The sequence below is a fragment of the Ixodes scapularis genome, unplaced genomic scaffold (assembly GCF_016920785.2).
Source record: "Ixodes scapularis isolate PalLabHiFi unplaced genomic scaffold, ASM1692078v2 ptg000683l_1___fragment_1__unscaffolded, whole genome shotgun sequence".
NCBI lineage: Eukaryota > Metazoa > Arthropoda > Arachnida > Ixodida > Ixodidae > Ixodes > Ixodes scapularis.
This window is the reverse complement of record NW_024610019.1, coordinates 1,834,972-1,907,060: the sequence shown is the minus strand read 5'-3', so window position 1 is coordinate 1,907,060 and position 72,089 is coordinate 1,834,972. Positions and strand designations below refer to the sequence as shown.

Genomic DNA, 72,089 nt, shown 5'->3' with positions numbered 1-72,089 from the left:
GAGTGACCTTCTGAAACGAGGTTTAGAACTTGGTGGTGTCGTCTGCGGCTGCTGCCGCTATAGCAAATAGGCAAAAAAATAAAGAAAAATATAGTGTAAATCACTAATACTTGTGTAAAAATACTCGAAGCCTGAAAAGCAAATAAAGTTTATTCTGTGACCAATCACTGCCACTCGGTTCGCTCAGTGTAGTACGCTCTCACAACTCGTACACAGGAATACGGCGGAAACAAACAGCGCCCAAAAATGGGAGTTCCCAGGAACCTCTGGTGCCAGTGTCTTTATACACAACCGAATAAAGGCTGAGATGTAGGAAACTTCACAAATCTGTTCAACTGATCGGACCGCTTGCAGTCATATCTGACTTCAGATTTCATTGGCCAAGGAAGAATTGAACGACTGAAGGAAACCGAACGATTTAGCATATTGTTGTGTGGCGAAGGTGATGTGGAAAATAATACAACGAGGAGAAGAACACAGAGTGCTCGCGACAGAGGTTAAAGCCCACGGAGCAAAGCAAGCGGACGTCCAGTAAATGAACGCCTTGTAAGCGGTAAACGCTACATTGGTGTCAGAAGTGGGATTCAGAAGACTTCACTGAGGTCCGGACGAAGATGAAAGGCGCAATTTTCGGGAGCCTTTCATCTATGTCTAGAGGACCGATTGTCTGACCCCATAGAGCCCCGTGTCGTTGACGTTCCTGTCCACACCGCCTTGGGGCACCCGAGCCTACGACTAAAACCATCAACATACTACGGTACCACTGCTTAACCCCCTACACATCACAATTCAGCATCGTCGCTGACGCAAACAATTGGTCAGAGGCCCAAAAGGCCTTGGCCGCCCATCTCGCCGGTCCAGCGTTGACCCTATTGCATCTTTTGCCACCAGAAAATCGTCAATCTGACCCACGTTGGGCGCCTTGTGGTAGGGTTGCCTTGCTGCATGCCCATCCGGAAGGAACAACACGAAGCCGGGTTCCAAAACGAGAAACTACATTTATTAACGTGACAGGAATGGGTTGTTAGTATAAACGTAAAACATTGCCGGAGCGCTGAAACAGCACGCCTTCGTGACTACGGTCCGACTTCTCCTCTTTCTGTGGGCGTGTTCCCTCTTTTATAGGCTTCTGCGCCTGTCCTATACGTGCGCTATTGCGCGCCTCGGCCGTTGTCCAGTTTGGGCATTCGGCAGCGGCCCCTGGCCGTGGTGGGAGGCTCTTGCTCCCACACTCGGGATAAAATTCTAGAAGACCGGAGGGGGATAATGCAGCTAAGGTTATGTCACGGAAAATAAGGCAACGAGGAGAACACAGAGTGCTCGCGACAGAGTTGGAAGCCTATAAGCAAAGTAAACAGATGTCCAGTCAATTAACAGCTTGTAAGCGGTAAACGCTACAGTTGCTTTTACAGAAAACATTGCTCAGCTCTTCCAGGCGTGTCGCGTTTTTATTCTCAAGCCATTTCACACCTTAATTTATTGTTACGGTAAATTAAGGTGTGATTAACGATAAAGTAAGGTTAAGATTGCACTTCGCGTTTTAGTGCAACGCGAAGTGCAATCAAGAATGATACGGTACGAACCCTGAACAGTGGCACAGGAAAAATATCCAGGCCGTAAGCGTTTAAACAAATATTGTGCGAGTCAATACTGCGGATATTGTAAAACGCCAAGACGTACAAGCGGCCCATTTTATACCACCGCACAATTTCAATCCTCCACTGTGTCACTCCTAGCTATAAACCCTAGAAACAAACTTCATGCGGATAAATATAATATAGTCTGTGAAACACCAGGAGATTTTCAAACGAGACAAAACCTCTTTAGCTTCAGTTTAAGTGTACGCATTTGTGAAGAATAATTTAAATGTTTAGATCATTGGCAATCGTGATGACAATTCAGAAGGGCTGCTTTTTTGCTTTTATTATGTTGATGTTTTTGAGTGTGCTGGCAATTTCAGCTGGCCCTGAATTAATTATCATGCAGTTCTGTATATTTTATATTGCATTATTGCGATATGTCTCTATTTACGTTTGAAGACTCATGCTCTCATTTTGGGCAAACAACGTCCTCTACTCGATTATTTCCGTGCCTCAGCACAAATCCGAGGATGCGACCAAGATTTAGGATTACATACAGCAATGTTCGCCGTGACTTCCAAAAAACAAAAATACAGAAATTTTCGCCCACGTGACCACCAGACCATACCTGTATAACTTCAAAACCCCATTCCGAAATTCTGGCATTCAAAAAAAAAAAACAACAACCCAAATCCGTTAAGTTGAAATAACGCGATTTAAAACAGTTAACAGTGTCTTGACTCTTTCGTGTGCCGTTAGATTGGGCTAGTAATGCCATACACAATATATAGAGAAAAAGATAACACAAACTGAGATCGGATTTCTTAAGCAGATAGTTGTATTAGATGGAATCGTATCTATATTGGCGTTAACTTCAAATGTCTTAAAAAGTACATACTGTAAAACCCTTAATGCTCGCAACCCCTTAAAGGAATTATGACACGCCAAAAATAATATATGAGACAACAGTACTGCTAGGACCGATTGTATGTTGTAATTATCCTGCTATATTTGATTTGGAAATGGCGCGATAGTTTCGTGGATAAATCGATTTATATGCGGGTCCCTCGGAAGGGCGGATCCAGCCGGAGCTGGAGGATGGCTACGTAGCCAGCCTTCCGCGCGGCGTCCCGGCCCTTGCACGCACTCACAGACTTGGCCCTCTTGGCGTCTCGAGCTTCAGCTTCCTGATTTACCTTCCACGTTTTGAGCATGCGGTCCATGACGATTACGTCTACGGCATCGCTCGCCTTGTCAAAGTGTTCGACAATGGTCGCTACAGCGATGAATGTGATTGCTATCAAGAAATGTTGGAAGGTGTTCATTTTGGCTGCGACCTGCTGACGACCAGCTCCAGCGACGTCGAGTTACTGACGAAGTCGCCGTGGTCAGCGTCCTCAGGGAATATCTCCAAGGCGCATGCAGGGTGGAAGGTCAACGGGCCAAGGGCGAGAGCGAGACTAGCGTTCGGGTTAGCGTGTTGAGTAAGCGGATTTGATCGTACCGCGGCGAGGAGAGCTTGGGCGATTATGGGTGCGCCTAGAATGAAAGAGCGTTCATGATCACGGGGTTCATGGATACCATGGTGGGACTGACTTGGGCAGCGTTGCCTGGCCGCGTAATGAAAATACTAAAAATTCTTAAATTGAATATTGCAATTACCGGAGCTCTAAAAATTGTGTAACTTGGTGTATATACGAAGTAGCCTATTGGCATTCCCTTTCAAGAATAATCAATCCGTTTAATTTGCGTGTCATAACCCCTTTATTTTTGCGAATTTCGCGAATTGAAAAATTCACGAAATTCAAGGGCACGTGAGAATTTCGGGCCTCAAGGATTTCAATGCAGGCGTCTGGAATTTGCGAAATTTAGTGGCCGGGATTTTGTCCCCTGAAACCGATTCGAGAAAAATTGGGGCCACGAAAATAAAAGATTTTACAATATATTAACCTTCCCAATCTTTATGTTTTGTGGTATTCCTGCTACGGTCGACGATGCACAAACATTTTCTATGTAGCTATACTTTCTGAACTTATCAAAACAATCCGACACTGAGGAAAGCGAAAGTTTAGACCAAGAGAAGAGAAGGAGAACGTTTCAAACACATGGCTGTGTTCGAAAATCTCGCGATTGTACCAAGCGGCTTTCTTCTGTCACCTCGTCCGTTCCTGCCTGTCATTTTAGAAACCACAAAAATAAAATCGAGTCATATATTTGAACTTTTGTGTTTTCAAGGCTAGAGATCTTGCTTACAGCTTCCTTTGTCTTTTGCCTCGTCATTTTCTCACATGTGGGTCTTGTTGTTATTTGTTGTTGTTTTTCTGAAAAGATTGAAAGGGGGTAGTTGTCGGATGTGCGTACTAAGAAATACAAAGCGTTGTTGTGAAGCTCTCTGGCGTCCTTGGTACGCAGCATATTTCTAGGAGTACACGAATTTCCGCTACTGCTTCTTTGGAATGATCATGGTATCTCCGAAATTGCTGTCACTCCTGGCTAAGAGCCAAGGAGTCAGTTTTTATGATCAAATACGCACGAAAAGGCGTGTCAAAGTTCTTCGTGCCGGTAATTTAGTTCTGTGTTCGTCTTGCCGATCGCAAAAGTATGTTGCAAAACAAGAGTGCGAGCTGTTCGATAGTTGTTGACTTTATTTTCACATACGCAACGGGCTCGCGGTAACCCTACAACCCTCTTTATTTTAGTGGCACCCCAGTCTCTCACGAGTCGTTCTCAACTCGACCGACATAACGCAAGCGAGCTAAGAGCGAGCGAGTCAGTTTCTATTATTAAATACGCGCGAAACGACGTGTAAACGTTCTTCGTACCGCTAATTTATTTCCGTATTTTTCTCGTCTCATGATTGTATTAGGCGATGTTCATATGCGAGACCGAAAGAGACAAATAATACTATTCGCAGTTTTAGCGAGTTACCTCAAAAAGTCTCTCTCGGACCGTGTCCCAAAATTTACTCGATCTCACTCCAGAGTAAGGGTTTTCTACTCTGGCGTTTTAAAATCTACCCGCGTCCAGCACTTTTCAATCTGTAATGTCACGTGACACGACCCGCGGGAGTAACTCGGATCCATTTGAGTAAGATTTGGAACACAGCCTCGGAGGCAGTCGAAACTTTTCTGAACCATTCCGTGGAGCCATTGTCTCTGTCGCTGAAGGTTTTCTTTTCAGGTCGGGACCGCAAAAAGCTTCTTCCCTTTCGCAACGCTGTTTGTGCAATCCACAGCGCAGCAAGAAGGTGACGCGTTGCCGCCGAAATCGCAATAAAAAATAAATAAATATACCCTCGGCCGGGCCGGAAGCAACGAAGCAACCGCCACGCATCGCACAATGATGGCGTCGATTAATAGCAGACTACCGAATCGCGCGGTATCATAGGAAGATAACGGTCACGTGTCGCGCGAGATCCAATTGATGGGAAGGGAAAATTAACTTTTCGGAAGGAAAGGGCATGCGCGAAGAGAAATTTCTGTTCTCCATTTAAGGCTATGGTTTTGCGCCACCTTTCAGTAAATAGGGATCTCATCTGTTCGGACCTCTAGCGCTACATTTGGTCAAATCGTTCTGGGATGCGTAGTTAATTATTGAAGATAATAAAATCCTGCAAATTTTTGGGGGAACACCATGTAGAACTTTTCATTACAATGAGTTTGGTGGTATGCAAAGATCCTTTGCGTTTGTTTATTGTGAAAAAAGACAACATTTTAAGGCCTTCTAAGTATAACACGATGAAGCAGAAGTCATTATGCGACTACTGATCTTCTGAAACTAGCTTGAGATAACATGGTGGTGTCGTCTGCGTCTGCCGCCGCTATAGCAAATACGCAAAAAAGGAAGAAAAATATACTTTAAATCACTAACAATTGTGTAAAAATACTCGAAGCCTAAAAAGCAAGTACAGTTTATTTTGTGACCAATCACTACCACCCGGTTTGCTCAGTGTAGTACGCTCTCACGACTTGTAGACATCGATACGGCTGAAAATGACTGCACCACGCGGTGCCGGCATCGTCCAAAAATGGGAGCTCCGAGAAACCTCTGGTGCCAGTGTCTGTATTCACAACAGAATAAAAGCTGGAATATAGGAAACTTCACAAATGTATTCGAGTGAATTGAACATTTGCAGTCATCTCTAGTCTCAGATTTCACTGGCCAAAGAATCATTTGAACGACTGAAGGAAACTGAATTACTTAGCATATTTTCTGGTTTAACAAAAAAACATTGCTCAGCTCTTAGAGACGTGTCAGGCTTTTATTCTGAAGCCATTTCACACCTTAATTTATCGTTCCTTTATCGTCCCCCCCTTCTTTCCCCCAACAGCGGGGCACCTGATTTCTAAGCGCTATTGTTCAAAATTGTGCGAGATTTGGTCGGGCCGAGATGGATTCCAGCAGCGCGCTCTTGAAAGCGAATTCGTTTTAGTGCAACACAAAGTGCAATAAAAAATAATACGTTAAACACCCTGAACAGCGGTACAGGGAAAAGACTCGGGCTGTAAGAGTTGCATTCTTTTTTTTTTGTGCGAGTCAACACTGCGGATCTTGTAAAACGCCAAGATGTGCAAGCGGCCCATTTTATGCCACGGCACAATGTCAGTCCTCGACTTCGCTACTCCTAGCTATAAACTCTAGAAATAAGCGTCAAGCGGATAAATAAATTACAGTTTGTCAAGCGCCAGGAATTTTCGAACGGGACAAAACCTCTTCAGCTTCACATTAAGTGTACGCATCCGTGAAGAACAATTGAAATGTTTCGATCATTGGGAATCGTGATAACAATTCAGAAGGCCTGCTTATGTTTGCTTTTAATATCTTGATTTTTTTGTGTGTGCTTTCAACTTGAGCTGGCCCCGAATTTTCATGCAGTTCCGTATATTTTTATCTGGTAGCATTTCCATATGTCTTTCTATCTACGTTTCAAGATTTACACTCTCAGTGTTAGATAAACAACGCCCTCTACTTGATAATTTTTGTGTCTGAGCACAAATCCGTGGAAGCGACCAAGATTTAAGATTGCCTGCAGCAATATACCTTGTCACTGCCGAAAAACAAAAGTTCTCTTTACAGCGTTACGGGAATTTGCGTTTACGTGACCACCAAACCACACTTCTAAACTCCGTTCCAAATGTCCGTCTTCCAACAGAAATAAACTAAATTTCCTGAGTTGAAATAACGCGATATAAAACTGTTAACAGTCTCTTGACTCTTTTATGTGCCGTTAGATTGTGCTAGTAATGCCATACGAAATATACGGAGTAAAAGATAACGGAAACTAACGTAGGATCTTTTTAAGTTGAGAGTTATATTAGATGAAATCGTATCTATATTGGCGTTAACATGGAATGTCCCAAGGAGTAGATACTGTAAAACCTTTAATGTTCGCAAGGCCTTAAAGGCCTTGCGAACTGGAAAAATGACACGCCAAAAATAAGATATGAGACTACAGTACTGGTAGGACCCATTGTATGTTCCTATAATCCTGCTATATTTCTTCTGGAAATGGCGCGATAGTTTCGTAGATAAATCGATTTATATGCGGGTCCCTCGGAAGGGCGGATCTAGGCGTAGCTGGAGGCTGGCCACGTAGCCAGCCTTCCGCACGGCGTCCCCTTGCAAGCACTCACAGACTTGGCTTTCTTGGCGTCTCGAGCTTCAGCTTCCTCGTTTACCTTCCGCGTTTTGAGCATGCCGTCCGCGACGATTACGTCTACGGCATCGCTGGCCTTGTCAAAGTGTTCAACATTGGTCGCAGCACCGATGACAGTGATCGCAGTCAAGAGATGTTGGAAGCTGTTCATTTTGGCTGCGACCTGCTGCTGACCAGGGCCAGCGACGGCGAGTTACTGACGAAGTCGCCGTGGTCACCGTCGTCCGGGAATATCTCCAAGGCGCATGCAGTTTGGTAGGACAACGGGCCGGGGACGAGAGCGAGACTAGCGTTCGGGTTACCGAGTTGCGTGAGAGGGTTTGATCGTACCGCGGCGGAAGGAGAGCTTGGGCGATCATGGAGGCGCCTAGAATAAAAGAGCGTTCATGATCACGTGGTTCATGGATACCATGGTGGATGGATGGATGGATGGATGTTAATGGCTATACCTTTTTTAACGGGTGGTAGCTTGCGCCACTTAGCCCAAGTCTGAAAAGACAAAAACGTGATTCCTCCCGCCATTTTTAAAGACCAATTATCCTCCCCCTATCACCAAGCCGTGTGGGATATCACCGGGATAACCTTCGGAGGGATCGGTCAAAAAATGTTGGACTAATTTGGGCAGTGTTGTCCAGCCGCGTAATGAAAATGATAAAGATTCGTAAATTGAATATTGCAATTATCAGAGCTCTAAAAATCGTGTAACTTGGTGTATATACGAACTAGCCTATGAGCATTCCTTTTCAAGAATAACCTATCCGTTCAACTTACCCCTTTATTTTCACGAATTTCGCAAAGCGAAAAATTTCCGAAATTCAAGGCCACGCGAAAATTTCGGGCCTCAGGGATTTTAATGCAGGCGTCTGGAATTCGCGAAATTTAGTGGCCGAGATTATTTCCTCTGTAACCGATTCGAGAAAAATGAGGAGCACGAATATAAACAATTTTACAGAATATCAGCCTTCCCATTTTTTATGATTTGAGGTATTTGTGCTGTTTTCGAAGATACACAAACATTTTCTATATAGCGATATTTTCTGAACTTATCAAAACAATCCGAGACTCAGGAAAGCGAAAGTTCACACCAAGAGAAGAGAAGGAGAACGTCGGGAAACACATGGCTGTGTTTGAAAATATCGCGACTGTGGCAAACGGCTTTCTTCTGTCACCTCGTCCGTTCTTGCCTCGCCTGTCACTCAACGACAATTCTAGAAGGCACAAAAACAGAATCGAGTCATATTTCTGAACTTCTTCTGTGTTTTCAATTCAACGCTAGAGATCTTTCTTACTGCTCCTTTTATTTTTTGCCTTGCCTTTTTTTCACGCGTTTTTTTTTTTTTTTAGAAAAGGGGGGAAAAGGGGGGGGGGGTGTAGTTTTTGGGTGTGCGTACAGAGGAATACAAAGCATTGTTTTGAAGCTCTGTGCAGTCAACAGAAAATCAAACGACAATTGTAGAAAGCACAAAAACAAAATCGAGTCATATTTCTGAACTTGTGTTTACATTTCAAGGCTAGAAATGTTTCTTACAGCTCCCTTTGCCTTTTTCGTTGTCTTTTTCTCACGCGTGCTTTTTTTTTTTTTTTTTTTTTAAGGGGGATGTGCGTTTTTAGGTGTGCGTACAAAGGAGTACAAAACATTGTTGTGAAGCTCTCTGCCGTCCTTCTACGCAGCATATTTCTAGGAGTACACGAATTTAGGCTATTGCTTCCTAGGAGTGAGCATGGTGTCTCCAAAATTGCTGTCACTCCTCGCTAAGAGCGAACAAGTAATTTTTCATGATCAAATACGCTCGAAAAGGCGTGTAAAAGTTCTTTGTGCCGGTAATTTAGTTCTGTGTTCGTCTCGGCGATCGCAGAACTTTGCTGCAAAGCAGAAGTGCGAGTTGCTCGATCGTTGGTGACTCTCCTTTCACGGACGCAATATGCTCGCGGTAACGCTACAACCCTCTTTATATTAGTGGCACCCCAGTTTGTCACGAATCGTTCTCAACGCGGTTGAGTCAGCGCAAGCGAGCTAAGAGCGAGTGATAGAGCGAGCGATTGATAAATATCATTATTTAATACGCGGGAAAAGACGTGTAAAAGTTCTTCGCACCACTAATTTAGTTCCGTATCTGTCTTGTCTCATGATCGTATTGGCTGATGTTCATCGGCTAGACCGAAAGAGACAAATAATACTATTCAGAGTTTTACAGTGACTTACCTCGGAAAGTATGTCTCGGAGGCAGTCGACACTTTTCTAAGCGATCCGGTGGAGCCATTGTCCTCAGCACTGAAGATTTTCTTTTCCCGTCGGGACGTCAAAAAGCTTCTTCCCCTTTGCAACTCTGCGCAATCCACAGCGTAACAGGATGGCATCGCATGTCCGCCAAAATCGTAATTATATAAAAAAAAAACAACCTCGGCCGGGTTGTAAGCAACGGAGCAACCGCCACGCATCGCACAATGATGGCGTCGATTTATAGCAGACCAACGAATCGCGCGGTATCATAGGAAGGAAACGGTCACATGTCGCGCACGATCCAATAGACCATTTGCAATATTCCCAAGCGCCCCGGACCGCACTCAAGAAATCATGGGAACGGTGTTCCTTCAGCTTTTAAGAAATATTTTATTGACGTTTGGCACAAGGTCACGAAGGGTACAATGACGGGACGAAAACAGGCACAAAGACGGGCAAACTAGACTGTCTCAGAAAAACGCGACGCGACGCCAGGAAAGTGCAACAAAACCACCGGTATTCCACCGGGGAAAGGGGAAAATAGGTAATTGTACTAGACCGTTTCCGCAGCCCGCTAAGCACCCGGATAGCACTCCGTAATCCGGCACAAGACCTTGAACTACGCAGACAAGGCTGGCGGTGAGCATGCGTGGCTGCGGTGTTTTCTTCGGGGATACCGTAGCGGAGGAAAAGAACGATCTACTACAACTCCCTAATAAAACGGTCAAAATTAAACTCCACTCACACCTGGCGAGGGGAGCAAACGATAAGGAAATGCGGCCGTGGACTAACGTAACGTAGCAGCAGGACCACCTGGGCAGGAACTCGCGCTCGCCTAAACAAAAAAGTTCAGAGCCAAGGTGGTGGAGCAAGCCTCCACTGAGCTGGGACACGAGAGGCCGCATGGCACGGGTGCGCTGCTGTTGGCTCACCGCGGTACAGCGATTCCGCCAGAGAACGTAGTGTCCGAAGGCCAGGAGAAGCAAAGCCAGGCCACCCCGTAAGCACTGGCCACCGAGAGCGAAGGCGGACTCCGAAGGGGCGAAACCCGTGGTGAACGAGGCGCCAGAAAGTTTGCGCTACCGGACGTTCTTGGAAGATATGCGAAACAGTCTCTACTTGTCCGCAGTTGGGCAGCAGGGGTTTGGGACTAAGCCCCAGCGGTGGAGACGTTGCTTCGTGGGCAGGATTTCCCACACCCGACGCCACTCAAAATCGTCCACAGGAGGCAGACGGCGGGACACCAATGAAGGTCACGGGAAGGCGGTCGCCCTTCGGTGCTCCTCGGGAGTGACACGCTGAACGCAAAGTTCTTCAACAACACGAGTAGGGGCTACGTCCCGTAAGACAAGGTTCGGGAACGCGGGCAGCAGTTCGTTATGGAGGCTCACCACCTCGTGGTAGAACGGAGGAGTGAACTCGGCGCTAGGGTAGAGGTTACCCAAAGCGCGAGGAACGGGCTCACGACGCGAAGTTCCCAGGAAATAGAGGGCGAGGGAACGCGCAGTCCAGTACTCCTAAAACTGTACGAAGGGCCAACAAACGGGTCATGGTGCCGACACACGGCATGCCTCTGCCACCAAGGGACGTGGGGAGACGAAGCACCACCCGGCTGACATGCTGGGAGCCCCCGTTCCAATTGTAAAAGCGGAAGAAGCAAGAAGTGACGCGGTGAATGAACCGGAGGGGAGGGATGGCGACGTGAGCGGCGAAAAAGAGAGGACCGCAGAAAGCGGCCTTAACAAGGTAAGCACGGTCTCGAAGAGACAATGTGAACGCTTCGGCAGCATGAGACGTGCCGTTCGAGGTTGGTGGGTGCAATCTCTTAGGTGCGGGACGCCAAGCCACGACAGTCGAAGAGGAAAACGCCACGGATGCGGAGCACGGTGACGACCTGGATATCCGCCGTCAGGTTTGGAGGGAAGGCGCCACGGAACAGACGTGCGTTGCACTTGGAGCGGTTTAACTGTGCGCCCGATAGGACGCCATATTCGGAAAAGAGTCGCATGGCAGCCTCAAGGCTCTCCGAGTCCCGAATGAACAAACCGACGTCGTCAGCGTACGCTCTGACGGTAACGCAGTCTAGACCGGGCAACGGGAAGCCTCGTATGTCCTAGCAGAACGCCAAACGTCTTAAGAGAGGATCGAAACATAGTGCAAGGGGGGTAAAGGGCAGCCCTGCTGAACTTCCTGAGTAACGGGAAATGGAGCAAGGGGTCATCCATACGAGAAGTCGGCTGGTCAAGACGCTGTACACTGACCGCAAGAGGGCGACGAACCTCTCAAAGAGCCGAAGGCGCCCAAGACCTCAAACAAGAGCTGGAGTTCGACACGGTCGAAAACCTTCTCGTGGTCTAGTGAGACGAAGGCTCCTGACAAGTTGGTGAAATGCGCGTACGTAAACAGGTCGCGGGTAAGAGAGAGGGAGGAGAAGATGTTTCTCCCGGGAGCAGGATTCGTCTGAGCCCTGCTCATCATGCAGGGCAAGAGCGGTCCGAGACGCGAAACAAACACAGACGCCACAGGATTGTAGTCCATGTTAAGGAGTGTGATAGGCTGCCAAGCCGCGGGGTCCCACGGGGAACCATCCTTGGGAAGAAGGACGACCCGATCGTGTCGGAAGCAAAGAGGGACCTGCCCATGTCTCCAGGATATGGTTCACTAGGTGGACTAGTGGATCCGTGAAGACGTCCTAAAAGGCCACGTAAAATTCTGCAGGGAAACCGTCGTGCCCGGGGGCAGACCCGACATTCATCGCACGAAGGCCAAAAAGTTCATCACGATTGGTGTGGCGTACAAGAGAAGGACACTTAAAGTCTTGGTAAGACGGTAGTTCACCACAAAATAGGCGAGCTCGCTCGGCAAAGTTCAAAGCGGACACCGCTGGGTCCGTACGAAAAAGGGACAAGAAGAACTCGTAGAACACCGCGCTAATGTCGCGGGGGTCGGCCAAGAGGCCGCCACTTGCGAGGCGGATATTCGGGACGCACGGGGACTCATCTCTCCCTGTACGAGAGGCGCGCAGGCACTGAAGAACTTCGGGGTCATCCACGGGCTGACCTTGCAGTTGCTGCGCGACGGCGGGTCGAAACGTCGAGTAAAGCAGGCGCTGGTAGCGGTCGCGAAGAAGCGCCAAGTACTCCGACATCAAGTGTGTGCGCGTGCCGCCACGCTACACGATACGGATGCGGCGAATCGTTTCATTGAGGGCCTCAGTAACGCGGCGTCGAAGCAGCTTCCCCGCTGTCGTCGCTTGAAACCGGGAGTCGTACTTGCTGACCTCCCAGCGGGCGGGAGGCACCGGAGCAACCGACACCGACATGCGAATTGACCGGTGCAGGCTGGAAAGGGCCTGCTCGTCTCGTAACAGCGTGGTGTCCAAACGCCACGTGTCGCCGCGAGGATGTAGAAAGCTCGAGAGGTCCAAAATCGACACACAGCGGGTGGTGATCGGAAACGCAGCCGGTAGCGCTGGGAACAGAGAGAACAGCTCAACGAATGAGGCGCGGCAGGAGACCGGGAGGGAGATACACCCGATCGAGTCTAGGGCCAAAAAACTTGACCGTGTTAACGGCGGGTGGCGACGCAGACAACCGAGTCGAGTGGCGGGGCGCGTTTCGCGCTCGTATTGGGCGCGCTAAGGCTGCGCTGCTTTACTCCTACTACGAGCGCAGCAACAAAATGGAACACTGCGTACACGAGCTCGACACACCGAAACTATCGACAAGCCGCGTAGCCACTTCCGACCGCACGGCTATGACTAACCCGGTATCTCGTGGATACGGGTAGCAGAAGCCGAAATTATCATCGAAGATAATTTGATTAAGGCCTCTGTGAAGCACCAGAGTGTAAATAAAAAAAAATGACTGCGACGTTAGGAAGTTTTTAAAAATGTTTTAATATTCGTACAGTTTGAAGACTTTTTTTGAGCACATTTGCGGAAAGTTACCTTGAGTGATCGATGTATGCTGTTCAGATTTAACTGAAGGACAACATTCTTGAGCTCGCTTGTCGACGCAGGACGCTGTAAAACTTTGTCAGATGTTCCGTGGCTTCGTCTTCCAGCGCGAGACGAAACCCGTCGATGAGCTGCGCCGATACCGGCACACCATCCTCTGATATCACGTCAATTTGTTTTCAGGCGGGATGCATGAACAAACCTTTTCCTCAACACTAACTGATATTTCGGCTTTCCAATCGATGTATATGTCTTCACTGGGGCAAGCATTCTAAAAAGGGCAGCGTCCGACTGTCTTCTCATCTTGACAACCTTTCTGTCGCTTGCTATCGGTACGTTACCGTTGGATAGATAAATACGTTTTCAGACGAGATGGATGAACAAACCTTTTCCCCAACGTTAACGGATATTTCGGCTTTTTAATCGGAGCACGGACTTAACGCGCCCGAGACGGTCGGCTGTCCAAAATGGCCGCTGCTCAAGCTTGACAAGCCGACCACAGCCACAACCGACTGGTCGTTCCAACGACCATTCCCAACTGTCCCTATCAGGTGCGTAACCAGGGGGAGAGGGGGAGGGGGGGGGGGGGGGGGGGGGGGGGGCTCCGGTGGCAGAACACTCCCCGAAATTTTATTTACCCTCCACCCTCCCCGGCCGCCGCCGCCGTCGCTGCTTTCTCTTTCGGGCGCTCGCTCTTTGTTTGCATACCTCGGCTCGCAGCCTCTTTGAAACCAGCCAATGTCCACGCGTTTAGAGTCTTTTTCTATAGCAACACGGCAGCATCGCCAAGGCGCCGAAGGCCAGCCACGGCGCGAAACGCGATCGAAGCGGTATAGGTTGTCAGTCGGTTGACGTGCTCCCTGTAGCAGCCAATCGGGACGCTTTCTTACCGCCGGCAATTCGTTTGTTTTCTTGCGCTCCATCATCGCTCCCTCCTCTCCCCTTGTTGACGCGGGAACTAAGTCTTTTTCGTGGATGATAAGGACACGTCAATATTTATAAAAAAAAATCGCTGTAAAAGTCACGCCCATTTTTTATACTGTATTTCAATTGTTAAACTGACCGAAAACGTTTTCATTGTCCTGCCTTTTAGAGGTAAAAGAAACTTGAAAACTGCAAACGACAAAAGGAAATGTAACGATTTAAAGATCAAGCGAAATGGCAGTGACAAAGAAATCACGTGAAATCTAAGAGGCGAAATATCAAAGGAATGATCATCACTGACCTATCGCCAACCGGTTCCTTTAAAAGAAGCTTTGCCTCGTACACAGAGTCAGTCTTGAACAGGGGTCCGAAGAAGCAACATATCTGCTGAGGTGAGCCATCGATATTCTTACTACTCCTTTCTTTCTGTACGAATGCTAGTTTAAATTGAAACTTTGTGACCAACAAACAGTTTTCTATTTAACTTAGATATCCCTTTCTGGTCGTGCTGAAGAAGTCAAGATGTATCCTACACTGCTTGTGTTTGCTAGCCTTGTGGCCGCCATCGCCAGTGTTGGCTCTCAGGACACCTCCTCAACCGGTTCACCTGTGGACGCCTGGAGGGTAAGAACTGGAAAAGGATTACTTGAGTACTTGATTCTCATTTTTTCTTGGAAACCCACGCATTTTTTGAAAGTATATGTTTCGTAAGGTCCTAAAGTTTGAAATATCGTTTTAGATTTTACAGTAGCTTCGCCGTTTATAGTAGAGTTACTACAATTTAAAGTTGTAGTATTTAAAATTTGCGTTATTTTACATACATTTTACAATAAAGCTGCTTAAAGGGGCCATGAAAAGCGAAATGAGAAATCACGTGGTGTGTGACGTGCTTGGGACGATAGTTCCAATCTTCCACCTTCCTTTTTGAGCAAACCATGGACCGTGTCATTCGCAAGCGACAATAAGTGCCGTCACGGCAATCATTAGGCACGAACGCGAATTCAAATATTCGTCGACGGATTGATTGTTTCCGAGCGCCTACGTCCGAGTGACGCAGTGCTCGTGTCCAATGCCTGAGCTAGTGTAGGCTGGCGTGGTTTGGGTACCACTGATGTAGCACAGTGAAAAGGCGGAAAGTTTTCGAAGGAAATGAGGTACGAAAGAGTCTGGTATATCTTCGAATTTTTGTACCAAAAAGCAGGTTTCACTTTCTACCTTTTTTTTTTTTTTTAATTTGGCCCGGTGAACGATATGCGATTTGTAAGATTCCAATCTAAAGTTTTTTATCCCAGCCCAAAATTTCTTTCATGGCCTCTTGATTTCGCTGAAATCTCCGTGAAGCCCACTTTCAGTATTCTGCTGCCTATTTAAGAAACGTGCAGGATCTGGAAATTGCTGTGCGGTCGAGCCAAGCTCTTTGTTTTTCCTTTTCTTCTCCGTTTATTCTTCTAAAACGTGTCATTCATGCCCGAGTCCCACTAGAGCGAGGAAGCGAAAGAGACGACAGTGACAAGCCTCAAAAACTTTCTTTTGCGATTTGACATGCTTTGTAGAATATAGGAAGCTATGCTCAAACACGAGCATCATGCAGGCGAGGGCATCTTTTGCAGGCTTGCAATCACTCGTGCTTACTTCACGAGCACCGAACGACTAAACGCCTGCCAAAGGTAACATCTCGAGCATGCTGCATGTGTTTTCGACATGTAGTTGTTGTTTCTTTATGGTTGTCGTTATAGTGGAACTCGGTCATACAGTACGAGAACTGTTCAGCCCTTCTGTGGCGCCCCAAAAACACCTACGTGCGTTTGCGGGCTTCTCGTTTTCGATAGAGACCGCGATATTAAACGGTGTGCATCACTTTGATCTACGGAAAGCAGCAGCAGGGTCTTGTGGCCTACTGATTAAGAACGATTAAGAAACCAGACGCAATGCGTTGAACCTTGCAGCAGTGTCCAGCAATAAACACGGTTTCCGATTCCTCTCGATACACCGTTTCACATTAGGTCTGACTTCGGCAAACGCCACGATCCAATGGAGCCAATCATACAGCGCCAAAAGTGCTTGGTCACGGCAGTCGTTGTCTTTCTGCGTTTGCTAATAACGGCTAAACCAATCACGGACGAAATAAAAATGGCGCAGTATTAAGCAGCATTCACTTTGCGTGATTGTTTTACACGGTAACAGAAAGCTTATAAAGGCGACCAGCGCCGTGATGATGCGCTTTTAGCACTTATTGATTCACTTCGTCGAATCACAGTGTTGGCTGAGGTCGAATTAAAGGGCAACTTCGCTCAATTCCGAAGATATCAGAATAATGAGTGATTTCGCCTTAAAAAGCCCTAGTAAAGGACACTACGGCCTTTGCTTCGCGAAAAATGGGATATGTATTTTTAAATTTAATTTTAAGCATGAGCAGAAGTCGAAACTGAAACTTCCGGCTCCTTCCGGCAACATGTACCTCGGGCCGTCAAGAACATGGTGATGACGTGGTACGAGATGTCACGTGTTGCCGGACGGCTATGCCTGGTAGTCGATCCCGTGTGAACCATCTTGCGGCCGAAGCGCGTCGGCATGAGAAACAGCTTTCCAGATAAAGGTGGTTTCAGTGGTGTGATAGCCTTGGGACCGGAACTAAAAACAAAGCTCTCTGACGCACGCGTCACTCCAAGGAGCAACGGGGAAAACAGCCCGACCCAGCTGCCTGTGTTCGTCTCGCACTGCGAAGCGTACCGAAAGTTTTGCAACCTACGCAGCTAGAACATTCTTTCCCAAATATGATCAGGCTTCACCCATACAGTACCCCGATATTGACGAGTCTGAATCCAACTCCCAGGCAGACTTATCTAGTTTTTTTAGCTTATCTGAACTTATTGCGGCGATTAAAGCTACGAAGAAACCCACAACCCCCGGTCACGATGGTGTCTCTACTGAGGTATTACAAAACCTGAAAGGTCCGGCCCTTGACACACTCCTGGAGGCCATCAACCAAGTATGGGTGACAGGAGACATCCCCTCTGACAGGTAGCATTATATTGCGGCTCTATCCGGAAACCAGAAAAGACACCCAACAATCTCCAAGCTTTGCGGTTTGATTTCGCTTACACCGACGATTTGCAAGCTTGTAGAGAGGATGGTAGCCACACGAGTGTCCTGGTGGCTCAAAAGCTACGGCAAATATCAGCCCGCGAAAACCAGCTTCCCACCGTTCTTGGGTACTGAGAAGGGCCTGTCGATTTTGATGGACGACATCATACAGGTCAAGCTGTATGCACAATTGTAGCTTGAGACATTGCCAAAGCGTATGACAATATTGACTACAGAATAATAATGACGAACCGTATGCGGATTGCAATTCGTGAACTCCTTGCGCAGAAGTTGCGGTTCCATCAGAAAGACGCCGAGCTCTGTTAGGCTCTGATTGATGGATAGTGGGTAGACCTCAAAGAAAGCTGCCTTGAGGTCTACACACCATTCTTCAATCAAAGCCAATCAGAGCTCGGCGTCCTGACGTCACCACAAGCCCTGCAAAAGAAGCAGACACACTTGAGGTCCGCCTAGAGCTGGTGTTTCTTCCGCGGGTTACTCGATTTGTATACTCCTTCATTCGGAATCAAACCTTTGCTATAAGGCTGGATGGACAATGAGAGAGATGTTTTACATCCAACAGGGGAGTCCCCCAAGGCACCGTCTTGTCTCCGGTTCTTTTTAACATTACACTAATACCTCTAGCATGGCAACTCCATCAGGTTCCGGACGTCGAATGTCACATCTATGCTGTCAACGGCACTTTATGGACTAGACACAAGGACCTCTCTGGCAAGCCAAGCTGTTCCAAGAAGCCCTTGATATTCTTCTGAACTATTCAGATTCAGCTGGGCTGTAAATATCTCTGCAAAAATGCCACAATGTTGCGTAGCAATCAAGGCGGGATGTGAGGAATTCACACCGGCCCCCTTTCAACTCAAGCTGGGTACTATAACAATACCTAAAAATACGAATGTCCGGATACTGCGCCTGGATATTCAAAACCAAGGGCTCCGAAAGATTAGGCCAACATCTGCCACCACTCCATCTCAATGGGCGCATAGCGCCGAAAGCTGGTGGTGCCCGTGCAGACATTGCTCGACGGCTGGTTCGTGCGATCTTGCAACCGCGAATTGTATACCAGGCGCAGTTCCAACAACTCACTGCGGCACAGTGGTCGCAATATCAAACTAGGAATCGTGACGGAATGCGCGCTTTTACGACGCTGCCTCCGGATTACTCTAGATTCAATCCTACAAAAACACACGAGGCTGAACACAATCACGAAACTCATCTCTCAACGAGAACAGGCAAGGGAACAGCAGTTTGTACCAGCGGTTGCTGCGCTACATGCGTATTTTTAACGTGGCTCCCCGAAACACAGCACGGCAACCACTGTCAAGCTTACACTGACGCAGCGATCTTCCCACACGGCTGCCGATTTTCCTTCCTCATCTGCTCCTTTGACATACTTGCACTCAGGGGCACCAGCGATATGCATCTGAGAAAGTCGACCCTCTTGTCATGGAACTACAGGCCATCCACGTTACTGTACAAGCAGCAGCCACCAAGATCTTCCATCGTAAACCGGAGACACGGAAAAATAAAAAAACGGACACAACAACAACAAGTCTTTGAGACTTCTTGTTGTTGTGTCCGTTTTTTTGTTTTTCCGTGTCTCCGGTTTACGATGGAAGTTCTTCACCAGCTCGCCTGTGCTTTTACCCTTTCTTAGCCACCAAGATGCCGACCATCCGCAATCTTCACATTTTTGCAGACTTCTTAGCGGCAATTGAAGAGCTCAAAAAGGTTTCTAAACGACGGAACTGTGTCAAACGATACACATTTTTAACCTTAGTACTTCGACCTGTATTATAGGTGCATTCAAGTGGATTCGGATAACAGCTATTTACCGTCGTAACTAATTCTTCTGGTTCTAAGCATCCTTAAAAAATCGAAACTACATTCAAGGACGGTCAATTTTCCTGTTAAAAATTCAATCAAAGATCGTGTGACGCCCACCTTTCTGCGCCGTCGCGCAGAACACCAGGGGGCGCCACCAAACAGGAAGGCCACAGGGAGGAGCACGCGACACCCAATCACGGGTGAAGGCTTCCCGGCGGACTAAATTTTAGAACACGCGCGCCTTCAAAAAATCAGTCCGCCGGGAAGCCGTCACTCGTGATTGGCTGTCGCGTGCTCTGCCATGCTGCCTTCCCGTTTGGTGGCGCTCCCTGGTGTCCTGCGCCACGGTGTAGAAAGAGGAGCGTGGTATGATATTTGATTGCGCTTTTAATATAGAAATCGGCCGCTCTTGAACATAATTTTGGGCTTTCTAGGTTGCTTAGAACTTGCAGATTGAGTTATGATAATAAATGGACGATTTATTAATCCACTTCAGTGCCCCTCTGAGGTGTACTGAATTCAAGGTCATGCCATAAACCAATACAACCTTGCAACTGATCAGCAGGCACACTGGTGATCAGTTGCAACGCAGTTGCGCGAGAACAGCGCAAACTGGTGCGCTGCGGTGTACTCGCAAAACTCAACAGAGGCTGGTTTCACTATTTCTCCACGGGGCGCGGCGGTTTCGGGGCCGAGTTGCGCTCCGATTGCAAACCCAAACTTAAACACCCGTCGAATTTGTGCGGTTTTTAAGAAAGCCGTAAAATGCTTCGCGGGATTTCTATCGTTCTGTAATTTGTTGATTTACTGTTTTTTGATGATGTTGAGCAATTTTCTAATTAAAACATACCCTTAAACACAATACTTAAAAGTTAATAACGCAAAAGTAATTAACAGTTTATTTATTCCGGACTTTAACAATTTTCCTAAATGTCCCCTGGCCCAGGATCAAAACGACACAAGTCTTTTTTTGTTGCGACGCGATGTTTTCGCACTTTCGAAGTTGTCCTCCTTTCGTGAAACTCCATGTGTGTATACAGTGTATATATATATATATATATACATATATATATATATATATATATATATATATATATACATATATATATATATATATATATATATATATATATATATTACACACACACACATATATATATATATATATATATATATATATATACAAAAACTTTGTTCTTAACTGTCTAAATCAATAGGATGTATATAGAATTCATAAACTGCTACCTCCATGGTTAAAAAAGGAATTGCATTATTCTTTATGTGACTGAAAAATAGCATACGGTGCATTGGTATGGGGTACCACAACTATGACGAACTATAATAAAATAATAGTCTTTCAAAAACGAATTCTTCGGATGCTCGACAATTTTCAGCGTAATTGGCGGGACTTGCGTACTGATCCACTGTTTAAAAGATTCACTATACTAAAGGCTAACAAAATATATTACTTTAAATTACTTCAGCTTATCCAAAAAGGGAAGCTATACCTAATCCCGAAGAATGTTAGCTCAGATCATGCACTGAGAACAAATATCTGGAAAAAAAACAAAGTAAGAACAAATTACGGCAAGCAACAACTGGATTATCAAGTTTTTTCCTTGCTAAACAAAATGGAAGAAAATGTAAACTTTCAGTGTTCCTTTCCGATTTTCAAGAGAAATTTTAAAGAACTGCTGGTGGAGAGTGATGTCGTTTTTGAATGAGGAACATAATGTGAAAATGTCCTTTTTTGATGTAACTAGTATTGTTTTTTCAATCGTGGTAAATCTGATACAAGTGGTTATTTTGAATTTGTTTGGTTCTGCATGTGCATTTGCAGATGTCCTGTTTTGCGCTGTACTGTAAAGGGAGGTAGAGGCCCCGTCAAGCTGCAATGGCAGCTTTTTTTCTCTACCTCCCCTCTTCCCCTAGTTTGAAGAGAAATAAACTAAAAAAGGATATACACACCAAAGATTTTTTTCTTAAATTGCATGTTCAATTTGAGTTACATTTCATTTTATTTTAGGATAGGTTTGGAGCGTTGTTATTTTTGCTTATAATATAGAGCAACAACTTGTGTGTATATGCGGATGATAGTTACTTATGTGAATAATGGTAGAAAAAATTCCAATGCTCTATATTTAAACACCACGAAATAAAAAAAAAAATATGAAGTCGAAATGGAAAAGTAGCCACATTTGCGCTTTTCCAAGCGCTATATTTTAGACGGAAATAAAATAACGCAACATGCCTCTTTTATGCAAACGTGGTGATATTGTGTAGAATGCTTCGCCTACATAAAAACAAAGTTTTCTTAATGCACGTTGAAGTTGCGGAACTTTTTACCTTGAGACATGTTTGAAGCCCATAGATAGTTTAATACATAAACTAAAGCATCAATACATATATAGATGATATATCCTTTTGTGGAAAATATATCAGAAAAAATCGAGCAGTAAAGCTTAAAAAAGGTACAACATCAATATCAATGTTGGGTAAAATGTCAATGTTGCCAAATATGTCCGTTTTGAAGCGCTATATTTCAGACGGAGACAAAATAATGCAGCATGTATTTCATTTAAAAACACCACGACGTGGTTTAAAATGCTTCACCTAATTTTCTTCATTTTTTTAATTCAAAAGAATGGTGTTTTTATTCGCACGTTGAAGTTTCGAAACTTTTGACCTTAGAACATGTTTGACGCGCTGTAAATGTTTCTTTATAAACTACTAGACCAACAAATTATATACAGACGGTACCCCCCATGTGAAAAATATAGGAAAAAAAAAAAGAGTGCTATATCTTAAAAAAAAATTATGAGGTCATAAGTAAAAAATTTAAAGTAAAAATGTCAGAGTCAGAGATGTTTGTGCATTTTTAACTCGCAATGCATAGGGTGTCTAAAATGCGGAGGCTCACCCTAAACAAAGCCGTACAAATCGGCGCCTGCAGTTAGCCACCTGAACGTGTCGTCAACGATGTATTTCACTGATGGGTTTAAAACTCTGAAATTACGAGGCGCAACTCCCTTTTCGTAAAACAATACGGCGCCAAACTCTTGCCATGGTCAACAGCGGACGGCGATGCAGACGACCGAGTCCAGTGGCGGGGCGCGTTTGGCCCACGTCTCTGGAGCTCAAGATTAGATGTTCCGGCAGGAGAAACTTTTTTTTTTTTTAATTGGCAGCGATTTTTATTCTTAAAGTCCTATAACCAGCCAGTTTCACTAAGCCACCGCTTCCGCAATACATCGAGGAAACATTAGTCTTTCTGCACGTGCGACAACCCCGCTAGGGCTCTGCGCGTCTGGAGCACAAGATGGCACGAGCCCTCGAATGCACTGCCGTCTGCCTCCTGTGAACTAAAGTTATGGCGGCGTCACGCATGCGCTGAACGCTTAGTGAGATTGGTCTATTCATTATGTGTATACGGAGTTGGTGAGGGAATCGGTTCGTCACACGACTATATATTTCCCTCCAAATTTAGCGGGGAAACTGGATTGGTGTCGAGGTCACAGGACGTGCATTTTCCCGCTCTATTTATAAACTGACGTAGCTAGTGTACAAGTCACGTGATGTCGATTCTCAGCTAAATTTAGCAGGCGAAACTGAACAGATGTTTTGGCCATAATAGGTGAATTTTCCCGCTGAATTTAGCGGGGAAACTTAGTTGACGGATAGGTGTTGTAACGTCGATTCCCCCAAAGAGTACAGGTCACTTGACGTGAGGTAACATCATATGACGACGCCTTTCCCGCTAAATTTGGCGAAAAATGCACAGACGGACGGAGGGACGAACAGACACAAATTAGAAATGACGGGTAGCGCAAAAAAAAAAGCATTTTAAGCTTTAAAAAAAATATAACGTTTTGAGTTGTGGCATTTAGCCAGCTGAAGCATTAAGCTCAGTGAAACAGCGCAGTCAGTTTTCTTTTTTTAGATTTCAACATATGATCAATTCCGTCATTCATAGATTGCAGCGATGGCTCTCCTAAGTGCTCTGCGGAAGAGCAGACGCTGCAGAATGTTTAGGGTGATGGAGGAAGTACAAGTACCGCACAGGGGGGCAGCTTAAGACAGTGATTGTTTTCAATATCTTTCTTTTGCAGACGGTGACTCTGCAAAACAAATTTTACCTCATCTACCGTTCCTATAAAAATGATGAAGGCCTCGGGGGCACCGGGGAATGTGTCACCATACAATTGTCCGAGAAAGACGACGCAACCAAGACTACGAAGAGCAGAATGACGTACAAGAACCCTGAGACGTCCGAATTGTAAGTATACACTTGCCCTTGGCTACCCTTCTTTGCTTCGCCTGATTACAAGGAACTGACTTTATAATTTAGGACAGAAAAGAATGTGCGTATCAAGGTGACTTCTTCAGGCGGCGACACCATCGAAATGAGCAATACAGAGGGAGGTGACACATGTAAGCCGGAATTTCTTACTTTATTTAAAATCTGGATATCATACCTTACACTCTCAGAAAAGAAAACGGTATATTCTTAAACCCCTTGTCCTATATACGACACCCCAAAACTTCATTTCGACGCACAGAGTGCTGACTTCGAACAGACGGCCTCAAATTTTACGAGGTGCTTCAGAACGGTGAGATATATTTCATTAAACAGCTAAAGTGCGTATCGAAGACTACAGAAAAGAAACACTGAGGTTTTGCAGTAATTCCAAGAAAACCGCGATGACATTTTTTGCAGTCAATAACACGCACATTAGGTATTTCAATAGGTTGTACCACTCGGCTATCAAGCCGCCTGTGAAAGTTGGGAACGACGGCTCGACGTCAGCGCGCTCTACGTCGAACTGAAGTTTCGGGGTGTCGTATATCTGACAAGGGGTGTAAGAATATACCTTTTTCTTTTTTCTGGGAGTGTCGATTTACACAGCACAGTGTCTATTGCGGTTTTACGTTGCGTGTAAGGTCCCGTTCACACACATGCGTCTGCTTAGGACCGAGTTTTTGTAATATTTTACGACGAGAGAACACACTGGCACGATGGCTCCATCTATGAGGTAATCCTAGGAACTGAAGTTCACTCGATCGAAGGTTTCGCGGCATCTGCAACATCAAATGTACGTTCTGTGTATCAGAAATTATATTTTATAACATTGTCAAAAGTTTTTCAATCCAAGGCAGAAAGAATGATGTGCGAAAAAGAAAAGAAAACATACCGAAAACCGCAAATGTTCCACAGCTACCGGAAATACGGCACCAGGGTTCCTCGATGCGCGCTCTCCTGCCAACCCCTAATGCCCCTGAAGGGGCATTAGGAGTCGGGGCTTTACCGACCCTCGGTCGAAGTCCGAGTTTCGCGGCGTTCACATTAGCAGTAGTAACAGTAATTTCACCATAACAATAATAACAATAATAAGATAAAACAGTAATTTCTATAAAACGTCTTTGGCGCATCACGAAAATATAATGTAATTTATTTCTACCTTCATTTCTATATTATTCTTTTGTTCCGAAAACAAAACTAAAAACCGACCGGTCGGCGGTTGCATGAGCTGTCAAGTGGCACGAGTCGCCGGTACACCGGGCCTCAGCGCCGACCAACATCCCATAGAAGCTAAGGCCGTAGCGCTCTTTTCGTGACGTCGCAAAGGAAGGCCATCGAGGGCGCGCGTCGAAGCGCCGAAGCGAAGGCAACGTGCGTGGATCGACCGTCGTAACAATACAAGCGTGTCTTATAAGCTAAAACAAAAAATGCACAGAGAAACTGGTCTAGAAAACACTTTATTAAATGGGAAAAATATTACACCCCGTAATAATCGGTAAGGAATAGCACGAAGTATGCGTATAATACGTCGACAGAAAAATGTTATTTTATTAAGTCGATAACATTGACTCACGTAAATATTGCTGTGGGAATGCGTATTTTATGCAAAAATTTTTTGACAAAATGGCGAGAACCGCAGTGATTGGACATAGCAAAACAGATCACAGAGAAAAAGTATATAGAGGTAGTCACGGCGAACACGGCTAGACAGGTGTCACTTAAAATCATGGAAGCGATGTAAACGCATGCGGGCACTGAATTCTAATATTATACCCAGGTTACATTGCAATAATAATATAATTTTCATTGAGTAACTTTATAGGCCTGGCAAATCAGCTTGCGATTTTCGTATCTTCACTCAGGATCGCGAGGTGATTCAATCCTATATTATCATTTAATAAAGATATATTATATTTTCCGTTTGGCAGGGTTACTAAACTTACTTAATATTTGCAATCAACTAATCCACATCTCTCAATAAGCTCAAGCTACGTAAGAACAAAATATAATTTATGCTTGATTCAATGTAACTATTGCCTTAATACAGCTAGGATTGTAGTATGAACGTGTAGGAATGCGCAAGCATTCATACACGCAGCGTATTCCTCCAAGCAACGCGCCACGTCTTCCTTCACACGGCTCTCCCCGGCGGCGACATACGCTCCCCCCACTGCACAGGCGCGGCAACCCCCTCCGGTTCCACGGGTTCCGTGACGAGGCATGTGCGTTGCAGTGCTTTTCTTTGTGTTTTGTTTTTTCTTAGGCGCTTCCGGTTTCCCGCCAATATGAATTTACGAGCAGTTTCGCCCAGCCAACGGGAATTTATGTTCCGTTTCGCCCAGCGAATGGGAATTCACGTGCTGTTTCGCTCAGTCAAAATGGGAATTCAGGTACCGTTCCTGTCTGCCAATGGGTATTTTGGTGCCGTTTCGCTCATTCAGGTGCCGTTTTTCGCTGCTACAAACATCAGATAACGCCTGCTTCGCTCCATGGGACAGTTAATGCTTTCGCATTTTTAACATTAGTATAAATCAGTATTGAGCAGTAACTAGTCACTAGTAACGCGCTACCGGTAACTAGTTTCGTTTTTAGGAAAAACTGCTGCAGAAGTTATCTGTACCACGAGGAAAAAACTAAAAATGAAAATGAACTATATTTGGGGTGACGATGCTTGGCCAAGGTGGCCACGCCAACTGAAGGATGTGGACGTTTGTGTACGTACCCCATGTGTATGGTACATGGCCTACAGCGCACGCAGATGAAACAAAGCGCGGCATCTTTAAAGCGCTTCTCTTTTCTTCGCGAAGGACAGTCTTTGGTGATTGTCGCCTCAAACGCCCGCACGCTTACGGCACAACCGATTTTTCGAACCTTGTCGTTTTGCCACCAAGCATCTGTTTCCTTCCCCTATATTTTGAATCGTCCAAGTCCCAGTGCACTCTTGAGGAATTTCGACTTTAGGCCCATTTGATCTCCATTCCCTCATTCTGCAACCCAATTACCGGCCTTGCCTGCCGTCACCCACTTGCTGTGCCCATTGCTCTGGTTCCTTCGTCCCCTCGCTTGACAAAGAGTATTCCCCCGAAACGTGTGTAACGTTCTGCTTATTTGTGTGCTTCCTTGAACTTGAAAGACCGCCCTTAGTTGGGATTAGGGACAATTGGAATCAATGGATTTATAGACATTCACGTCGTGGGCATTCCGGGTGGTGTCTTCTAGTTGGGCTGGTGAGATGGAGGTAGGCAAACGTGTCCCATCTGCTTAGGAACTGGCGGAGAAACGATCGCAACAGCCGTTTAGAATTCCATGCGCACTGGTCATTTGTACCTGGATTAGATCTTCTTTTGCACCGCTGCCGTGTTCAACGGGTTTGACAGAGGATTGTTGTCGCAACATTGCCCTCCAATTATTTAAGATATGCCTCTGGTTTCAGGAAGAACTTTGCGCACGCAGTAGAAAACGATTCGACCAACGAGTGAATTCGTGTGGCTTAAGCAGACACTTACAAAGCCGATTACAAGGTTCAACTTATATTATTGATGACTTCACATTTGCACTCATTTTTATTGCTTCTATCCCAGTTCTTCTCACCAATGAAATCCTAAATTAGAATTGACCGATTGTAAACCCACACCATGATTGGATATGCCTAAGACCTAGACGCGAGTTTTTTTTATTCGTCTATACGTTATAGTTATCGAGCTTATTTTAAAGTTCGTCATGGGTCATCAGAAAATATCTGCTAACTTAATATCTAAAAAAACTAAGGTCCCCTGTAATTTAGCCAAAGACGATACAATAAATCCTTTTTCATATTGTAAATTTACCCGAATATTTTCTGAAGTTAAGATTTTGATCAGGGAGCTATTCATGGTAAAAATTTAAATAGGAAGAACCAAATATGTTACTATTGATTATTGAGAAAAATATTAGTTTCTTCAAAATCAAAGTTCATGTTGTGAACAACAATATGTTTTGAGGAGCATAAAAACTAATTTAAAGGCATATTAAGACAGGTTAATTTTGAATGTTTTCTAATATTTTTTTGTCAAGTAACGACGAAATAACGGCGTTACTTTAGCGAAATAAATGTAACTGTACCAAGTTGATCTTTCAAGTTTTTCAACTACCTGTTGCAGGGTTACTTTTTTCCTTCAAGTAACTGTAACTGTAACACTATTAGATTTCAGCAGTAACGTGCCCATAACTGGTAATAAGAAAACATAAGCACAAACAACCTACTTTCAATAATAGCACGTAAGGTTCTTATTCACCTTCCAGTAAAAACTTGAATGTTGCAACGCATACTTCAAATGAAGACTCAATGGACCTTTTCCACATCCCGACGGCACCAGACGGTGACTGCACGAACTAAAAATCGAGGAAGTGACCTACCTGCGCTACCAAATGATAATGGGAGCTACGCTACCAGTTTCTTCGCTCTCTGAGCTGCGGCGCGTGCCCAACGCGACTTTAAAAAGGGGAAAGAAAAACAGGACGCAAACGACGTGTTTTTCTTTCCGTCCACCTTCTTTTTTTGTGTAACACAATTATATATATGCTCCAATTACGTGTTCTACTCGCTGAACGACAGCCTAGTTCCGAATTCCCTCGATTTTTCGTACCGATTTCCGCCGCTTGGCATCGGGCGTCGCGCGTGCGTAGAACGCTTCTCGGAAAAGGTCCATTGCACTCGCATTGCTATGAACGAGAATTCGTTCTATCACGAGATTAAAGCAACCGACTGCAGCACTCTACTCGCGTCCTACGTGACCAACACATCCTGTAAATACGTTATTTTTCGCCTGTCAATCGTATCCATACATCCCGGAATATCCACCACGAAAACATTTGATCACAAGCTCCAAGAACTATTTCTGCTTGTCTAGGGAAAGAAGTGGATTGACAATCGACCCGGGTCATCGCATAAGTGTGCTTATACGTATATTTCCACGGGAACACCTCACGTGCAATTGAAACGTTCCTCCTTTATTCAAAAGTTCAGCGCATACATGCATGTATACTCCATACGAGTCCTTGTTCAGAATAATCAAAGAAATGGAAATAATTAGTTAGGCTTAATCAATAGTAATAATATCCACACTTAGCTTAATCTCGGAATAATTACCACAAAAGAAAAACAACTACGATACTCCTCTCGTCAGGGATCAAGCCTGGGACGCACGGCAGGTTTATTCTATTTTTTTCTAATAATGTGGACACACCGCAATTCAATCCCCATTAAAATTTTCCAGCATAAGCATTTTTGTTTTAGCATGTATATATATAAATGTACCCATCAGGGGCACTTTTCATTATCGTACGTGATCTCCATCCGCATATGTTCGATTACACATATCTTTACATTCTCACACCAGCTTTTGGGAATAAATTCAAGCAAGAGTTTGATAATGCTGACAAAGACCAGAGAGCATTGAACGAGTCGAACGCAACACACGCATACTTTATATGGTTGCGCCCCTGCCGCACACATAGGCCTACTCCACCCCACACAGGCGGCACGAGGACACCACACGCTTAATGGGTTCGCCAAGGTCAAACCATTGCTGATCCCCAATCTACGACAGAACGATCGAGCTAGCTTAATTTTCGTAGGTTATAATGCATCCCAAAGTATCGTCCACATAACATTGAACTAAAAGCCGACGAGGTGCAATCGGAGATCAGGTTTGAGCGCGAACTAGCGAGTGATAAAAATTACACGTTTCCTGTATTTTTTTTTATTTTTTTTACACAAGCGACCCTGTGCGTACGTTTCTGCACGGTTTTCTGACCTTTGTTCGCTGATGTCATAAAGATTTCAACAGAAACAGCACTAATTTGTTTTAGAGTCCCAGAAGACAAGCTTGTAAACAAGTGCGTTTTTTTTTTTCTTTTTTTTTAATGGACTTGCGCTGTGCATACCGCCGTTCGTAGTGTGTACCGTAATGTCGGCTGCCGGAGCAGACGACGCATATTGTCCTCACTATTCGCAGGGAGGGCGCTGGCATCAGGGCACCCTACTCTCGCCGTAAGAGATTGTTTGAAGGCACGGTCTTTAAGCAGTCGAAAGTGGCTGAACCAGCCGAGGACACATTCGCGTTTGAGCGCGTTTGAGTGGAGAGTGGCGTCCTTACAGCTTGAAGCGGTTGCTTACGGACCGATGCGCGACGTCACGCAGTGCCTCACAACGCGCCGCAAGGGAGTAGAGACCGGGTCATCAGGGAGTTTTCGTAGATCGTTTTCGCCGTCCCGCAACGCGCTCCGCAACCGCCTACGATACCCGCGTCGACGGCCTTCACTGTACACAGTGAAGGCCGTCGACGCGCAGGCGCAGTAGCGGCTTCTTCGTTGCGGAGGGCTAAGGGGAGGGGGAAACGCGGTTAACGAAAACTCCCTTGAACGCGGCAGTAGCGGGAGCGTGTTGCGATAGACCAGTCAGAAGTCAAAGAAAGGAGAGGAGGGTCACGTGTTCGCTCGCACCACTCGACGATGCGAATCCGGTTCTCCGTTCACGCAAGCGACTTCTTCGTTCGGGGAGCTGCAAGGAACGCCTCGAGCAAAGTTTTTCAGAGGCTGTCATGGTTCAAGCCGGGCAGAATGCCGTGGGAGCCAGCGAGATTGTCTGAAGATCGACCACTTCGACGCTGCTGTCGGACACCGCCATGTTACCTTGAACTTCGTTACTGTTCAGCCGTTACCGACAGTACCGCATTCTTATTGGCTCTTGACTGCAGTCGACTGTGTGTCAACGCAACTTTGTGTACAAGCTTGGCACAAGCTCTCTTAGCAACGGTACGCTTCAGCTTGCCGCTTCTAAACGCACCGCGCTCGAAAGCAAATGTGGGGATGTGCCTCTAGTCTTATGTGAAAGTTGCGGGGCAGATTCATACCTGACAAAGAAAATGACATGTAAAATTTTAAGTTTATAACTTCATCGGTCAAGGAGTTACCTAAAAGTACATAAACTAACACAGTGTCCCCTGAGTAGAACCCAACGAGAAAAGGTAATAATGATGACCTCTTCCTTCGGTGAAACATACTGCATAACACGCCTGTCACGCGGCTCTGCACTCTAAAAAAAGCCTGTGCGTTTGCTTTCCCGCGCAACACTCGGGGAGCCAATCACCGCAACTTACAGAGGGAGCTCGGCGAATGATGGTGCCGAAACATATGTTTAGACCGAAAAACGCAGTCTGAGTTGTGACATTAAGCAATACAAAACGTCGCGCTTGCATTGCTTAATGTCACAACTCAGACTGCGTTTTTTGGTCTAAACAGATGTTTCGCCATCGCTATTCGCTGAGCTGCCTCCATAAGTTGCACTGATTGGCTCTCCGAGTGTTGTGCGGGAAAGCAGACGCATGGGGATTTTTTAGAGTGTTAGTATAAATTGCAGAAATTATAGGACTTTTAAAAGAAAATAAAAGTCAATGTGAAAAAGTTTACAATTTTTGCGTGCCTTAGGTTTAATCAACTGCAACTTTCCATAACTAAAACAATGAAAATATTGAAAGTAATCTTACAGCCGTGTTCATTACAAAATTTGAGTACAGAAACTTCAAAAACTGGCTCCACACACATCAAGTCCTTATGAAATGTTATTGTTTTCCCGAACCGAGATTGGATGGCAAAATATTACAGGAGGACACTTAATATTGTCTACGTGTGGGAATGCGAAAGCATTAGTGCATGCAGCGCATTCCTACAACCAGTGCGCCCCACTGACCTCCGCACAGGCCGGCCGGGGAGCGCGACATGGCTGAATGCAGAACGTAGAGCACGTGACAGAGTTGTGCGCAGGGGTAAATAGGGGAAATTTCCCGCTCCCCTTCTACTCTCCTCCCCCCCCCCTTTCCCGCCACGCCTGACACGTGACCCGAGAGGGAGGAAATAGCGGCAGCCAAGCGCGCGCCACCCTTTCCCTTTTACCGGCGCGTGGGCCGCAAAACTAGGAAGAGGGTTTCTGTGGGCACATACCGCACATTTACATTTATTTTTTATTAAATGTGGTATAATTCCTGCACTTTATATTTCTAGCCGCGTGACGCGGGTGGTATGCTGCATGTGTCACATTAGAACTATAACGCGTCGCAGCCAGTATGTATTTAACCGACGTTTTTCGCTGCTGCAGACGGAATTTAGCTGCCGTTTTTTGCTGTTACAGACGAAATTCATATGCCGTTTTCCGCGGTCGCAGACAGCGCCGGCTTCGCTCCATGGGACCAGTTAATGATTTCGCATTAAAAGTGAAATCAAGATAAACGCCTTCGAAAGTCAAAAAGCTGCACCATAAGACCTGTCCAAGCAGGACACTGCAAACGTCGTCAGGCAACACGACTCCGACAAACCGCTCAACAACCCGCTTCCGGCCTTTTTTTTTTTTTGTTTTTTGCGGGGGCGGGGGGGGGGGGGGGAGGGGGAGGGGGAGTTTTTTATTTAAATCTCGCCCGTGCCCTTTTCGGCGCCCTTTATGGCGCCCTTTATCTGCTCATCACGTGGGTCCGGAGAGCAACTCACACGCTCTTTTAGCTGTCGGTCAATCGCCCAAGGCCCCCGCCGTTTTTCAAGTCCTGAAAACGGGAAAGGGAACGACGCGAAGGTGTCGTTCCTTTTTAATGCGAGAAGGAAATGCGTGCTTCGACGCAGGAATCTCCCAAATCCACCCGAAGCGGACCTCTTTGGCTTCCAGCCGAGACGACGGCGGCAGCGAGGTCAGCGAGCCGCGAGAGAACACCAGTGGCAGGTGGCGTGTGAAGTCAAATGTGACGAGAACCGACGCCAAAGAAAAGTAGAGGAGGCGAGGAGAAAAGTCGTGATGTTGAATTGGCCACGAAAATTGTCAGGCGACACGACTCCTTCAAGAAAGCTTCAAGAAAGCGGCCAAATTGAAGCGCCCGCTTCATTTTTGCTGAAGTTTCAAGGAGTCGGGTTGCCTTACGCTTTTTGTAGTGTCCTGTTTATACGGGCCTTTAGATGATGCCAGCTTGTCGGAATATTTTTTTTGCTGAAAAAATTATTTTATTTACGAGTGAAACTTTTCGATAGCATCCAAGAGGATATTTAGAAGCCCATGAGATCAAACAAAGCCAATATTTCATAAATTTAATATAGTACTAATTCCAAATCACTATAGTTATAAACTAGCACTTTCCCACAAAAGGTCTTTTAGACAGAACGAAAATATGTATCTATCAATTTCCGAATTTGAACTTAGAAAAGCGAATTATCCAACGCGTAATGCTGAGGTATGGATAGTGCCACATTCAAGAACGAACTATTGGAATCGGATGTTAAAATGCATACTCCCCCATCTTCTGAATCGTTTTTATGAACTCGATATAGATATCTTCAGTGTGTCCGCCAAACAAATACGTTCACTTTTTTGTCTAATGGTTACTCCCCTGTAAAAAAAAAAAAAAGTTAGTTTAGTATCATCCGGATGTATGCGTTTTGCGCGTGCTGTTATATCTGACATACTTTTTCGTTTCTTTTTTCTCTCCTTTTTGTTTACATTCTTCTTTTTAGCAATATAGATGATGTCTTTCCCGTGCTATAATGAATATGTCAAATGCTAGCGTTTTTACGTTTATGTTTGTTCTTCCCTGCTAGTTGCTTTTTCTCTGCCTCCTTTCTTTGATTCAGGAATTAATAAAGAATTTGAATTTGAATTTGAAAATTGCGGCTTTAAAAAGAAAGTTTAACGTAATGTTTCTTTCAACTATTTGCCTATAAAATGTGAAAGCTTTAAGAAACGCAGGGTGCGGCACGACCCAGGTATCTACTCATTATTGGTCCTGAGCCAATCAGATCGGGACATTAGAAGACAAGAACGTTGAGGAAGCGAGAAGCTTGAACATAATAAGCCACACCCTGTCTTTCTTAAGCTATCAGGGACTGCGGCGATTGCCGTTCCTAATATATGTCTACTATGTTTGTTCGACGGCAGCGACCACTAGAGTTCAGTTCGTTTATTCGGATTACGGAACCTGTGACGTGGCTGTCGTTTTGGGAACAGACGAAAAAAGTAAGTAGTGCGGCCTTCACAATTTCAACATCTACGGTCTACCCCACGTTAATTTTTTTTTTTATTACATGTAGTTTCTGCACATCACAACATAGGTTGCGCTTTATATTAAATATAGACACAAATAAGCAATGTAAATTATTACGATGTATCACCACTAATTGCAGCGACAAGATAGGAGGCTTTATGGAAGCAATACAACGCGTGTTTTACAACCTGCGAACCGACGATTCTAATGAAGCCTTGTGATTAGTGCCGATGAGGTTTATGATTTTCACGGTCAAAATGGAGTCACCGGGTATTGCCTGGCATGCACCATACCGAAAGTTCCCGCTGTCCGGTATTGGTTATCAATAAAGGCTCGCTCATCTTTGTAATGCCCAGTGGCGGTGACGACCAAGAGTATTTTGACAAGCGGGACGACGGGTCCGGCAATGAGCTTGACCTCCAATTGGCTATTCTTCAGATTTCCCTAAAGGTAGGCGTCATTTCAGGCGCGGTGCAAGCTCTCAAACAAATAACAGACAGCTGCATCTGTGTCGTCCAGTAAAGCAAATCTTGTTCGAAATACCATGCACTATGACTGTAATAAATGGACCGTAAAGTTCACGGTCAAAAACCAGCAGCTGATGCTGTCACTATTGCGTCATAAAAAATAATGGTGACCTGTAAATCTCGTTTATTTTAAGTTTAAACGGTGACCGTAGAAATCTACAGTCAATAGGTGTTAAAATTAACCGTAAATCAAATTTGCAGTGCAACGTAATTTGTACGGCACTGTAGCGCCGTTACAAATAAGAGCGTTACAAGTAACGCGTTACATTCTTTTTCGGCAACGTGTACATACTTTTCAGAACAGGAACGGCTAACGCATTCACGTTACATATTTCGAGTAACGGGTGACGGAGTTAAGTTAATTCTTCTTCCCAAGACTTAAAAAAACAGACAATTTTTTTGTGTGTGTTTCTAGGTGCCAAGTTATGTGAAGTTTTTGAGTTTTTGCGTTTTTTTTGCGTTTTTGTGAGCATATAGGTGAAACCGTAAGAAAAATAAAGTAACTATGTTCAGTGTCTGCATGGACATAATATTTCTTAAAATATGGCGCGTATGCATATACCCGTAACGTCAAAACAGTGAAGATTGTTAATTCATCATAAAAAAGTTACGCAAAAATAGCATACGTTACTTTTTTATCAGTTACGGTAACGGTAACGCGTTCCTTTTGTTTTCAAGTAATGTAGGACGGTAACGTGTTATTTCACGCTCAAATGACGGGTAACGTGTTTCGTTACTTTTTTTCGGTAAGGCCTACAACACTGCTTCGGGTAACAACTTCGCTGTACGACGCGGGCGGAGTCTCCTGCCAAATCTGAAAATAGACATTCATCACGGCCTCTTGCGCCTGACGTCCAAACGTGCCTTTGCGAAAAGACATTTTAAAAGGACTCGGTGAGCAAAGCAGCGAAGCACATGATTCGGCCATTACGGGAAAAAAGTCACGCAGGAAAACCGAGCGCTGCAGCCGTGTTGCCAACAGGTGTACGTGTTTTCACCAAACCACACCCATTTACATATTTTAATGAAAACATAAACTTCCGATATTTCATTCCTTTAGTTTCAAATCATTCTCAGTAGCACACATCTGAAATATTGTGTAATGTTTACGCACGAAGCAGTTATATAAAAAAAAACTTCTTTTGCGGACTACTTTGTGGTGCGTAGGAATGCTCTTCTCAAAGTTGCGAACCGTCCCTCAGCCTTTGGCTGCGCTCGGACGGAAGTTAAAACGAGGTATAGAAAGAGAGCTTCACCGGAACCCCGCGGGTCCCCCAATCGCGTCACAGCGCACGTCACTCGGAAAAAGTTGAAGGAGTTGAGAGGGTGCCGAAAGCTTCAATCTTTGTCAATTTTTAAAATAAAAACTAAGACATGCAGGCAAAGCCGTTTTTTGTTCTTTACTTCAGAAGGGTCCAGACACCAACTCTCAAAGTATTTAAGCAAAGCACTGAAATTGTTGCACAGCTCCTCTAAGTAAGCGAAGGACAGGAAACACGAAATAAAACAATCAGATTTGGCTTGTACTCTACACCATCTAACCTTAGCATGCCGCTAGCATTGCCAGGAAATCTCGCTGCACAATTTTTCAAGCAAGCAATGCAGATTCTAAAACAAAGACCTCACATCTGGAGTCTGCTGCAGGGCTGCCAACCCGAGAGATATTTCCCAGATTAAGGTAATATTCAGGTCAATATTGGAAAAAGGGAAATCTTGCTCGTTTGAGGGAAATTTTAGGCACCGTATAGAGCTGAAAATTTAATGGAAAATTATGATTTTTTTTCCGAGATAACATCGAATTTGAGTAGCTTTAGCTACACTTGGATTACTGCCTCCATCCGTTTGGCGGTTTGTTGTGCGACCATTTGGCAGTAAGCACTGAGGAGCACTCGGAGAACTTTTTTCGGCAAACTCAGTTTTCATCGCCGCCGTGAAAACAATGGAGGGATTAGTCAACTCGAAGTTTCTGATAGCGCCGTTGTGCCTTCTCGGAAAAGAAAGCTTGAGTGCAAAAAGAAATACTGCGATATCAGGAGGTACAGACACCATGCAAGATACAAACTTACCGTGGCGAATAATATTTCTTGAAGTGTTGTACACACAACGCTGCCTACCATTTGTCAAGTTCCATGTGTTCAATTTTGAGAACTCTAGCTTGTGTTACACCTTTTGTTTTGGACTGACTATTATAAAAAATCACCAAAAAAGTTAATAAAGCAGTACCATGTTTTGATGACGCGCATAACATTTAAGTCCAAGATGGGGTGTCATTCGTCAGTTTGAATCTCCCAGTAACATTTCCCCTCGCCAGATTTCCTTTGACCACCTTTTTGGCCTGATAAACTAATTTTTGCGAAACGTAAGCGAGGCGTAAAGGTTACATAATATATCTCTCATCGCAAAAATTCAAGTGACGCAGAGAACAATGAATATTTAGTTTTATATAATTATTTCGGCAAGCCAGGAAAATTTCGGCAGAAGTAGGAAAATTTCAGGCTTCCGCAAGGGAAATTCTGACTTCCTGTGTAGGCAGCCCTGCATTGCTGACATTTATGGTCGTCGGATGCAGTAAACAAAGGAACAAATATGCAAACCAAATGATGCCAGAAAGCACAAATGAGTTCAATTCCTTTAAATAAACTCCAACCTAGTGTAAAGCTCCTCTGGGTATGCAATGTTGGAAAGGTAGTATACGCGAAATAGTACAGCCAGTGCTTGGTCGAACATGTGAATTTCGTCCATCACAGTTATTCCATCACTTGAGATCGAGTACTGTTGGCTGAGTAGACGGTTTCCGCTACAAAATTAAGAACAAACATAGGACGCAAATGAAGGTATAACATGCTGTAAAAGTCCGAAAATGTTGCTCCCACCAATATTTGAAAGGAAACCCAACGTTTCGAAACCAACTCGGTTTGGACTTTCACTCTCACCCAGACACGCAGATTTCTGCCGAATATGTTCACTTTCCAATAAGATGTTGTACCTTACAAAACTATTAAAGTAATATAAAATAAGAAGGTGATAATGACAACTTGAGGTTTTGGAAAGTAACAGATACTCATCATGAACTACCGTGTGGGTCTAGTGGATCGATGGCGGTTTGAAAGGACCGCATAAACCGGTTACTTAACTTGCCGAGCAGGTATATAATAAAGAGATGCTCGAAGCTGGTGCATTCATTAATAGAGACTAGGAATACATGAAAATGCCGGAGTCAAAAGAAAAAGAATCAGAACTTGTTTTTGTCTATGGAAAAATTATCGCTAAGCTTTTTATCTCAAAATCATCAGAAACTCGTTGTGGAATATTCTAGCGCCTGGTAAGATTGAACATTTTGTAAACTGGAATGCAAATAGAACTGGCTTACTTATTCTTCACTTTATTTGGGCAATATAAGCGCCACAGTAACACATAATATTTTTTGAGTATACATGCAATGTTTAGAGAAAACATAATTTTGGTTTTTCTTGATTTACACAGGTGACGTAATCCTTTCACAATTTTAGTAAACCCTTTTAACAATTTTAGGCAATTCTGTTGTATATTGTAGCGCAATACGGTAAGAACCCAATTTGTGCCGTCCATTCAAACGGCCATCGATCACTTTGACCCACACGGTACAATGCATGGTAGTCATGGGCGGTTAATCTTGATTCCTGTCAGTTACTCAGTGGTCTTCCTATAAAAGTTTGGAGTACAATGAGCATTGGTAATCCCAGACGCTAACTTAAGACAGTTATACCTCATTCTGCGGAAGTAGAAGAAAGATTTTTTTTATCAAAGTATGTCACAGGCAGTACAATTAGCCACACGATGTCTGCTTGATGACTTTCGGAGAGATGGCCCTTACGCTGTTGCAGCACTATTCGCAGCATTTTTTTATTAGATTCTTGCTTTGCATGAACTCAATGATCCTCTCTGTTATGCTTACAAGAGAATTGTTAAGGGCAACTTCAATGTCAATAACGACGAGTTGTTTGAAGTGTTGGAACAAACCGGAAGGAACAAGTAAAAAGAGCCAAGCCTCTTCCTTGTTCATGATGTTCATACAGCAAGCTAAAATTTTAGTTGTTGTCAACACAGCAGCTTGGGGTAGTTGGTTTTTTATCTTACGACTTCAGATCGCATAAACATCTCGCAAACAGGCACTCTATCGATTATAGACACAAAAACATACACACACGTGCAGCGCTGAACTAACAACGTTTTGTATTTTGTCTTCGTTTTCTTTTACGTATTCTTAGAACAAAAGCTCTAAATGTTTTGTCCACGGTTTCTTATCCGATTTTTAGAACAAATTTGTAAAATAGTCCGCAATTTTATTCTGAAGGTGAGGCAAGCTAATTATTTTGCAGATAAGGTGAGAGGCGGGAAGCTCACGCGTCCATCGTCAAACCTGGCAACATACTTCGCTGCAATTATTTCCCTTGTTAGTTGGTTGTTGTTTCGGTCTAGCACGCTGCAACTGCGTAGTTGAGCCGCACACCTACAATCCCGGCAGTGCAGATGTAGATGTCGTGAGTTTCCTCTAGTGTTGTTATTGTGGGGTTCGCGAAGTCGGTCGTTGAGGTAGCGTCCTCATCACCGTACCCCAGTGTCTTATTGACGTAGATTGTAGAGAATGTCCTCAAAAATATGAAAATGCGGGAGGTCACTGAACCTCCCCCAAGAAACAGGTCAACTAGAACTATTGTTGTGCCTTATGTTCACAACTTCTCCCGTGGACAGAAAAAGAAGCGAAAAAAATGAACATTGAAGTGGTATTTTCAGCTCCGACCAAACCCTCCAGCGCGTACAAGAACATGAGTGTTTTTTCAAACCGATGAGAGAGATGCACTAAGAAGAACAAGATCAGTTTTGCTTAGTCCACAAAAAAGGTCGTTGTTTCGGCGGCGCTACTGTCGCAACTGTAGACGGAAGAAGAGGAAGGAATAAAGGTTGTTCTTCACCGGTACTGAAGCAGGGCGGTCGACTTCAGCTGCCACGGCAAAATACAACAGATTGGCGAAGTATGATGAACCGACAGGCGTGAGCCTAGCGGTGCCGCCTTCTTTCCTTCCCTAACCCGAAAGACCTGTTATCCCTTGGAAACAGTGGCGGCGAGTGTTCAAAAATTACCTGCTGCTTTCTGGAGGAGACGCCCATGGACCTGCTCGGCGGAAGGCCAGACTTCTACACTGCCTCGTTGTCGAAGCACAGCGAGTCTTCACACTTCCGGCGGCTCACCCTCCGGTACCACTGAAGGAACCAACTGCCGGCGCTAAGACACTGACTGCCCCGGACGACTACAGCGTCGCTTTGACAGCCCTGGAGACCTACTTCGCGGCAGCTTCGAGCGCGGTCGTGGCACGACGCCGACTCAGGCAAGCACTCTAAAAAGAGCCCGTGCGTCTGCTTTTCCGCACAACTCTCGGAGAGCCAATTACCGCAACTTACGGTGGCAGATCACCAAGTGACGATGCCGAAACATTTGCTTAGACCAAAAAAAAAGCAGCTTGAGTTGTGACATTAAGCAATGCAAGCGTGACGTTTTGCCTTGCTTAATGTCTATACTCGGACGCGTTTTTGGTCTAAACATATGTTTCGGCATCGTCATTCGCTGAGCTGCCTCTGTAAGTTGAGGTGATGTGCTCTCCCAGTGTTGTGCGGGAAGGCAGACGCACGGGCATTTTTAAGAGTGAGGAGCGCAGCTACCGGGGGAACCTGCCGAAGTATTACTGGCCGAGCTGCGAGACCTGTCGCCGGACGGCGAGTTCGTACTCTTGATGGCCGAGTTCATCCGAGATCAGCTGGTGGCGAAGACTCCGAGCCAGCAGTTACGAGAACGTCTATTTCTGGAGGGGAGTGGTCTAACCTGGGACCGGGCGCTGCTCATCGGCTGACGGTTAGAGGAAGCAGTCCTGTACTCCAAAGAACTCGTATCGTCCTCATCGGTACACAAGATGGACATTAAGTCTACTCCAAACACATAGCGACTAGAGAGTGCACAGAGAGGTGAGCCTTCATTCTTCACTTTGAAGAAACGTTACCACTGGAAGGTCGTCGGGACATCTCGTAAATTCTGCAATGTGCAAAGCAAGAGGGAAAAAGTGTGCTGGATGCGGGAAAGTCAGGCATTTTCGGGCTCTCTGCAAGAGTACCGATAATCGCACTTGCAAATGTGGTACAGTCAGAGAAGTTGCGTGCTTCAATGACTCTAACGAGGACGTTTTTAGTATTCTTCACGTGCACGATAAACCAAAGAGAGGTATCTACATTCCGGTTCAAGTCGAACATACTCGACATCGATGCCATCACTTGTTTGTCCCGTGAGGTTAGTGGTAGCCCGTTGAAATGTTTCGAGACCACGTGCACTCTCTAGTCGCTGGACTGGAGAGTGCACGTGGACTCCCTCGAACCTCGATAGATGGTTTCGCGAACCTTTTTGAAGGAACTCTCGGTACCGCGACGGCGTTCGCTCACAATGTGAAGCCGCGTCAAGGAGCTCAACCCGTTCCTGCCAAGCTGCGAAGACTTCCTTTTTCGGTCAGGGACGAGGTCTCTGAAGAGCTCCATCGAATTCTACAGGCAGGCGTCATCGAGAAATGTGATGCGTCTGAGTAGGTCTTTCCGATCGTGGCGGTGAGAAACAAAACGGGAAAGTTGCAGTCTGCGTTGATTGAAGAGAAGTAAACAAGGCCGTCATAATTGATAACTTTTCGCTGCCTCACACCGAGGAACTGCTACAAGCTCAGGTCGGAGAGAAGTACTTCTCGCGGCTCGATCAATCGAGCGCGTACCATCAGGTCACTTTGTGCCCGGAAAGTCGAGACCTGACTACGTTCATAACACACGATTGACATTTCAGGTTCACCAGGGTTTGTTATGGGTTGGCTACGGTTCCTGCTGCGTTCAAGAAAATGATGACTGCAATACTGAAGAGATATCAACAAGTACACTACTACCTAGATGAAATCCTTGTTCTCGAAACTACCGAAGTGCTGTACGTCATGAGTGTGCATGCATCGCATCAGAGAAGCGCGCGTGAAGCTGAACGACAAGTACATCTTCAATGTTTTAGATCTGTCGTTCTTGGGACACGTTTCAGCTAGCGGGGAGTGTCACCCATGCAAAGTAATGCTGACGTGATTGTCAAGGCCCAAGCACCTACAGACGTCACCGTGCTACGCTCGTTTCTGTGCATGGTCAGCTACTACGCCAAGTTCATCCCTGGGCATGCAGACCTGGCAAAACAGCTACGTTAGCTACTACACAAACGTTATGCTGAACTGCTGCATAGGAAAACAGTTTTCAGAGACTAAGTTCTTACTTTTCTGCGAGCCTCTTCAAAGGTTCGACACTAAGCGGCCCGTGGTTGTGACAACTGACGCCTGAGCATACGGCCTTGGCACTGTTCTACTGCAGAAGAAAAACGGAGACCTTGTGACCGTCTCCTTTGCCTCTTGAACTCTAACGCCACAAGAGCGGAAATACTTTTCTGGAGAGCGTGAGGCATTGGCTTCATGTGGGCGTGCGAGCACTGGCGTGTTTTCCAGTGTGGTCGGCATTTTACGCTGTAGACCGACCGCCAGTCACCGTTGACACTGCTCAGCACGCAAAGAACTGACCAACGACCATTCAGGATTGCAAGATGGCATGCTCCTTTGCTCGCCTAAAGCTTCACCATGGTTTTCAGGAAGGGAGAAGACAAGTTTGTGGCAGATACTCTTTCGCGTATGCCTCTTAATCCGCCCGAGGAAACCTAGGAAGACGAGGTTGTCCGTGCCATTTTTTTGTGTATATCGCAGCAAGAGTTAGTCAAAGAGACTTGGTAGGACAACCGTCTGCAACCAGTGATTGCTTTGACAACCGGTACCTGGCCACCAATAAAGGAGCTGCACCCTTACATGGCACCCTTTCAACAAGTAAAAGAACTTTCCATGAGTGGAGATCAGCTGTTTCGGGGGGTTTGGATTCTCGTTCCTACTTCTCTTATTGTGAAGGTTTTGGAACTAGCACACGAAGCTCACCATGGAATAACAAGAACAAACCAGCGGGCTTGTGACACATATTGGCGGCTTGGAATGGACAAACACATTGAAACTGTTGTTAGTTCCTGCGGAGTTTGTGAAGCAGGTGACAAGTCTGAGAAATTCGTGGTATCTCCCCCACATCCAGTTGCATTTCTGTCTGCTTCGTGGGAATAAGTCTGAATGGAAATTGTTCGGCCATTTTCCAATGCTTCAAGCGACTGCCGGTACGCTCTATTACTAATTGATTATTTCAGCAAGTGACCCGAAGTGTGTATGATGGCACTAGGGGACGTCGAAAAAGATCATCCCGTTTTTACGGGCAGTGTTTAGCCGGGAAGGCAAAACACTGCCCGTAAAAGGAACTGAGGGCCATGATCTCTGAAGTTGCCAAGGATCATGGCCCTCAGTTGGTTTCCGCAGTGTTTGAAGCATTTTTGGCAGAACGGGGAGTGGAACACAATTCAATGCGGCGTACCATCCCCAGGGTAATGAACCGATTGAACGTTTCAACCCTGCGTTCAGCCTGGCATTATGCGAAGCATAATGCCAGGCTTCACGATGGATGCCCGTGAGCCGCCCATCTCTCATCTTTTCTGAAAAAATAATTATTACACTCTAAAAAAAGCCCATGCGTCTGCTTTCCCGCACAACACTGAGAGAGCCAATCACCGCAACTTACGGAGGCAGCACAGCGAATGACGATGCCAAAACACATGCTTAGACCAAAAAACGAAGTCTGAGTTGTGACATTAAGCAATGCAAGCGTGACGTTTTGCATTGCTTAATGTCACAACTCAGACTTCGTTTTTAGGTCTAAACATGTTTCGGCATTATCATTCGCCGAGCTGCCTCTGTAAGTTGCGGTGATTGGCTTTCCATGTGCTCTGCGGGAAAGCAAACGCACGGGCTTTTTTTAGAGTGACATGTAGGAAGATAATCGGGGACTATCTTTCACATTTGATTTAATAGGCGGAGAAAAAAAAAACGAAGACAAAGCAATATGCAGGTTTTCTTTTAAAAATACGTAGAAAATAAAGACAAAATACAAAGAGTTATGAGTTCAGCGCTGTATGTATGTTTTTCTGTCTGTGATCGAGAGAGTGTCTCTTTGTGGGAGGTTAAAGCTCAGTGAAGGTCGAAAGACATTCTCCCTTTGCAGTGAATGTGTGACCTTCATGAGGTGCAATGCATTGTCTCTTTGGCTTCCCTCTATTTCTTTCTGACATAGATCCTCAAGCTCAGCTCGTTTTTTCTTTCAGGACATTTTCAGCCTCGTCAGGGAAGGAAGTGTGCACACATCCGCACTGTATTTTCATTATCTTCCTTTTCTTAGTGGCATGGCTCCTCCTGCGGAAGGTTGCTATCAACCCTTGACAACAACTTGTTTTTGCAAAGACTTGTGCCCGGTTCCCCCGACGTGTCCATTAATAACGTCTTTGAAAAATGGATGATTCCTTACTGTCTTGCGTGACATACCGTAGAGGTGTTTCTTTAAGGGCCGGTTGCATGGTTGCAGGCATCTCTTTCCATGGTGAAATGAAGTTCTCCGCCCCTTCGATGTCTAGGTGTGAGCTCGGTAACTCAGTGCTTGTACTGGGTTATGGTATAGAATCCCTTGGGTGTGGTTCTGTTGCTTCCTGAGAAGTACAAGCAGGCGGTTTTCCCGTAAAAATTAATAATAATATTATTTATTATAATATAATAAGACATATTGATGTCATAACAAATATAAGGCAGGATTACGAACATAGTTTTCTCCCTTCGCGTTTCCGTTATTTCTAGAACCGACTTTTAAATGCATAACGTGACCCCCCCCCCCCCCCCCCCCCCTCAAACATGTAGTAGTTTTTCGCCACAAAAATATCGTACGCATCGTCGTACGTCCACCCAAATATAGCGCTGCCGGTCCAAACCAGATGCCAAAGCTCCAGAACCAACCGTTAACTCACCTTATTTAAAAGTTAAGTGTTTTTTCTGAATCTTGCGCAGGGAAAATGGGGCCCGCTCTCGGTAGTGGGCACCATTCAGCCAATGTATTTATGAGTTTCAGCGGCCATCAGTCCCCTCTCTCATGGCCCTAAGGGCCCTAAGAGTGTCTGTAAGTGAATGAATAGACTATGATACATCTACAGAACACTATCCATCAGGCGCTACTATTTGTATCAATAGTCTAAGAAATTCTAGCACCAATGGACGGCCGTTAAAGCTATAAATTATGCAACCTGCCTAACTTGTGGCACCAACGTGAGATTTTGCCTCAATAGGGAGTTCTCGTAGACCGCGTTTCCGCCTCCGCTAAGCCCTCCGCAACAAAGAGGCCGCTACTGCGCTTGCGCGCCGATGGCCTTGACTGCAGAGTTCCGGTTGTTGTTGCGGGTTGCGAAGAGCGTTGTGGGACGGCGAGAAGGATATACGAAAACACCCGAATATTCCAAGGGAAAAACTCTTACCTTCAGCACAGAAGCTTACAAACAGTTTCCTTCTTGACTTGGTTACAGATAACCCGCCAAGTCTGCTTCACTACCGTAGCTAAGGTCACTGCTTGTCTTGACACCAAGGTTTTGCAAAGCTTTGATCACATTACTGATTTCCAGTTCCGTCAGGTGGCCTAACGCACAAACAACTTTTGCTTGACTGAATCTATCCTAAAATGAAACCATGTGTTTCACAATTAGGGTCGAAAAGAAAATGGGGTGTGTGTATGTCTATACGACATAGAACGTAGTCTGCCTCAACGGGTGACTTGTCTCGCAGATGTAGATGAAAAAGTCAGCCAGTGCATTACAACCGCTACCCTGAAGTCTTTAACGTACATCACGCCGTAGTGAATCGTGATACACGACCCGACGCCGGTACGATGCTCATCCAGATCGATATGGGCAAGGGCAAGGATTAAACCGAAGATCCCAGGGTTCTGCAGCGCGAGCTTTCGATCCACGTGCTCCGAGCTCGTGTGCGCTAGGCCACTCGGCCACCGATCCCCCCCCTAATTAGGATATACTTTGTATGAACACTGTAGTGTGGAAGTGGAAAGTAATCGGTCAGTGATGTCAGACATTTAGGCAGACGTGATCACACATTTCACTAACCGCGTAATAGTGAATCGGTGACAGGAACCTCCCATAATAATGGCGCAGCCTCAACAAAACAGTCTTTATATACGACTATCCCTTGAAGAATTTTCCCGAACACATATTCATGCGACTGAAGCGCCACAACCGTTCCATGAGCGTAAGCTGTTCCCATGTAGATCACTTCGTCTGTCACACTAGGACCTACCAACGATATTCCCAAATTCCTGATACACTGCTGCTATTCAATACAAGAAATCTGCATACTAAAGGGGGTACTGCTTTTACAGTTCACAGTGGGGCTTAAACATGCGTCGAAATACAAGTAAGCTTGAAGTAACTGATATTCCTGCGCTTGGTTACGTTTGCAAAGTGATTTGCAGTTTTTAGTTGTCGCACGCAGTTCGTAAAGTAAGAGTGATTTGATTCGAACCTCTTTTCCACGTATTGATCAGAGGACCGAACTCCAGAAGGAGGCCTGGATGGTGTAACAGAATATGGTGCTTGGGAAGCAAGGCTTCCGAATATAGAAACTATGGAGAATTTTAGAAGATCGTTTTTGCACATCCGATACAGTACGATGGGACCTTCGCTACGAACTGCGCATATGCTATACTTCTGTAATAGCGCATGCGCAGTGCCTAATGGAGGGCCCATTGTTCCTCAGTGGATGTGCAAAGACGGTTCTCTAAAACTCCCTATAAACACGTCGTGGCTATAATCACGGGATTTTTTCACGGCAAAAGCACCGTCTTCATTACAATCCGCACTAGTCGATGGAGTCGCAGGGTCCTCAACCTGAAGCGGGTCTGCAGGCGATGTGCCGTCGCCCAAGAAACACGTCAAAGGTGAATACACCTGGCTCATATGTGAAGTAGACGATGATTTCAATCTAAATGCCTTGTGGCAGTTGAAGTACGGACACGCAACCAAGATACCATCGCTGACGTGGCCTTTGAGATGTCTTAGTGAAGCTTCCTTTCTGCGACAATCGACTTAAGCATCATGGCAAAGTCCACTGAAAAGTTTCCAAACCCCTCGAAGTAAACCGAACTTGCCCTTAGGTGTTCGAATGCCGATGACTTCTCAAAACATGACACCTGAGAGAAGCACACGTAATGAACTGGTGACAGCATCCTCCGTCAAAGGACGAAATAATTCGAGAGCTGAAATTGTGCTGATCGAAGTGTCTTGGGACGTTACATGGCCGCCGGAAACGCGTTTTCTTTGTGTCGACTGGTAGAGTGGTCCAACTGTTTCTCAATGAGACAGCGCCTGAATAATTTGGACCAAATTGGTGTGAATACCACCCCGGCTATTCGTGATGACGTATGTAGATTTCGCAGTTTTGTTGGGATTGCTTTGTTGCCCATCGTTCCGTGATTAGATATCTCTACCACTGACTCCATGTTTCAGATTCGTTTTGATACATTCTGGGCAATATAAAAAAATGATTCAAAAGCAGTAACTGTAAAAAAATATCGAAATATGTATTACGCATCGCTAGGTTGAGATTTTAGACTTTTTTTTTTATTTTAATCGCACATATACGTACAAATACCAATCTTCCAACACCTCTCCTCTGCATCACCCTGGTGAGAATCGTTGATCCGATTACGGCACGTTTTCCAAGCTGTTGTTAAGGTATACAGGAAAATTAAGAGGTTTAATAGCATTTTCTAAATCTCTTAATAAAATCTAATTATATATTTATTTTGCCAACTTTTAGGCCGGGGTCAGAGCGCTCATACTTCATACAGAAGACAGTTTGCAAACACCAGTGAGCGCAATATCCTTGGTTCGAATGCCGCCGTGCCAAGTTTCATCTTTGAACTCATTGCCATGCGGCATTCGAAGCACGGACCTCGCGATCACTCGCGTTCGTATCTGTATGCCGACTGTCTTTTGTGTGATGGTATAAGCAGTGTCACCCGGGCATTAGGGGTGCCTAACTTGTTTTCAAATCAAACTCTTAATTATTCCTATTTAAATTAAAATTTAGTGCGTAAGAAATACTTGAAACGTTAAGTACTCTGAGCTCTATATGCTCCGCAAAGAAATTTCTCATAAGAGCCCAAAATGTTTACTATGTTTTGCATGATACGCTTATTTTCAAGTCTACCATCAGCTTCACATTTAAGAAAACACCTAGTTTTAACGTACATATTAGACTAACCCCTGTTGTTCAGTTTCGCTGATGAAACAAACAAAAAAAATAACCCTTTCGAATTTGTCTATGGATGCTGAGTGCCTGCTACGATTGAAAATATTCTGGTGAATTTATTGCTCTCATGTTGTAACTTGCTGCTCTTCCGTTATTACTTATTGGCACTCATGTGATATTACGAGGATTAGTTTATATTGTAAATTTTCTCCTATTCTAAAATGAACGTAAAACATCACTTTTTAGTGATGTGTAAGCTAGCACGTGACTGTCACTCATGTTGATTTCCTCATAAAAATTTGCATGTGACAGATGAAAATAGTTATCAGCGAGGCTATTTGTTTCTTATAAACGTTACTTGTTCTATTGTTGGTTGTGAACCTTAAGGCATCTCTATTGTAAAGATTTTCCGTGGACATTATCAATAACTGGAAAGTCCATGGAAATAATAATCGGTCTTATTCTGTCGCGTAAAACATTAATGCGATGGAAAGGAAGCCAACAAAAAAGGTTATAATATTCCGATTTCTTCGTTCCAGAATGTGAGCTCTGGGTCAGTGAAGCGGTAGCTCCCGGAGGCGATACAAGCGGCAGTCAGAAACTCGCTAAATGCATGGACGAATACGAGAACCAATGCTCAGACCAAAAGAAATACCAAATCTACGATACACCCACATGCAGTTCCGAATAAACTGAAAATCGACGAATCAAGAGACACAACATTGCAGACTGTGGCAATCAGTTGAGAGTACGCTGGAATAAGTCCAATTAATTTTGATGAGTTTGCAGTGTTTCAAGGGTGGTGGTATGCACAAATAAAAAAACTTCAGGAGCTCAATGATTGTTTATTAAAAAAAAAACCTTGTAAACTGTTCTGAAAAAAAAAATTAGAATCGTTTATACCCAGAGTGCATTTATAAAAATATTTATTTGCACAATAATGTTATTTGATAAAATAGATAATTTGTATAACTTAGAACATGCATCCGAAGTTCGGAGGATTGTTTTCTACGATACTTCCAAAAATCTACATTAAAACGGCGTCTTGACGAAGCTCAATTTAATTATTTTTACGTAACAGATGGAGGCGTTATGTGATAAAACCTGGATATTTTATTTCAATTCTATCGATTTCACGTTCGTCCTGCCCAATTGCTTGGACACACGTCTGTTATGTAACGCTTGCAACTCCCAAACCGACTGCAGCTCACGCTACCATGTTATTGAACCAATCCAACAGTGCTTAGATATGCGTCGTCACAGCGGCCATTGTCCTTTTTCGTTTGCTATCTCCAACTAAACAATCACGCATTGTGAATGAGCCGACATTTTGCGCTCCCTTTCTTTTTGTGTTTGGTTAAGCCGGTGATACTCACAAAGACAACGAGCACTGTGACGATGCACTTCTGGGGCTGCTTGATCGACCTCGTCGGTTTGTAGCGTCGGCAGCGATCTGACTTCAGGTGACACTGATTGTAGTACCGGTCCAATATGGTTGTTAAAAAACAAAGGAACGTAACTCGTTAAATTGGAAGGGCATGGCTTTCCGGTTCTTACATCGCATATCGCACTGATGTTGCCCGGAAACGCGACGTCTTCCAGACGAAGAGAGGATGACATGCTCAACGGTTCGAGCTCGTCATCATTCTCTCTAGATGCCCGTTCGCACAACTACGTTTGCTTAAGAACGAGTTTTTGTGACATCTTACGACGAAAAACCACAGTGGCATGCTGGCGCCATCTAAGAAATTTTCCTGGACCTGTATCTCACTAGCGCGAACGTGTTGCTGTATTGACGAGATCAAATGTACGTACTATCTATGAGCAGTGTTTGTTTTAAACTTTGTCAAAAGCGGTTTAAATTAAAAAAAAAAAGTCATGCGCGAACAAAGAAGGAATTTTTCTATGGGTGAATCCTTAAGAAATGCGTTAGCTTGACCGTTGGGAAACGCCACACACGTCCCCCTCTGGGAAGCGCTAAAGCTGATTGTTTTATTTTTTTGCTTTGCTTTTCTCGTTCGAATTTCTCTTTTGCATACTCTATTTGTTGCCGGTTCTTTTTGGCTTTGTTTCGGGTTTAGTGTTAGCGTTTCCAAAAGGGGGACGTGTATGGTGTATCCCAAGGCTCATGCTAACGTTTTCCCTAAAACTCCACCAATGCATCTTCCTTTAATTCTATTTTCCCGCCAAGCGAGTTCGCCGAGCCCGCTTCGCCCCCAGTCTCTATCACACGCAGACCCGCGTCGGCTTGCCGCTTGTTGCGCCCCGTTTCGGCCAGCCGAGCTATGCGCTGCTTCTGCGCCTCAGTCTCGTTCTCCCGCCTTGCACGATTAGCAGCGGCATCCGCTGTCTGACGCTGCTTTGGCTGTTCACCGGTTTTCTTCGCGACCATTGGCTTCCGCCCCATTACGTCGCCTCCCTCTCGCCTTTGTCCTCCACTAATCTGCTCCTCTCTACGCGGCGCGCTTCCAGTTACATGCACTGTTTTGACGGCAGACGAACGCCGTCAGCTTTTTCCTGTCACGTTAGTACTTATGCTAGCGCAATACAAGGAAGCTGAAAATGTATTTCGAAAACTGAGAGAGTGGTTGATTCTAGCGTAGTTTTATCCCGTGAATCTGAAGATCATGTTCGTTTTCCAGGAAGATGCGACTAAAAGTGAGAAAGACGAAAAACCTACGAACTGTCGTAACGTCATAAGAGGATCTTTTGGCCGCCAAGCACGTGCCGCTGAGGACCGCACGTGCAATCGCAAGCGTGCTAGGTATATTCCCCCGCACTCGTACCAGTCGTGAAATCTTTTTCTGCCCTTTTTAAAAATAGCAAGAATGCGCGTGCATAGTTTTGACAGGCGCTAAATTTGCGCGAGGGTGGATATCCCCGAAAACTCCTCTTGTGACGTCACGCTCCGGAAAGGAGGGCCTTCAGCGCTACTTTGAAACTAATTTTCTAAAGGCTCCACGCAACAAATTAAAAAAAAAATATATATATATATATATATTTTGATATTCCAGAATTTGGAGCTCAGATTCAGACGACTTAAGTGCGTGACCACAAATACAAAACCGCTTCAGCTTCCACTTAAATAATATATCGAGGGAAATGCCGAGTGTTCCACCGCTAAGCAATAGATGGCGCAACTGTGTTCTCTCGTCTAGAGTGCCTTCATACACACGCGCGCTTTTGCTTGAGTGGTGACATCTCAGCCATTTTCACGCCCAATCGTTTTTTTGTGAATTTTGAAGTCCGCGCAATACGGTGTTACTCAGCTCGAGCGCGCAGCTTTAGCTAATACATAGACGCCATTTTATCGCCCAAGTCACGCACTAAGTGCACGAGAGCGTCACGCGCTGGCACATTCAGTGCAACAATGGATGTCTTCACCCTGAGACAGACAGACATGTAGGCACCCTACTCTCGTCGTAAGAGATCCCAAGACGATTTAGGGAACTCGGTCGAAAGCGGTCGAAGGTTAGTTAACCCAGGCTTAAAGGAGCCATGAAACAATTATTCTACTTTCACTAAATATTTCCATCCGCTAATGTTAATAGACAGTTTTAGTGGACCGTACGCTATAGCTTTGCGTACGCAAGGAAATTGCGGGTCGTGAGTGCGCATGCAGAGAACGCAATAAAAGGGATAGCGTATTGCGTACGCACGCAACACTGGGGATTTTTCGTCGCTGGCTAGCGGGTCTTGCGGGACGCTCTCGAGAGATGTCGGACTCAACGAGAGTGCCAGTTTCAAGATGGCGGTCGCCCCCACTGGCGCAGCAAGGGCGACGTGGTGTTTTCGAAGTTTTGTGTTACGTGAAATTGCGTGGTGTTCAGTTCGGCGATTCTTTCTGTGACCTACCGCGGTCGAATCACATCGCCGTGCAGCTCAAGGAGTGCACAGTGAAAATGTTCGCCGCTCGGAATGTGCATCGACGCTGCGATCTGCTCAACGCTAAGCCTATTCCCACAGTTCATCGCCGACGGACGAACGACTCTAAAAGAAATCGCCGAAGTTCTCCTTATGCACTGGGCATCAGGGTCATGAATTTCATTCCGCGATAGCATTGATTAATGGTGCCGTTTCCATGGGACGAGTGACGGAGGCTCCGTGTTCGAATTTGGCTACGCACTCGTACTCGTAGCATCTGTACCCCGCAGAAAAGCACGCTTGACGAGGCAGCTGTGGCTTGGTTTAATTTGAAATAAAATGAATGGACCCGTTTTCATTTTCAATATCTCTTTCCAGGAGCATGGTTGCGCTATAAGCACGCGGAATTCTACGGCTCTAGCAAATTTAACCAAGATCCTGCGCGGTGTCCACTCGAAAACGTAACGCACAACCAACGTTACTAAAACACTCAGTTGGGAAACTCCCATAGAGACAGCTTTGAAAAAGTGGCCCCAATCCGTCTCCGAGCACCGAGCTAATGACGAACACAACGCCACCATTTCTCCCGCAGCGGTCACTCGAGGAACTGCACGTGACTGCTATTTTGGCTTTAAGAACAGATACAGCGCATGAGGTTACAAGGGTTCCACCCCGTCTCCCCGGCGGACGCGCCGCGTCGAACTACGGAAGTTAAAATGTACCTAGGTCAGGACGCGCTACCTGAAAGCCCAGCTGAGGCATGGTTGTATAAAAACAATATTAATTGTTCCGCAAATCTCTGCAAACTAAAGATTTTAAAAGCATAACGCGCCCCCCTTTTTGTACGAAACTCCAATAAATTTCATACAAAAAGAGTATTTTCCGTTTGTTTTTACGCAAAAACAGGCTTTCAAAAAGCTCAATGTGACCACAGTACAGACAAACGATAAAGAGTGGCGTTGTTGTCGCATTTAGCTCGGTCTCGGTGGACGCCAGCGGCCCAGGTTTCGACGGCGAGTTTCCCAACTGAGTGTTTTAGTAACGTTGCGCACAACTAAATTCGGTCCGAGCCGGTCATTTTTAGCGTACGCTATACTATTGCGTATTGCGTACGTAAGGTCCGGCAACGGTATACTAAAACTGTCTAATAACACAATAAACTTGCCTTTGTTTTTCTTTCTTGTTAATGTTAGGCGCCAAAAAAAATATAGTAATATGAGCATCGTTCATTCCCTCAATTCGGAGCCAGAACAAGCGGCCACGTTGCCTGGTGCCTATCCTGGGCAGTCAACGTTATTCATACCCACGCCTAGGGGTAGGCAAAGCAGTAAGCGCGTGCTGAGGTTCAACCATTTTTATAGTAGGGATATTCTCATCACCGCAGTGGCTGGACACGAGCCACTGGCTGAGTGTCCGCCGAGGCATTGATTTTTACGAGCCGAAGTAGAGTGCTCACGCAGTTCTCGTGCCAAATACATGAGCCGCGCTCGAGTGTTGTCAGGCGGATGATTTTGATCCCACAATTTGTGGTAGGGTTGCCTTGCTGCGTGCCCATCCGGGAGGAACAACACGAAGCCGGGGTTTCCAAAACATAAAACTACATTTATTACAGTAACTAGAATGGGTTGTTAGTACGGAAGTATAACATTGCCCTGGCGTTCGACCTACACGCCTCAATGACAGCGGTCCGTCTCCCACTGTTCTGTGGGCGTGTCGTCATTTTATAGGTTCTCGCGCGTATTCCTCATGCGCTATTGTGCGATTTGGACTGTGTCCTTTTTGGACGGTCGGTAGCGGCCCCTGAACGTAGTGGCAGACCCTCGCTCCCACATTAGCGTCCGGCTCGCCAATGGCTATCTTCGTGGTCGTCGTCGGAAGGGGGTCGTCGCAGAAGGTGTGGACGGCGGCGCTGTATGAGCACTTTTGCGCGCTCAAGGTCGGGTCGTCCTTTGTGGCTGTTCCCGGCATCGCCGGCGGAGGCAGTTTCCGGTGCCTCTGGAACGTCTTGCCCACTGGCCGCTGTTCCGTGGGGTAGGTCTGGCCGGTTGCCGCCCTTGGTGACAGGGACCACCACGTGTCCTAGGACGCTGGCGTGCAGATGACCGGGATTCGTGGTGGCATTAACCGGGATCCATCTTCGTGCATGAGAACAAGATATTGCAATTGATGCCTTTCATGTGTAACCACTGGCTCTATAATGCCTAAAAAAATAAAGGATGTGGCGTTGGCACACAATCGCACAATACCCCCCCCCCCCCCCTTTCCTTCAAAAAGGCGATCAGATCCGTGGGGTAACATACGAGGTACAACGCTCGAAACTCGAAGGAAATAAAAAAAAAATTAGAGGAATCTTGTCCATCGCTCTATTCGCGACTCCAGCAAAACGGAGGCCAACAAGCGGGAAAACCGTCAACTAGCCGGACCAGGTCTGTCCGCGTCCCTCCGCGTCCCTCCGCGTCTCTGGTGGCTTTCGCGGACACGTGTTGTCGGCGCGGTTGCGAACACAGTAATTTGACAAAGGTCCGAAAATTTCTTACGTTTGCCTGAGTGTTCATTAGTGGGGTGAAGCCTCAGTAGATTGTTTTCTTCCATCACGTGTTTGAAAGCGCGTTTACTCCACAACACACGGACGCGTGCTTTCGATTTCTTGGATGGAGAGGAATAACGCTTTGATTTCTTGTCTGTCTCGAATCACTTTGAGAGTGACGAGACGACTACTTGGTAACTGATAAGTGGTTTCTTTATAAGGATGTAGAACAGTGGACTGAGGACGACAGACGAGGTGTTTCACTGGAGGGAACACCAATGTTGCAGTCAAGTGAATGGGAAAGTTCGATAGCTGCTTTCCTTGAGCTTGGTTGTGTTCGATTAGCTTCAAGTTTGAGCCGCCCACGCCCGGTCGGTGCGTTGGCTATTCACCTTGGCTGCTCTTCGCCGAAAAAGCCTCTGGACCGCACTGAAGGAGTTGGGCTGATTTCGCAATTACTTGATTCAGGCAAACCTGCTTTCTGCATATGATGAATGCGGGAACTTATGTTTCCAAAAGGTGGGGGACGCGTCTCGCAAAGTTAGAAGCTGTCACGGCATTATGATCTATCGCGCGTCCAATATTCATATTATATCCCCGACGAAGCCAGCAGCAATATATATCTCCATTGCTCGCGTTGACCGGCCACAAAAAATACTGATTTTCTCCGTTCAGGTTTCAATGTCAAGTTCAATTCAGTGAGGTTCCGCGTGAATCTCCGATGAAGACTCTCTTCAGTTTGTCCGCATTCGTGTCCGTGCTGCCGGCTAGAACCGTTTGGGTAAGTTTAAGCAGTATCTCTCTGTCTGTCAAATATACCTTTATTTAGCGGTCTCCCTAATAGCGAGTCAACTAAGCTCATATTTCAACCCGATGAATATACTAATATCGCTTTAGAGGGTGTGGGACATAGTACGTCAAAATGACTTCTCGATGGCTACTAAAACCTGAATTGAAATATGAGTATCAGCTGCTTAGTGGGGCGCCAGTGGGTTAACATGCTTCTCAGCTCAAGAAGCGCTTGCTTAATTGTCGTAATTTTCCTGCAGCCTGTGTTGTTGACCAAGCAGACAACTGGAGCTGTTTCTTAAGCACGGATAGGCAAAAAGCTCGATTTCGCGGACAGGTGAGTCGCATAGTCGAGGCATGCAAGTTAGCTGAAACTTACTCTCGGTGGAACAATTATGTAGTCATCGCCGCTTTCTTTAGATGATCAAAACTTATTAGAGTCTATTACTGTCTCTCCGGACACCATAGTTTCGGTTTAGATGAAATCTCTGAAACAAAAGTTTTACACGAAAAGAACAAAACAAACACCGGTAAAACAAAACTATGCTCTGCAAGTTTATGTGCACCGGCTACACTTAGCCGTCTCAGCTCAAATACCTATAAAACTGGGCATAAGACGAGAAAGTCTGTTAAATTGAATGCGCTACCCGTTCAGGTGGTCCGGCCGAGCCGACGCGACCTGGACCCAGCCGCCATGTTTGTTTGGTGGTGGCGCCCCCTATAGGCTCCTTGCACTGACGTCGCATCGCACACTTTTGAACACCAAGTGAGAGGGGGAGAGGGAAGCTGCTTTTGTAAGAATTTTGAGTGACAGGTTAATCTTCTATAATCTTCTGGGGGGAGAATAGCGACGCCTGTACAAATCCGGGAGGCACAAAGGAGGTTCCTGATAAGAGGGGAGCTCCTTCTTCCCCTCTTCTTTGGAGGGCAACGGAAATGACGTCCTGTGCAAGGAGCCTATAGGCTCCTTGCACATGACGTCATTTCCGATGCCCTCCAGAGAAAAGAGAAAGAAGGAGCTCCCCTCTTATCAGGATCCTCCTTTCTGCCTCCCGGATTTGTACAGGCGTCGCTATTCTCCCCCCAGAAGATTAGAGAAGATTAACCTGTCACTCAAAATTCTTACAAAAGCAGTTTCCCTCTCCTCCTTTTCCTTGGTGTTCAAAAGTATGCGATGTGACGTCAGTGCAAGGAGCCTATAGGTCGCTGAAGTCGCGAGTAACTTCTCTCTCTCAGCCGTCACCGGCGTCGCAGGTTGTACCACCTGTGTGGCGACGAGGGGGGGTCCGGTACCGGGCCGTCGTCGGCATCGGTCTGATCCTGCGATAAACGATCTTCCGGAATGTGGAACTGTTTAAGGTCAGTGACATAAGTTCGTCTTGTGGACTCACCACTGGAATGGTGAATAAGTGTGTATGTAAGCAGAGAAAGCTTTTTACCTACACGAAAAGGATCATCCCACCTTTTGGCCAGTGAGGACGCGTTAAGCCTTTTGCCGCGTCACTCAGGGGGTGAGTACGCCTGAGAACCAAGTCTCCCACCTCGAACTGCAGGTCTCGGCGCCCCTGGTTGTACTGGTCGGACTGCTGTAGTCTGGCAACGTCAAGGTTCTCCCGGTCTTCCTTAAGGTTGATAGTAAAACGCTTTCGCAGGTCGTCTGCGAACTTTATGTATTTGCGGTCCTGTGCCCTGGGATCTGTCGAGCGGAGAGTGTTAGTGAGGGAAAGCAAGCTCTCTGCCAAAATTGAGCCGGGCAGGGGTGAGCCCGTTTGACCGGTTAACCTGGTGCGGGTGGCGAAGTCAATTTCTTGAGCTTCGCATCCCAGTCTTTGTGACGCTCCGTATGAGCAACAAGCATCATCTTAAGGTTTTGGTTTACTCTTTCCGTTATATTTGCATGTGGACGATATGGGAGAGTCCGTTTATGTTGAATTCCCAGAACCGCGGATGCATCGACGAACACTTTGCTCGTAAAATATGGCCGCATTATCTGAAATTAGGCTTCCCGGAAAGCCAAAACATGTGAAAACTTGAAGGAGGCAGTTCCATATTTTCTGCGAGTCCAACTTTCGTACAGGGAACAGCTCCACCCGTTTGGTGAAATGGACAGTTACTGTAAACAAGTACTGGTTTCCCCATGGGTTACGTGAAAATGGACCCATGATGTCACAGCAACAAATCTGCCAAGGGCTCTTGTTCGCGATTGGTTACATGAGACCAGGAAGTTGACAACCACGGGGCTTCGCTTTCTGACATTACCGGCAACTACGCGCGTACCTCGGTACATCTTGCCGCATGCCGGGCCACGTCGCAATCTGGGACAACGTATCCTAAGTTTTGCTCCCACTGCTGTGTCCGGGTAGCGCAGAGCTGTGCATGTATTTGATGAAGGACTTGCGTAACTTCTGAGGTTAACTTCTGTTCGAAACGCAGGGTTGTAGCGCAACACGAGTCCGTCACTGCTCAGTAAGTAAGCGTCTAACTGTTTATCACCCTTGTTGTTGACTGGGCTGGACGCTGCCAGCCAGGCTGTCACTTGTTGGCACAACCCATCGTCGTGCGGGGACTTGAGATGACCCTTTCATGAGACCAATGTTCCTCACTGTATGTCAGGTAGTTCTTGTTCTGTATTAACAACTGGAACCAGACCTGGAATTTTCTGCACGTGCTCCTCAGTAAAGGGGGCGCGAGAAAGTGTATCAGCAATTTGGTTTCTAGCACCCGGATTGAACACAATAGCGTATTCGTATTGTTGTAGCATAAGTGCCCAATTAGGAGGCGGCCAGCGGGGTTTTGAAGTCTTTTCAGCCATGACAATGCTAAATGGTCACATTGACTTTGGAATGTTGCCGCCATCCAAATACATGTCAAATCGCTTTAACGCATACACAATGGCTATGCAATCTCTTTCTGCATCACTGTAGTTACGCGGTGCGAAATTGAGGGTCTGGATTGCGAAAGCAACCTGCCGCAGTAAACCGTCATGTCCCTACAGTAGAACCGCTCCGACACGACAATCGTTTGCATCTGTCTCCAAAACGAATGGTTGGTTTAGGTCGGGAAGGTGAAGAAACTCGTTTTCTCTCAGTGCCTTTGATAAGGCTATGAATGCGCTTTGTTGCTGTTCGCTCCACACGATTTGACGCCTTTCGAAGAAAATGATTAAGCGGCTGATAAATGTCGGAGTAGTAAGGAATGAAATACTTATAGAACGCAATCATTCCGAGATATCGCTGTAAACTTTTCACGTCTTCGGGGCACGGGTACTCAGCGGCACGCTCTGTGCCAACGAAGAAAAACTGCGGGCACTAATTAGTGCGCGCAGTTTTTCTTCGTTGAGATGGAGCATGCGGGCTGTCGACAGCAAATCCGAGAAGGATAATTTTGGGCTCGGCCAATTGAAATTTACCCGGATTCACTGTTAGGTCTGTGTTCCACATCCGCTCACGCACGATAGTCAAATGTTCGAGATCCGTTTCGAATCTACGCGAGAAAACAACAACGTCATTCATGTATGCCATCGCAAACTCGTACTTTACGTTTCCAAGCACAACTTCCAACAAGCGCTGAAACCTCGATGGCGAGTTGGACAAGCCAAATTGGAAGCGGGTGAACTCGTACAACCCTCTGTGGCAAATGAAGGCAATTTTCTGCACGTCTAACGAATGCACTTCGATCTGAAGAGATTCACGGCTGCAATCTAACATGGTGAACACCGTCGCGTTACCGAGCGCGTACATTATAGAGGAAATGCTGGAAAAGGGTAACTGTCCCGTACTAACACTTCGTTAAGCCGCCTGTAATCTACGCAGAGTCTGGCAGTTCCATCTTTTTTCAGAGCGAGAACGACAGGAAATGCGCAAGGGCTCATTGACTCACCTACTGCACCAGTGTCCAGCATCTCCTGAAGGGCTACGACCAGGAGTTCTCTTCTGTGCACGCTTATGGGGCGTAAATTGCACCTCCAAGGCGGAGCGTTACCGGTTTCAATCCGATGCAGCCGGATGTCGCAGGACGTCCTCCAACTGTCTCTTTTGTATGTCAGTGAATGGAAACTTGTGCAGGGTATCCGAGATTTCGGATGGTATGGCAGTTGCAGGTGTTAAGAAGGGGGCTGGGAGCGTTGGGCCAGTGATGCAGTTCTCTCGTCTCGTGAACGGAGTCAGGTCCGCCTTGGTTTCCCAGACGATAGCCACCACCAGGGAAGTCGAGCGCCAAGCTTACGCCTGCAATAAAATCTCGACCTAAGATCACGGGTACGGCGAGTCCCGGGAGATACAGAATGCGCTGACGCCGTTTCGCCTAATTAAATGAAATATTACGCCTTACGGCTCCGCCCGCCGATATTGTTGGAGCAGAAGGTAACTGCAGGCGTGTCTCTGCCGAACGAAAGTTTATTTCTTTCTTATTGCATTGTTCATAGGAAGCGTCCCATATAAGGATAGCAGGCCCGGTACCCAAAAGCGCGGCAAAAGGAAAACCGGAAAAAGTGATGGTCATGCGTGGCTCGATCATTTCGCTGTTAGGCTGAATTTGACATACCGATGGAACAAGTGATGCTGCGTATCTGATCCTGGCTGTGAGAGTGGCCATCGGCGGCTCTGCAGTGGGGCTCATCGGCGCCGGCAGTAATAGTTTCCCGATTGGGTTTCCAGGTGACAACCCGAGGTTTCACGGCCCATAGACGCGCAAGGGTTGACCGGATTTCCAGAATCCTTCCGCTCAGTTCCAGCCCTTCCGCCATTTGTTTCGTTCTGCCTCGGGTTTGTATTTGGGCACTTTCCTTGAAAGTGGCCGCAGTGACCACAGTTGTGGCGTTGGTTCTAATACTTCTTTGAGTCGCCGGCACAAGGACGCTCTTCAAACGGGATGAGGACAATTCGTCGCATGCGCACACGTCACAGGACTATTGGTCACAAGACGATTCGTCATGCGGGCAACTGATTACATTGATCGGGCACGGGACAATAGTAAATTGTAAATTTCAACAACTGTCCACATTCCCTGATGAGGAGTTTCACGACTTCCCACTGTGATATAAACCAACGGTTAGAAAAACTAATCTTACAATACTCATTCGCTCTTCCTTTCATTATATTACGACTTTTCATCAGCTTGACCTAAGTTTCTGGCTTGAACCAGCAATAATTCGACTGGCAGCCAAATAAATTTTCACTTTGCCTTGCAAACACCTCCGCGAGAAAACCAAAAACGTCGGAATTCTTTCTGCTGCATGTGTACGAGTACTCCTCGTGCAGCTGCATGGCTTCACCTCTCTCTGTTGCGATCAGCTCCATACTTTTGAATGTAGACTGAGTTTAAAAATAGTCGCTTTCATATGGCCTCCGCATTCACCGTTCGGGAGGAACCCAGAAGCTAAAACGTTTGTTACAAATCCTTCGACCTTGAGAAGCGAAAGGCATTCTAAGATAAGAAGTGACTTACTGCGTAAAGCCGAGCCAACATTCAATGTTCAGGACCGAACGAGAAGCTAAAACGTTTGTTACAAATTCTTCGCCTTTCAGAAGCCAAAGACGTACTAAGTAATATATGAGCCCGAAGGAAAAATCCATCAATGTAACCCTGTTTGGCAGTCAATGTTTTCTGGTGGACCGCTGACTGTGCCTGACTGTACGTCAAGCATGTCTGACTGGCCAACAAGTTACTCTGACCGACAGTCAAACTCCAGTCAGACCCCGCTTGTCGGCTTTCTGATGGTTTCCTGGTGGCAGTCGGCCGCCGCGAAATGCCATCAGGATGTCTTGGTGGTGATCCTGACTGTACATCGATTGTCTCTGACTGTACGTCAGAAAGCTTTGACGTGCAGACAGACGTACGGTCAAAGGACGTAAAGTTCGTTCGGATACCACTATTTCGTCAAATCTATGAATACGAAAAGTAATCTATGCACGAGAGAACGATTTTGGGACGTGAGCCCATAAAACCGCTGACGTTAGAGATATGACACGCAACCGACCGACAACCTTCATCAGAAGCCCGCCGAAGCGCCGAACACGACACTTCGCACTTCGCTTCGCCCATAGAGGTTTCGCCGAGCTTTCATGAACGATCGCTCTCGACTCGTTTTGTATGCCCGCTTGTTCCAACCTGTCGATCCTGCCCGGGCTCTACAATGTCTTATGCTTTAGTAGAATTTCTACTCGACAAGACCCAGCCTGTTGTGAGTTCCGACGATGTAAGGGACTTAAGCGGTGTAGTTGAAGACGACAGGGTGTACCAGGTCTACTGGGCCGGTGATGCGCGAACAAAAGGATCGTTCTACGACGCGAAAGTACTCTAAATGCCAGGAGAGAAGAACTGAAGTACGGCGAGTGATGTACGAGTGCTTTGCATAACATGCTGACGGCTTAACTGCATTTGCAGCCAAAGCATTTTGTATAAAACGAATAGTCAAATCGAGTTTCTCTAACGGTGGTGCGTAGCATAGCGGTAGCGTGCGCACGTGGAATGGATCGCTCCGCTGTGAGCTCGATGACGGCGGCTCTGAGCCGCGGTGATGCCGTACGCGGCGATGTTCCCAACGACTACGCAGTGATATTGCCTACTCTGCCGACAGGAGAAGCCATGAAATGCAGCCTTGTGCTGCACGCTGATACCCGGGGGCGGCCGTACCGTGCTGAAGACTTCGTAGGGCCTCTGAACCAGGTGGGAGTTCGCGAAGACGTAGCAGGGCTTGGCGCGTTTCAAATGGGGCACGTCTGGCTGCTGAAGCTGCACACCGCCTCCGCCAAAGAGAAGCTTCTGCGAGAGGGGACCATGCTGGTGAAGGGGCGACCATGCCTGGTCATTGATCCAGAAAAACGAGAGCTGAAAATAAAAGTCCACTGGGTGGCATTCGACGTAACTGCAGACGCCCTTCGACGGGCCTTCGAGACATACGGGGAGGTCAAGGGTGTCACCCGAGAGAAGTGGAGAATCGAGGGCCTGGCAGACGTGGATTCCACTACCGTCATCGTCCACATGGTGCTCCGCGAAGGCGTAACACCGGAGTCCCTGCCGCATCAGCTCCACCTCTACGGAGGCCCGCTCCTGGTTGTCGTCCCCGGACGGGCGCCGGTGTGCCTCCGCTGTCGACGCACGGGACATATACGGCGCGACTGCAGATTGCCGAGGTGCGAGGAGTGTCGAGCCTTCAGGCATGAGGCCTTGGATTGCGTACGGTCGTACGCTCGAGCTGCTGCCAGCAAGACCACCGACAGCCAGGACAGAAACCTCGTAATGGACGAGGAGGAGGCCGAGGCGGCGGCGACTCCAACCGCGAGGATTTCTTCGCAAGACCGTCAAGAGTCCGGTGAGCAGGAACACGAGCTGACGGCGATGCCAAAAGGCCAGGTCTCCACCGTAACGTTGACGGCAGAAGGCACTGTCGGTGAAAATGAGCCTAACGCGAAGAAGACCAGTGAAACGACACCGGCAGCTAAGGACGCGACTGACGCACTGGACGCCGGAGATGGTACAGCAATGGACTTCGCGACCGAGGCGATCAAGCGGCGGCTCAGCGACCCGGAGCAGGGAACAGACCAGACGCTCCAGCAGACTGAGGGACCCTGGTTCATAGTGGCGAGCAAGAGGGGACGACGCACTGGCCGCAGCCGTTCTTCGTCTCTTCCCAGGTAGGGCGAGAGGTGACCCAAGCGTACGAGGTCTGAGACTCGCTTTCCGATGGTTTCCCTGGAAAACGCCTTGCGCGTGGCTACGTTGAACGTTCGCGGACTGGCAGCCAGACGACGGCAGCAACAGCTCTATAGGCTGTTCACCGAGCATGACCTGGACATTGTCGCTATTCAGGAGACCAAAGTCGAGAGCGAGGACCACACCGACTGCATGGTGCGGCCTTTTCTGGCGCGGTATGAAGTCTGCGTGAGTCATGCTGTTGGTTTCTCGGCTGGCTGCTGCCTGTTCCTCAGAAAATCTCTAGGTGCTGCCGTGCAAACCGTCACGACCTGCCCATCTGGGAGGTTTGTCATGTGTGACTTTTCTGTTATGGGAAATGAATGGCGTGTCATTTGTGTTTATGCACCTAATGAGGCTGAGGAGCGCCGGGTTTTTTTCCAAAACGTTTACCAACATTGCCAGTCCGATCGTTTTCTGGTCATTTTGGGTGACTTCAATTGTGTCTGCCGAGCTGTAGACAGGCCCAACCGAACGCGCTATAGGGATGCCAGTACCCTAGAATTAAATAACATTATTGAAGATTTTGTTCTGGAAGACGTCGCATGTTGTGTGCCTCGGTCAAACTGTATGCCTTTCACGCACTTTCAGGGTGTCAGTCACGCGAGACTGGACCGGGCGTATATTGCATCGGATCTGGCATATTTGTGTCGGAGTTATTCTGTAGACTACGCTGCTTTTAGCGATCACTGCCTTGTCACATTCCAATTAGGTAAAAAGAAAGAGGGGGCCAGTTTCTCATGGGAATTATGGAAAATGAATGCGAAACTTTTAAAGGATGAACCATTCCTTTCCTGTATTAAGACAATCTGGAGGGACGCGCAACTGAAAGGAGGCAGTGCAAGCGAGCGCTGGGAAACTTTTAAACAGGAGGTGAAATTAACTGCACTTGAAAGGACATGTCTCCTAAAGAATCAGGAGAAGAGTCAAGCATTGGAGTACCGAAAAAACTTAGACAAGCTGCTGCAGGAAGAATGCCGGGCACCCGGCGTTTTCATTGAGGATATTAACCACTTGAAAGCCAAACTCGAAAATCTCGATCGCGACCGATACAGGGGGGCGGCAATACGGGCTCGTTCAGAGCGTTTTTTGGTGGGAGAGCAGCCGACAAAAAGAATGGTGGCGGCGGAAAAGAAATACGCGCGAGCTAATGATGTAGTTGAAATAGAACACTTAGGAGTTTTGTCCAGCGACAAAAGTCATATCGAAGAGGCGTTTGTTCAGCACTATAAAAAGCTGTTTAGTTGTAGCGCCCCACCACTGTCAGGATTTAAAGACGATTTTCTGCCTCTACTGCCGAAGGTTGACGGAAACGATAAGGACTTTTTAGAGGAACCAATCAGCTTGTCAGAGGTAATAAAAGCGATAGATGACTTAAAAACCGGAAAATCGCCTGGGCCAGATGGCTTAATTGCTGGTTTTTACAAAACATTTAAACGTGAAATTTCATCCGTGTTACTCGAAGTTTTCACCGAGGCATATGAAAGAAAAGCTCTCCCCCCCTCCTTTTCACGCACACACGCAGTGTTAATCCCAAAGTGTGACGATCCCGTTAAGCTTCGCAGTGTTAGCTCCTACCGTCCAATAAGCCTTACTAATGTTGACTATAAAATACTAAAGAAAGTCCTCGCTCGCCGCTTGCAGCGTGTGATAACGAGTGTTGTTGGGCCTCATCAGACATGCGGCATACAGGGTCGGACTATTTTGACCAACATTCATGTTGCGCGCAGTATCCTGGAGTGTTGTGACGGTGAGCTGCGCAAAGTCGCCATGTTACAAATTGACTTGGAAAAGGCCTTCGATCGGGTGTCTCATGACGTTTTAAGCCAAATTTTGAAGCATATCGATATAGGACCTATTATTCTTGAAGGTGTGCAAATGGCATATTATAATTGCACAACGAGTCTTATTGTTAATAAGCGAGTCAGTGAACTCATTCCTGTAAAATCTTCTGTTAGACAAGGCTGTCCGCTCTCGCCATTACTGTTTGCGTTGTATATTGAACCATACTGCTTAAGTATCATTCGGAGTGAACATGTTCGCGGTTTTACCTTGAATGCGCGCGAGGTACGAATTTTGGCTTATGCGGACGACATTGCTATTTTTTTGCACAGATAGCGAGAGTATTGAAAAAGCCATCGAAATCACCAAAACTTTTTGTACTCGGACCGGATGTTCAGTGAACTGGTCGAAATGTTCGGGGTTTTGGCACGGCCGATGGGCATCGAAGCCAAACTTTCTCGCTCAAATTGCCTGGTCAACCCTTCCCACCCGTTATCTTGGCGTACCATTGGAATACTATCGTGACAGCGCGGGTCTGTGGAGCGAAGAGACAAGTAGGCTGCGGGAGAAAGCGGCCCCCAGTGGAGGCCGCCATTTGTCTATTTTCGCGAGAGCTACAGTGTGTAACTCATTTTTTGTCGCCAAGCTGTGGTATCTTCTACAGGTCTTGCATTGTTCTCGATTTCACATTCAGAAGTTTCATCGTGTATTCGCTGTATATGTGTGGGCGTCCAGCTGGGAGCGCGTCAGCCGGATGAATTTGTTTCGGCGCGTACGGCATGGTGGGCTTTCTTTATCACATCTTTTCATGCGCCAAATTGTTAACCGTTTTCTTTTCCTGCGTGATCAAGAGGATCCCTTTCTGCGTACTGTTCTGCAGGTTCAATTGTCGGGTGTCTTACCCAATTTCATCGTTTCATCCAGTGATGGTGCTACGGGACCACTGAGTGCTTATTTGAAGGAAGTTGTCGGTGCATACAAATTTTTAACCACGCGTTTCTCTTTGGAATATCTCAGTACTGTCTCTCGAAAGCGACTTACAAGAAATCTAATAGAAACGTCATTTCCAACCCCTTTGTATCGAGCTATATACAGCGAGACTTCAGGACAGGATGTACTTCGACGCGTTAAGAAAATGCTGGTCCCGGCCACAATGAAAACCTTTTTCTTTCAACTTCACAGCGGAACGCTTCCGGTTAAAACATGGCTGGACGAAAAGGGCATATTTGTTCCCTGGACTGTGAACTGTATCTTGTGCAAAAAGCCCGAGTCGATAGAGCATGTGTTTTTAGATTGTTGGGACGCAGTGTTCTACTCGGATGTACTGCAGCGAACTCTGAAAAAGGAACTTCCTCTAAGCGCACACGGGATACGTTTTCTGCCTGTTGCCCCAACCGACTCTGTACCGTATGACTTACTTATGGTTATTGGCTTACACAGTATCTGGAAGAGCCGCATGGCAGTGCAGCATGCTGATGTGGATGCTCGACCAGTATGTCACTATTTTACTCAGAGCATTAGTCAGATTAGAGAAGTGTATAAGGTTTTGGGAGAAGGGCCTGATTGGTTGCCAGTTCTAGACGGACTGGTCACTTTAAGATCATGTTAATCAGAGTGCGTCAGTCGTAAGTCAGCTTGACCTTTTTCAGAAATGCTTCTGAGGGTGTATTTTGTGAATTAATAAAGCCTGGCAATAAAGAAAAAAAAAGGTGCGTAGCATAGCGGTTAAGGTGTCCGATTTGTACGCATGTGGTCGCGGGTTCGATGCGCGGTGGTGCTGCTATTTTTTTTTTTTTCTCGAACTTTTTGTTTTGTCGAGGCATTTGGCGATATTTATGAGTGCGTATAGCTTTACTCTTATATAAATGCTGCTTTTGTTGATGAAATTCCCTTGGCAGTGGCAGTCAGACGTCATCTGACGGACCATCAGATGACGTCTGATGGCCCATCACGTTCCACCAAGGCTGCTGACTGGAAGTCAGTGTCCCAAATTACGTAGCTTGATGGAATTTTCAATAGGGAGGTGAGGCATTGAACAATACATTTTTGAGGAGACGAACTATTGTAGGACCGGTTGGCCGCGTGACGAGTCATCCTAAGACGAATCTTCCTGTGTGACGAATTGTCCTGTGACCAATGGTCCTGTGACGAGTGCGCATGTGACGAATGGACCCTATGCCATTTTACAGAATGGGACCAGGGTCTTGTGTCCTGTTGCAGCAAACGTTTTTTTTTTTCTCAATTTTCGTTGTTTACACAAAGGGAAATGTATTCATCTTGGGACGATTTCCGGAGCAAAGCTCACCGGAGAAAAGCTCACCGGAGAAAAGCTCACCGCAGATAAGCTCACCGGAGAAAAGCTCACCGCAGATAAGCTCACCGGAGAAAAGCTCACCGCAGATAAGCTCACCGGAGAAAAGCTCACCGCAAAACCGGCGGATGCGGAGAAAAGCTCACCAATTTTTTTTTCTTTTTATATGGAGACTGTTGGATCATGCGTAACATATATCAATTTATTATCACTAAAGTTCGTCAGCTTTGTCAAAAAGAAAATGTCCATTTTTGTACTATTTGCCAAGCTTATTTAGTATATTGCTCCCAAATTAATAATGGCAGGCCTGTCTTTCCTGCGGCTTACTCTAGCCAACTAAAGCCTAACTGAAACTTTTATGAACTTGAATAGCATGAAAAGGCTCGAAAATTTATGTCCCCCTAAAATCTAAATATCAAAACTGTAAACACCGAAAATCCGAAAGTCCATATACGCAACAACGCGGTGCCTGAAATTCTCTTTGAAGCTTTTTATTAACCTTTGAAAACAGAATAAAACAGTCAGTAGGTTATTGAGGCTTCTTTCTGCCACGGACATGCACGTTTTCTAGCCGTTCCTGCTGATGTTTCCGCACGTTGCCTTTGTGTGATGGTGATCTTCTAAGGTGAGCCACTCATGACTTTCAGAGCTGCACACTGGCACTATTGTTACTCGTGACCTATATAAGAAATTGTCTTCTGTAAGGCAGCGAATAGGGCGAGTTGGTAAACGTTATACGTGATAAAAACCGACGACGGAGTGAAGACAACAAACACAACAAGACGAAGCTGTTTTCGCAACTAAAGTTTTCTAAGTGAAATTAACAGAAAGGAAACAGCGTAGCCGACACTGATTGCATCAACAAATAACTACTTAACTATTAGGCACTACATATTATTTTGAGCTGAAACGGTTCACACACCGCTATTCATATTAGCTCACAAAGAACAAACCTCTTTATTTGACAGAGCTACCGACGGCGCACCCTTAGTTGTCAATAAATTGTTGTATTTTTTACCGGTGCACGTTTTTCTGATATCATTTTTGCGGCTTCATTAATATACAGAATGGGTGATTACTAATTTCTGAGGAATTAGTAAATATGCCCAATGACCTTCAAGAATATTACAAGAAAGAGGACATTTTTTTTTAATGATGTGGCGAATGCGATTGTGTTATATTGCCATGTTTAACGCAGAATCCGGTAAGTTAAAAAAAAAATCGGTGAGCTTTTGTCCGCATCTGCCGGTTTTGCGGTGAGCTTTTCTCCGGTGAGCTTTTCTCCGCCGCCCTCTTGGGACACAGCGCAAACAGACGTGGACGAAGAAGAAACACAAAGGACGAGCGCTGACTATCAACTGAATTATTTTAATAAGAAAACACATAAATGACCATTCATATTTTGCAGTTCAGCCCCCGTCTGCGTATTACGAGACACTTCCATAGCGGCGTGATGGCACGTGTTGCTATCCCAAATTCAAAAACGCCACCTCACTGCCCAGCAGTGCCAAAGATGGTTGGCTGACACATGAGGTTCCCGCCCTTTTTATTTGGTACGCTTCTATTTCTCTAGACACTTGATCCCTGTGTCTGAACAAAACTTCAGTGTCACTGAATCTCGGCTTACAGTTACAATCCCGACAGTGCATTGCAAGATGAGAGTATGCACACCCCTTCAACGAACTCTGGTGTTCTCTTAAACGTGTGTTCAAACAGCGCCCCGTTTGGTCAATATACACCCGCCCACATGAAAAAAATATCCTATACACTGCTCCAACGGTGCATGAAACGAAGTGTGTGCCCTGCTCTACAGTGCAACCATGACTACTCGGATTTTTCCGCTTACTAAGACGCCTTTCTATGGCGGGGCAAATCTGGCTCAGCTTGTTTTTGGCCAAAAAAACGACACTCACACCGTATCTTGCTGCGATCCCCTTTAGTCCGTGCGAAACGCGGTGAATGTAAGGAATGGACGATACCTTCTTTTTGTTATTCCCTTCCCGCTCAGCACAGTTTTTTTGCTGCATTGGCCCTGAAACTCTTCTTTACTTTTTCGCAGGCTGCGGTAATCACCGGATCTGGAAAGCCTGCTTCTCGGTGCCTTGCTATTTGGTCTAAAACGCTCTCCTTCATTTTGTGCTTGCACTATTTTGACAGCGCATTCCGGACACAAGACACAGCAATACCGTTTTTTATGAGCTTTGAATGGGCGGACCGGAAATCGAGCAGAGATTTAGCGGTTCTGGGGTGGTGAGACCAACATACATGCTCATCCGTAACATCGATACTGAGATCCAGAAACTGAATCTAGTGTTCTTTGGAGGTTTCGAAAGTGAATTTTAGCCCTAATCCTTGTTCATTGAGTGTCTTTAGCACGTTCTGTATTGTCTGGTTAAAATTGGGTTTTTCTACCAATACAAGATAATCATCCACGTATCTGAAAATTCTTCCAGTAAGTCCCTCTAACTTGATTTTGAGTGCTTGATCCACTCTTGCAAGAAAAATACTACTCAGCACAGGGGCCACTCTCGACCCAATGCACACTCCGGATTTTTGAATCCAAACTTTGTCTTGCCATCCAATACAAATGGACTTTAAATAAAAAGACAGTACTTGAAGGAAATCTTCGACGGTTACACCGCATTTAAATCTGAAGGCTATCTCCTCATTCTGGTCGAAAATGCATTCCTGTACGCTCCTCATGAGGTCGTCGTGAGGCATCGAATAGTACAGGTCTTCGACGTCTATGTAGAATCATTGTATAAACTTACATCTGTTTCATTGAAGACAAAGAAAAGGACAAATACTTGATCGCGAAATTTCGAAACGGAATGAAGAGGAGGATGAAGACGTGATCGCAAAGAAACGCCTCAACGGACCTCAACGCCTTCCAAATGTAAATATTGTATATAAATCCTTTTGATTACTCCTCCTGTACCAATATTTTACAGTCTATGCTAAAAGCACTGCAGCCTTTCGAATTATTTTCCTTCAGAAACTCAATGACAGTCAAGGAACTCGGGATGCCCAAAGGGTCACCTATTACCAGCGAGTCAAGGTTCCTTTGTAGATACTGTAGGGTTCGGTGCTACTGCTCACCCGCAAGAAGGACCAACGAGGCAGATCTCATAGAACACACCTTTACTGTGTGGCGGCAGCCAACCGACTGCCGAGCCTCCCGAGCCTCGAGCGTGGTTCGCGCGCACGTTGCGCGCCGGGCGCGGAGCACAGGTTCTTTTGCCCGATGATGGGCCGCAAATCCCACAAACTCCCCCCCACCCCTCCCCCCTTCTCTGTCCTCTGGCTCCGTGGCTGTTCTCTCTGGTTGTTGGTGGTAGAGGAGGAGGGGGTTGTCACGATGCAGGCGGCCGGACGCGGTTCGTGGAGGCCGCCTCCGGATTGGTGATGCGGTTGTTGCAGTTGCCCATGAAGTCCTTGAAGGGCGACGTACTCTCAGGATGCTTAAAGGGCCTTGCTCATTCCTTGGCAAGGTGATCCTCCATCTGCTCGATGGCACGGTCGTTCCTGTTCTTCGAAAACTTGATCTTGACGACATCGTTATACAGGCAGAGCAGATTGAAGAGCTTCTCGGTGTTCATCTTGTCAGAGTTGAGCACCATCACCGGAGACCCCTGATGCTGGTCCGCCGCTTAAGGACGAGCGGGCACGTCCGGAGCCGTCGCTGGTAACGTCGGACTCTGGTGGACCTTCGTAGCGGTCCTGGTCTCCATTTTTTTTGACCCGTAGCCGTCGTTGTAGCCGCTGCCGGGGCTGCTGATCTGGCGGCGTAGCTAGGGCCGGTAGAGGGTCCTCGACCGCCCACTGCGTTGCCGTAGTCCCCGAAACCACGTGGCTCATCGAAGGGGTTGAGAGAACCTCCGGCAACGGTTGAGGCAGTAGCGAGTCATGTCGAAGGTTCGAAAAGAACGAAAGAAAAAAAGGGATCAACAGTTGTCTTCTGGAGAGGCTTCTACAAGAAAGCGTCGGTACGTTGGGCGCGGCAATACACTGGCTACATGTGCGAGCACACTGTCGGTGTGTATCGCACAGAACTACGCGCACAATCTGTATGGTGCGGAAACTAGTTCTCGTCAAAGCCTAATGCAACGCGCATTTTCTAAGTCTTCGTCTTCGTCACCAACATCAAAAAGAGTCCTCGCAGAATTAAGTTTATCTTTAATTATAACCCGGATCGGCATCACTCTCCACCTGCGAGAGAAGTTCGTCATCCGATTTATGATACCGTTTGAGGTTGGTGACATGAACGGGTCCAGCGAGTCGTCCAGACTCACAATGAACGAGCGTGTACGTGAGGCGTGAGACCTTGTCTCGCACTCGATACGGACCATCCCACTTGTTTGCCAGGGGAGCTGTGAAACCTCTGGAGGCGTCACTAAGTGGGTGTGTCCGCCGGAGTACAAGATCTCCAACTTCGAATTGCACGTCCCGGTGGCCACGATTGTACTGCTCAGCCTGCTGAAGCCGTGCGGCGTCCAAGCTCTCCCGGGCATCACGAACGATGTCCCTGAGTCTGTGTCGTAGGCTTCCTACAAACTGACCGTATGAGCGAGCAGTGCCACGGTTGTTGGTCGTGCAAGTGTTTTCCAGCAGGAAAGTCAGCTCTCTTCCGAAATTAAGGCAAGCTGGCGTAAAACCTGTAGACCGGTTAACGGTTGTGCGTGTTGCGAACGCGAGCTCTGCGAGCTTTGCGTCCCAGTCAGGGTGACGTTCGGTGTGAGCTATTAACATTGATTTCAGGTTTCGGTTCACCCGCTCTGGGATGTTTGCCTGTGGGTGATAGGGAGACGTCCGCTTGTGTTGTATGCCCAATGCGGCACATGAGTCTCGGAACACTTTGCTGGCAAAGTAAGTAGCGTTGTCGCTAATCAATTTCGCCGGAAATCCGAAGCGTGTGAACGTCTCCATCAGACACAACCAGATTATTTTGGACGTCAGCGACCGAAATGCAAATAGCTCCACCCACTTGCTAAAGTGATCCGTGACAACCAACAACTACTGGTTGCCACGCGGACTGCGTGGGAAAGGGCCCATGACGTCGACAGCGAAGCATTCCCATGGGGACCGACTCACGACTGGCTGCATGAGACCAGGGGACTGACCACCACGCGGTTTGGCTTTCTGACAAACCGGGCATGAACGAGCGTACCTCAGCACGTCCTGACGAATTCCTAGCCAAGTTGTAGTACGGCTTAACTTTTCAAAAGTCTTGCAGCCACTACTGTGACCAGCCTAAGCAGAGTCATGGTAGTATCTAATGAAGGACGTGCGAAGTCGGCGAGGTATCACGGCTCGAAATGGAGTGTCTGTGGAGCCACCCTCCTCGTTGTCGATCTGAGGTATGTACCGGAGGAGCAGACCATCTTCGGCCAGCAAGTACGAGTCAAAACCCATGTCAGCGTCTCTGTTGCCACGCCGGTGTCGTGAAGATAACCACTCAGAGACCCTGCGACAAAGTCCATCGTTCTGCTGTGCAGCACGAAGCTCATCTCGGCTAATCAAAGTACCCTAGCGCGAGCCAGCATCTATCGCAGCCACAACATTGGCATCCTCGGGCACGCGCTCTTCGCCGAGCGGAGCGCGCGACAAAGCGTCTGCAACTTTGTTTTGTGAGCCTGGTTTGTGCACAATAGTGTAGTCATATTTCTGAAGCGTTAGTGCCCAGCGTGCTAATGGTCCTGCTGGATTTTCCAGTCGCTGAAGCCA

The 72,089-nt window shown here is 46.3% G+C and overlaps 2 protein-coding genes and 1 pseudogene across 2 annotated transcripts; all 3 read left to right on the top strand.

The window, feature by feature from the left end:
- Positions 1 to 14,861: 14,861 nt before the first annotated feature.
- LOC120842364 (female-specific histamine-binding protein 2-like) lies at positions 14,862 to 33,603 on the top strand. Its single transcript, XM_040213458.1, has 4 exons — positions 14,862 to 14,963; positions 23,378 to 23,544; positions 23,617 to 23,699; positions 33,518 to 33,603. The coding sequence occupies exons 1-4, from the start codon at positions 14,862 to 14,864 to the stop codon at positions 33,601 to 33,603; spliced, it is 438 nt and encodes a 145-aa protein (XP_040069392.1).
- A 368-nt stretch (positions 33,604 to 33,971) lies between these two features.
- LOC120842365 lies at positions 33,972 to 40,125 on the top strand (annotated as a pseudogene).
- A 21,028-nt stretch (positions 40,126 to 61,153) lies between these two features.
- On the top strand, positions 61,154 to 62,218 carry LOC120842378 (the record flags this gene model as incomplete). The annotated part of the gene is made up of 1 exon (XM_040213476.2): positions 61,154 to 62,218. A coding segment is annotated over one exon (1,065 nt), but the record flags the coding sequence as incomplete, so codon positions are not given.
- Positions 62,219 to 72,089: the final 9,871 nt, after the last annotated feature.

Coding starts and splice junctions, on each gene's coding strand:
- LOC120842364 (XM_040213458.1), top strand. CDS start 14,862: ATGTATCCTACACTGCTTGTGTTTGCTAGCCTTGTGGCCGCCATCGCC. Junction 14,964..23,377: donor CACCTGTGGACGCCTGGAGG/GTAAGAACTGGA, acceptor TTTCTTTTGCAG/ACGGTGACTCTGCAAAACAA. Junction 23,700..33,517: donor TACAGAGGGAGGTGACACAT/GTAAGCCGGAAT, acceptor GTTCGACGGCAG/CGACCACTAGAGTTCAGTTC.